The sequence below is a fragment of the Dermacentor andersoni genome, chromosome 10 (assembly GCF_023375885.2).
Source record: "Dermacentor andersoni chromosome 10, qqDerAnde1_hic_scaffold, whole genome shotgun sequence".
NCBI classification, from domain to species: domain Eukaryota; kingdom Metazoa; phylum Arthropoda; class Arachnida; order Ixodida; family Ixodidae; genus Dermacentor; species Dermacentor andersoni.
In genome coordinates this window covers 12,093,333-12,165,421 of record NC_092823.1, presented here as the reverse complement: position 1 = coordinate 12,165,421, position 72,089 = coordinate 12,093,333, and the positions used below count along the sequence as shown (strand labels likewise).

At 48.5% G+C, this 72,089-nt stretch overlaps 1 protein-coding gene across 1 annotated transcript; it reads right to left on the bottom strand.

Moving 5' to 3' along the window:
* Positions 1-29,155: 29,155 nt before the first annotated feature.
* On the bottom strand, positions 29,156-62,978 carry LOC126519690 (achaete-scute homolog 2-like). Its single transcript, XM_050169052.3, has 2 exons — positions 61,834-62,978; positions 29,156-33,847 (listed from the first exon to the last, which is right to left on the bottom strand). The coding sequence occupies exon 1, from the start codon at positions 62,582-62,584 to the stop codon at positions 62,003-62,005; it is 582 nt and encodes a 193-aa protein (XP_050025009.1). The 5' UTR covers positions 62,585-62,978; the 3' UTR covers positions 29,156-33,847; positions 61,834-62,002.
* Positions 62,979-72,089: the final 9,111 nt, after the last annotated feature.

Here is a 72,089-nt window from a genome sequence, read left to right as displayed (position 1 = left end):
GCTAACCGAGCTAGGTCGCAAGGGCGGTGTCAAAAGCATTGCCTCAGAAGGTGAAGGCAAAAGGCATGCGCCTAGGCCCGACCAAAAACGAGGCAAACCCGCAGTGGTCCACAAGCTTTCCCACAACTTGAAAAAAGTCGCTACTAGATTTGGTGTGCCAGTTGTTTTCTCGGCGCCATGCAATTTGGCTGCGCTGTGTCCGCGAATAAGCCACGTTGACAAAAGGTAAGCATGCCAGAAAAAGCACACAAGACAGTACGTGAAATGTGCGACGGGCGCTGTATACGAGATACCACTGAAATGTGGGAAGTCCGACGTTGGACAAGCGAGAAGATGTGCTAATGACCGGGTCCGGGAGCATGAATTGTCTGTAATCAACAAAGGTAATACGCATCTGCTTGCGCATTGGATGGTTTTCCTGGAAGGCAGATGCTAGCCACTATTGCGTGAGATAAAAGTTCTTGATATAAGTGATGATACGTTAGCAAGAGAACTTTTGGAGGCATATCAGATAAAAGAGAGAAGCACGAGTTGTATTAGTGATCCGTCTGTTTTTCTGTTTCAAAATGAGATGCACCTGTTAAAAACGTCACTGTAATCGCTCTAGGCAACATTGATGTACGCATGCGCATTTCATCATTCTCCCTGCCCAGCTATAAGAATAAAATCAGCTAAAGTTCAGCGCTCGATCTGTCGTTTCATACTCTCCCTCCCAAGTCTTTATTTTCCTTTTAGGCGAAACAATGTATTCATTTGAACCTAGCCAACTCGCCCAGCAACAAGTTCTACTCAACTTCTCCTTTCCGTAGTTCCCGGTGTTGGGGAACGGCAGATATTGGCGACCCAATCGGGTCCACCCACCCAATCGGGTCCCGCCTCCTCCCAAGGTCTTGGCTGCGCCCCTTTTATTTAGGGGGTAGGGAACGGGTGATTCTCCCCTGCATTTAGAGGTCGCGTACTCGTATTGCACCACACACGCTTACTCTTGGGTCCATGGCGGGCCTCTATTGTTCGTTCACAAACACAGGAGAAACGACGGCCGCCGCCATACGGTGCTGTCAGCACACATACACTGTCAGCAATTCCTGGACACGGGATTGCACAAAGGCACCACATACACTGCCAGCATTTCGTGGACACTGGATTGCACTGACACACCATATACTCCGGAGTATTCGCATCCCCAACTTTTTAGTAAGCGTCCCAATGCACGCGCGGGGCAGATAATACTGAGCGGTTTCTAAAAAAAGCTGTCGAGGCGTTACGGTCGCGCAGACGACAAAAAGACAATAATCCATAAGCGTTCCTTCGAATTCTTTCGGCCGCTTACCCGAGTGGCCAGCAATAACCGTTTTGCTCGCCGGTCACTATTTGACGACCTTTTGGCGCCCATTGATCGGTGCTTCGCCGAATTGAATAATGCCTCACCGTGACAACTGCCCCCAACTTTCAGAATATTATAAAATAATTTTCACTTTTACGAGTGACATTTTGGAAAAAGAATGAAGAAACACCGTTCCCTGTATACATAACCCTACCCTATACACTCAACATACAGTGTGTACTATACCAAAAAAGTTTATCGGACAGAAAACAGGACGCCTATGCATTTAACACGATGATCTGGCTCTTGAGTTGCCCAAACGCTTCTTCGCATGCCGGTGTCCATTTCACAAAGTCTCTCTCTCCCTTCCAGGTTAATTCCGTGAGGGGAACGTTGACTTTGGCGTAGTTCGAGATGAATTCCCGATAGTACCCAGTCAACCTGAGGAAGGAGCGTACTTGCCTCTCTGTTGATGGGCGTGGTGCAGCTTCAATCTTGCCCAGCGTCTTCCCCAATGGACCCACTATGTAGATAGCTAGCCGGTTTGAATGGGGTTTCAACTACGGGCATCCTTCTAATTGGAACGCGTGGCACTCTGCCCTTTGGAACCGTGCGCTGGCAAATATCGCAAGAAGAGACAAACCTTTTCACACCAGCCGTGATGCTCGCCCAATAGAATTCATCAGAAATCCAGTCCGCGGTCTTCTGAGCGCCTAAGTAACCAGCCAATATGCCGTCATGTGCTGTTCTTAACACAGCGCCTCGGTGGCACCTCGGCACGACGAGCTTTCGCACTGACGGTCCGTTCTTCTCTGTGTAGACCCAATATAGTAGCCCGTTTTCCTTTTCGAATTCGACACTTCCCTTCTCCTTTGACCATCATGTCTGCTTCAGTTTGATCCTAGCGAAACACTGCTTAAGCGTCTCATCACTTCTCTGCTCGCTCGCGTACCAGTACTCGCCTGGTAACTACCGCCCCCTCGGAAGCCTGGAGTTTCGGAAGCTTTTTCTGCTGCGCCTGCGCCTGGCCGCGGGAGGTAGCTGCCGCCACGGGTCCTTGTTTCGTGTCGCGCTTACCGCCGCATTGTTCGGTCTCGTGTTTCGGATCCTCCGGGGATCTTGCGCCTTCTGTATTTCCAACAGTTAGGTCATACAGCGGTCCTCGCATACATAGCGCTGTAAGGGGGCCGGTAAAGTACGGACTATCGACTTCAATCTGCGCCTGACACTTCCGCTGCTGTGTTTCAAAATCCTGCACTTCTATGAGCTCGCCGCTAGCCCTGATTCCGTTGCCACATTAATTAAGCTTGATCCTTAATTGTAACAACTGAGCTTCCAGCTCTGCGGCTTCCTTCGCCGCCACTCGCTCCCTCTCTTTTTCCTCTCGAGCCCACGCCCGTTCTTCTCGGGGCTGAACCTGCTGTTCCGCAACCCATGTCCTCAGCTAAGCGCCCTTTGGGCCTAACTGTTTGCCCCATTCTATCCACTTGTCGAGTTCCATTCCCTCCAAAATGCCACTACACCTCTAAAACCTGTGTGGTCATAATTTGCATGCATGGGCATTCGACGTTTAGCAATAATGTATCAGTATCACTAATCGATCAACCGCCACGATTGTTGTTCTTCGTTCACTGTGCCTTTCTTTCACATAACGTCCTGTCGCGGACGCCAGTTTAATGTCACAGCTTGTCACCCGTTCGCCGTCGGCGCGAAGTTGCCGAAGCGGTTTACAGGCCGTTTGGTCGTTCTGTACTAAAGCGACCACAGCGAAGTAGTCAGAGTCCGGAGAAAGACAGAAAAAATCATTTATCGAATGACACAAACATTAAGAAAGGCAAGAACACTAACACGCATGCCTTTAATCTAGATCAATGATGAATACAACAGAAATACAACGAACAGTTAACAGTAAATATAGAAATTAGCACTACACAAAACACACTTAGTGGTGGTCCACTAAATATAGGTAAAAAGAAAGCAAATGATGGCATATGCTTGGCCGGGCAGCTGCAGCAAGTCCATAAAGCGTGGAGTCGACGGCAGAGCTTTCGCGAAGAACGGTGGCAAGCCGATCTCGTCGTGGTGGATGCGATTGCTGGCTGGGTTTCCTAGGAGTCTGGGTCTGACGTCTTTCCTCGAGCAGGTTGAGCTAACTTGAGGGGAACTACCGTGAGCTTCGCTGCAGACGTTGGTTTGTCGTCTCACACGCCAACTAGTAACTCTTAGTTCAGGCGCCGCTAGGCGGCCCAGGCGATACTCGACGGCACTAGCTCGTTGACACTTTTCAGCAGATTGTAGGTTCAGTTTCTATACTGCTTAGGTCGGTCTAAAGCCTGCGTTTAAATAATTTCTCCTTTCCCTAGTTCCCTGTGTTGGGGAACGGCAGATATCGGTGACGATGCAAGCAAGTTCACCCAATTGGATCTGTTCTCCGCCGACCGTCTTGGCCGCGCCCCTTTTGATTAGGGGCGACGGAACGGGGGATTCCGCCCCTGCATTTAGACGTCGCACACTCGTATTGCACCACACACGCACAGACTTGAGTCGGTGGCGGGCCTCTATTGCCCATTCACAAACACAGGAGAAATGACGGTAACCGGCCATACGGCACAGATACACTGTCAGTCATTCGTGGATACATGATTGCGCAGAGGCACCTACATACACTGTCCGCACTTAGAGGACACAGGATTCCACAGACACACCTCATATTTCGGAGTATTCGCATCCCCACCTTCTTAGTAAGCTTCGCAATTCAGGCGCGGGGCAGAGAATACACAGGGGTTCCTACAAGAAGCTGTCGGGGCGTCACGGTCGCGCCGACGACAAAAAGACAATAATCTTTAAATCTGCCCTTCACTCCTTTCGGCCCTTTGCGTGAGTGCGCAGCATCAACCGTTTTGCTCGCCAGCCCCCATTTTCACGACCGTCTGGCGCCCGTTGATCACGGCTCCGCGAATCGCATAATGCCGCACCGTGGCACACGCACCAGAGCCGATAACCGAGATGTTCGCGAATCCGCCTCTAATGGATAGATGGATGAATGTTATGAGCGTCCCCTTTTGAACGGGGCAGTCGGTTGCGCCACCAAGCTCCTCTTTCATTTTCCTGTGCTGCCCTCTGGCGCACGCCACTGAAAACGTTTTGGAAGGGTCCCGGGGCTTTGACCGGTTGATTTGTGTACCTGCACCCACGTTCAGTGCGCGTCGGTTGTGCCTTTCGTGTATTGCGAATCCTTATTACTGGCTTCTTCGGGACACAATGTCGTTCCGGAAGCCATGTAGCACTCAATTACTACTGAATGCAGGCCTGAGTGAGCTGTTCTGCAGACAGTGCGGCCGATAAAGACACGCTGAGTTCCGTTTGGCGGCACGGCTGCCTTGAAATTTGTCACTGATTTCTGCACTTTGACATCACTCTTTGTATTCTTTTTACACGATATTTAGACGTCACGCATATTCAGAAAGTGTTTGAGCGCAGCCTTCTGCGTCGAATTTATTACAGCGGTGCAATTGTTTACATCGACATCTACAGCCGCAGGTCGTTGTTATCGTCTAATATTGTGGAAAAGATCCTTCGCTGATATGAAGTGGTGCCAAAATGTAGCACAAGATGCATATCTGCGCCTATGTGCCATGTTGTTACACCCCGAGACGAGTAAATATGAGCGGCTGAACCACTTAAACAACGGAAATTGTGATGCCGATACATATATTAGGGGCTGTTAATTAACTCATCCTCGCTTTTCTTTAACTCCATCATACTTACAGTTTTAGCGTGCCATAGCGCATTATTAGAGAAAACTGTGCTCGCATCAGTGCTCATTTGTAGGCCATGTTGTTCTCTCACGAAAACGCGCGGATGGCATCGCTCACACGGCGTGGGTATGATTGAGCGAGGCGGTTGTTTATGCTGCTGTATAACGAATACACCGTCAATTGTTTGCCGCTTGACGCAGAGGCAAACAGTCCATCTCTGAAATTGAGAAATGTGTCGGCGAAGCAATACTATTAGATTTGCCGGACGGTCCTACCGCTGTCGACCAGATGTAGGAGTCGTCGGACTATCTCGCCGCTGCCACCATTTGAAGGAGATGAAGGTCGTAGACAGGAACTCGGTGAACAGGATTTATTTACATATTAACAGTTTAAGCAGGATACATTGGCAGACTAGCGCGACTCCCATATGGAGCCCGCAAAACTAACATATGTAACGAGCGCGAGTAACGACACGCACACCAAGGCGAGTGCTGAACAAAGACTGACTTTATTGCAACGCACGCCGACGACTCGAGAGCGCGCAACAGCCTCTCGGGAGCTCAGGGTTGCCGGCTGGGCAATGCGCTCCCGCTAGGCTGGGCTACGTTACACCTCCCTCACTCCCACGTGAGGGTCCAGGTTCTTGCTCGAAGTTCTCATCGTAAGTTAGACGCACTCGCGGGTTCCTTGCCCGCACAGGGCGGCGCATGGGAGTTGCTGCGTCGTGCTGGCCAGAGGCTGGTGGACGTTCTGGGGTGCCTGCAGGGCTTGTTTCTTGGCCGCTGCCATTAGCTCTCTGAGGATGGTGGGGGCTGCCCGCTGTGTCACTAGGCGAGTGGAACGGCTCTGCCGTCCGCAGGATGTGCTGCCGATTTCGACGCAGTAGGCTCCCGTCTTCGGTTTCCATCAAATATGATCGTGGTGTGACCTGCCGCGTTACTCTGGCTCTGCTAGTCCAACCCTGATCTTCTAAAAGGCGGGCCGTGTCTCCTGTCCTGAGTGGCGGTAGTTCCGGCCTTGGCCGGTGCCTTTGTGTCTGCTTCTTCACCTCGGTTGCCTGAGGGGTGGAGAAGTCTGGAAGACGGCCTCGAAGTTGTCTTCCCATCAGCAGCTGCGCAGGGCTCCTTCCATCCTCTAGTGGCGATGACCTGTAGTTTAGAAGTCCAAGCCACAGAGGCTCATTAGCATGCTTTGTTTTCTTCAGGAGTCTTTTGAACACTTGTACTCCTTTCTCGGCTAGCCCATTTGCCCTTGGAAACCTCGGACTCGAAACCACGTGTCGAAAGTCGCATAGCTTGGCAAACTCTAGGAACTCCCTCGAGGAGAACTGCGGTCCCCCATCCGTGCACACTTCTAAAGGTATCCCATGCCTGGCAAACCACATTTCCAGTTTCTGGATGACTTGGTGGCTCGTTGTTTGAGTCAGCTGTTCTACTTCTGGGTAGTTTGAGTGAGCGTCATAGCCCACTAAGTAGTGCACTCCCACATGCTCACACAGGTCCAACCCTATTCTTGACCACGGCGACAAAGGGACAGGCTTCATTAGCACTGGCTCTGATGGCTGCCGATACGCATAGCGACAGCAAGTCTCACATTTTGACGTTTTTTCCTCAATGTCCTTTTGCATAGCCGGCCAATACATTAGGGCTCTAGCTCTCGCCTTTGCCTTGTTCACCCCGAGGTGCCCCTCGTGCACGCGGTCCAGCATTTCTTTCCGTAGCTTCTTAGGTATTATTACTTTAGCGCCTCTCATAAGGGTACCATTCACAACCGACAACTCTGCTGCCACCGGCGATAACTGCCCTTGAATGGCCTCACGATTCTCGAGAGCGGTCATCACTTGCCTGAGGTCTTCATCTTCAGCCGTCGCTGCCTGCAGCCTCTTTACCATGGCGTCACTGACGAGGGATGAAAGTACGTTCACAGCATGTATGGCTACATCTTCATATTCCTCTGCCCGAGTTGAGTCTGGTGGGATCCGCAGACGCGACAGCGCATCCGCCAGTAGGAGCTGCTTTCCAGGCACGAACTGCAGGGTGAAGTCGAACTGCATCAGACGCAAGAAAAAACGCTGAACACGAGGGGGCATTTCATTCAGTCCCATTTTTCGCAATAGCTAGAAGGGGCTGATGGTTTGTTTCTATGGTGACATGAGACCCCACGATGAATTCTCTGAAGCGTTCGCAGCCGAATGTTATTCCTAGTGCCTCCTTCTCAATTTGAGAATACCGGGTTTCCGCTTGCGTTAGAACACGCGAGGCATACGCCACCGGTCTCCAACCCCCCTCATGTAGCTGGAGGAGAGCAGCACCCAAGGCAAAGTTGGACGCATCGGTTGACACTTTAGTGGGCCTCTGAGTGTCAAAAATGGCCAACAAGGGGGCAGAGGATAGCATGCCGCACAAGTTTTTCCATTCCTTGTCATGCGCCTCTGTCCACTCGAATTCACTGTCCTTCCTCACGAGGGAGCGTAGCATGTGTGTTTTTTCAGACAGACAAGGCAAAAACTTTCCGAAATAGTTGACTGCGCCTAGGAGTCTTTGCACCTCCTGTTTGCACGTGGGTGAGGGCATGCTCGCTACGCATCGCACCAGATCCGGATCGGGCCGTATTCCTTCTTTAGAGAGGACATCCCCTAGGAACTTGATCTTGTCAGCGGCCACTACACACTTCTCCGGGTTAAGGGTAAAGCCTGCAGTCTCAATTGCTCTGAGAGCCGCCTTCAGTCGGGCGTCGTGCTCCTTCCTGGTTGCTCCCCATACTAAGATGTCATCTATGTAGACTCGCACCCCCGGGAGGTTGTCCAGGGCATCACTCATGGCTTTCTGAAAAACCTCCGGCGCTGAACTCAGCCCAAATGGAAGCCTCAGGAACCGGTACCTGCCAAACGGCGTGCTAAACGTGCAAATGCAGGACGTATAGTCATCTAGAGGTATCTGGTAGAAGCCTCTATTAGCGTCCAGTTTGCTAAAATACCTGGCTCCGGCCAGCTCTGCCTCAATATCCTCTCTTCGGGGCAGCTCGTAGTGCTCCCTTCGGATACCCTCATTCACACGCCGCGGGTCCATGCACACTCTTAATCTCCCATTTTTCTTAGTTACGATGAAAGCGGGCTTACCCAATCAGTTGGGTTCTGCATCCGAGTTATAATGCCCTCCGCCTCCATGCGGTCCAACTCCTGGCGCAGGGGCTCCTTCAGTGCGTGTGGCACCCTCCTCGATGGTAGCGCTATAGGTCGCGCATCGTCTTTCAGGCTGATCCGGTATTTCCGCCTCGTACATCCTAGGCCACGGAATAGAGCGGGAAACTCTTCAATAATCCGCTGCTTGTCCATTCCTTCCTCTTGTGACACTGACCGGACTCGTGCTATAAAGCCGAATTTCTCACATGCCTCAAGGCCGAGTAATGCCTGTTTGCCCTTCTTCACCACATAGAAAAGCAGCTGTTCGCATTTATCGCCCACTTGAAGAGGCAGCACCGTTGTACCAACATGCTGTATAGCATTGCCTCCATAGCCTGAAAGAACAGTCTGGCTGGGGCGCAACGGTGGCTTTCGCTTGAGTCTCCGGTATAAAGATAACGGCAACAAATTCGCCTGGGCTCCCGTGTCGACCTTCATGTGCACTGTATCTGTGTCAACTTTAACCGGGACGATCCAATCGTTCGAGCTGGCGACGCCGGCTATATGCACGTCTAATATTTCAAAATCATCTTCCGACTTTTCTTCAGGGCACTCAACTTCTTGAACGCTTCTCTTCGCTCTGCAGCACGCCGCGAAGTGGTTCAGTTTTCGGCACACCACGCACCTCTTTCCCCATGCCGGACATTTTCGCGGCGGGTGACAGCTGCCGCAGAAGTTGCACCGCCGTAAAGTCTTGCTCCGAGCCGGCCCGTCTAACTTTCCTTCCACTGCGCCGATCACCTGTGCCGTCTCTGCCTGCTCCCATACTCGCGCCTGGCTCGTGGCAGCCTCCGCCGCTTTGCAGAAATCAATGGCCTTCTCGAGTGTCAAGTCCTTCTCGCGCAGCAGCCTGTTGCGCAGCTTTTTGTCCCGAGTTCCACAGACTAACTGGTCACGCACCATGGAGTTTTTGAGATCGCCAAAGTTACACGACTGCGCCTTGAGCTGCACGTCCCGCAAGAACTGTTCAAATGGCTCACCTTCATTCTGGAGTCGCATGCGGAAGACGTATCGCTCAAATGTTTCATTCTGTTGTGGTGCACAGTACTCTTCGAACTTGCGCACCAGCACATCGTAGTCCTCCGCTTGGGCAGACGTAAGTCGAAAAGTGTTGAAGACATCAATGGCCTCCTGGCCGGCCACATGTAAAAAAATGGCAGCCTTCTCCGCGCTGGTACGTTCCTTTCCCGTGGCTACGAAATATAGCTCGATGCGTTGCCTGAACTTCTTCCAATTGGCTGCCGCGTTCTCAGCGAGCACCAGCGGAGCAGGAGGCGGTAGGGCTTCCATGCGCAGGCTTGAAATTCGAGCTCGCTATGCAACGGTCGCTTGCGCGGGAACGGCTATCCCACTTCTGACACCATGTAACGAGCGCGAGTAACGACACGCACACCAAGGCGAGTGCTGAACAAAGACTGACTTTATTGCAACGCACGCCGACGACTCGAGAGCGCGCAACAGCCTCTCGGGAGCTCAGGGTTGCCGGCTGGGCAATGCGCTCCCGCTAGGCTGGGCTACGTTACAACATACAGCAAACAGTTTACGAGCACACAGCTCACTCCTACATTTCGAGTATGACAGAGCACTCTGCTCCCGACAACGAGCACGACACGAGCACACCCTAGCAGCCAGCAAACGCTGCTTATAAGCTCTCCGCTTGACGTCATAGTTCGACGTCATCGTTCGGCGGGGACGGAGCAGGAATGGTCGGGAAGGTTCGTCCAAGCATTGTAAACTTGCCGCCGCCCCGCACTAAGGCTCCGGAGTCAACGACCGAGGGCTTCGTAGAACTGTGCTCCGTCTCGGGTGGCGCGGCGGAGTACCACATGCCTGAGCTGACCGCGCGCCACGTGGCTGCCGGTCATCCGCAGTTCTCGGTACCGCCCAGCTTTCAGTGCCGACGTCAGAGGGCTTCGTAGAACTGCTTTGTCCCGGATGGCTCCGCCAAGTACCAATTTCCTGAGCTGATCGCGCGCCACGTGGCCGCCGGCCGTCAGTAGTTCTCGGAAGGGCTCCCTGTCTGGTGGGCTTGGAACACGTGCAGCGGGCTGAAAGCTGGCCCGTACGGCCATTCTTAACAATACGTAGAGGCCCACTCATATACGTAGCGAATGCGGCCTACAGGCACGGTAACGTACAGATGTTGGCACTACGCTGTGTCACCGCTAACCGCTTATTGCGTACGCGCCATGCGAAGTGAAGTGCAGCTAATTTCAAATAAAACAGTTTTGTTAGACTTAACTGCGTACATTTCAGTTCAGGTCCGCCGGTAGCGAGTGCACGAACTCAACGGCGCCAGGTTAACCTTTGCTGAACAGGATCGACATTGGCTAAAACTTAATGGCCACGGCTTGACAGGGTTAAAGCTTGTGCATTTCAACTTGGTAGGCGTGCTTGACTCATTTTGAGTAAAATTCATTATATATACAAGTGAAGACGCTGTCACTAGTGTGCTGACAGTTCAACGGCGTATCGCGTGGGGTTCGGTCGAACGATGATCGGCACGCCGATTTTACCGGTGCCTTCGACAAGAAAGCCTGTCGCAGTCTAACTCGCGCTCGTCGGTTGCGTCGTTGTCGACCTGGTATGATAAAAAGGTTGCAGTGACGCATCATAGTCGGTCTGTCATTGGAGTGAGCGTCTTGTCGGTCTCGTATAGCCGTGTGTTCCACTGCCATACGAGTACGTGCAGTCAGGAACGCCCTGCCACCACCAGCAAGTGAGGACCGACGCTGAAAAAAGACTTCGTCAGCAATGTGATGTACTTAAGTGTTGCCCAAGTATACGCACGGGCTTTTTGTTAAATTAGCGAGCCATTCATGAAAGGTGCCAACAACCTGGCTCACGGTGCAGTCCGGACAACTCGGACGATACCCTGGCCGCCTTCTCTTTTAAAGTGGAGTTGCAGTCTTACACTACGCACGTTTTCGGCACCGCACCGATGTCGAGCTACCAGTAGAGTTTCAACGCGGTACACGCCGCGAGTGACTGAAGCAGCGCGCGTCCGAGCGCTTTTTCTTTTCGGGGGGCTTCCCGGTGCGCGATCACGATCGCAACCCTTCCAAAACGTTTCGCCACTAATCCACTAGGCCAGGGTGCATGCGCCGTCGCCCCATGACAGAGGCGGATTATGGTGCGAAATAGTACTAAGAAATCACTAGGTAATTTAGTTTCAGTTCAAAAGAATGCCTTACGTGCTATTTCCGACTTACCTTACAATGGACATACGCGTGACATATTCCGGAAGTTCAAGATTTGACGTGTAGACCGCCTTTATGAGTATCAACTTATGTGTTCTTTTAAACGTGACATGATTAAGCGTACTAATCATATCACAAACATCGCGAACTTGCAGCGGAATCCTTCTTTTCGCCTAAATCGATATACGGAACAGTGGGAAGTCCCGCGCCCTCGGACTAACTATGGCCTTCAAGCACTCTCCTACTGTCTTCCCTCTACACTTAACAAATATAGTCTAAATGATGCAAACATACGCCATATATCCAAGAGCACATTACTGCAAAAATTTCTGTGAATAATTAACTTTTTGGTTTGTCGGTTGAAAAGTATTACTTTGCTATTTCTAAGTTGTCATTTCTGCTTTTCATGCATACATGTATGCGTATATGCATGTGTGTATGTATATATATATATGTATAAATGTGTGTATATATATGCGTCTGTGAATATGTATATATTGACCTTGCCACAAGAATGTACTACGAATATCTTGCCATGTTGCTGCCTGTTCATGGGGAGGTGGGACTAGTCAAGCTGCCGTTATGCAGCTTTTATCCTGCCATCCCTACCACTTTGTATATATCAGTGTACTTATGTGGTAAATAAACTTCTTCTTCTTCTTCTTCTTCTTAAAAACCGAACCGTGGCTGATGTTCGCACGCTCTGCCAGCTCATCGATGCGTGTCTTCCGCTCTTGTTTGATCAGCTCATCAACCTTTGCAATTCTGTGGGGGTGATTGCACGCTGGCTTTGGTACGGGTCTTCGATCGTCTTTGCAACTTCCACGTCTTTCTTTGAAACGTTTGCTTCAACGCTTCACTCTGGCCAATGAAATGCAATGTTCAACGTATACGGCAGCCATATGGCGGCTAATTTCTTTTTGGGAAAGACTTTCAGCTGTTAAAAGCATCACGACACCACGCTGTTCAACTTTTGGAGCGTCCATTATGTTACGCAACCACGTTTAACCAATGCTGTGTATAAGAGCAATAAATAACATTTATCCTCACACCTGCGCGTTACTTTTGTAAACGAGAGATGCGTGTGTGCTACGCGCATGCCTCGCAGACAATGAGCCGAACCATTATTGCGAAGGGTGGGTTGGCTCACTTTCATTCGACTCGCCCTCGCACATTAGAAATGTGAAGATACAATGGAATATACCAATGCGAAGGTACAGCTTGGTGAAGAGCAAATAACTGCCACTGCAAACAAAGTTCGATGCAAATATACAGAAAACCTCGCAACAAGATACTTAAATATACGTCTAAATCTCCAATGAAGCTAAATATTTAAGAAAAATCACTGTATATAATGCGTCAAACAAGGCAAATAAACACGGTGGGCAATCACACATTCACAGATAAAAGAATCCTAAGGACCGCCCGCCCTCCCTCCATTCTCCCGATATATCACGCGCGACGAAAGGCAGCGGGCTTCTTCCCAGATTTTCTCCCTTGCTCACCCCAGACTGAGCCACCATTGTCGGCTCACCCATGCCACCCCCTAGCTTTCGTTCGCTCATGCAACATGCGGCGCGCGGTCACATTGTCCTTGGTGGTCCATGGACTCTATACGGAACATGAGGGTGACGGCGACGGCAGGAATGCGCCTGGAGTGTTCATATAATTCATCATCATCAGCCTGGTTATGCCCACTGCAGGGCAAAGGCCTCTCCCATACTTCTACAACTACCCCGGTCATGTACTAATTGTGGCCATGTTGTCCCTGCAAACTTCCTAATTTCATCTGCCCACCTAACTTTCTGTCGCCCCCTGCTACGCTTCCCTTCCCTTGGAATCCATTCCGTAACTCTTAATGACCATCGGTTATCTTCCCTCCTCATTACGTGTCCGGCCCATGCCCATTTCTTTTTCTTGATTTCAACTAAGATATCATTAACTCGCGTTTGTTCCCTCACCCAATCTGCTCTTTTCCTATCCCTTAACGTTACACCTATCATTCTTCCGTCCAAAGCTCGTTGCGTCGTCCTCAATTTAAGTAGAACCCTTTTCGTAAGCCTCCAGGTTTCTGCCCCGTACGTGATTACTGGCAAGATACAGCTGTTATAAACTTTTCTCTTGGGGGATAATGGCAAGCTGCTGTTCATGATCTGAGAATGCCTGCCGAACGCACCCCAGCCCATTCTTATTCTTCTGATTATTTCCGTCTCATGATCCGGATCCGCAGTCACTACCTGTCCTAAGTAGATGTATTCCCTTACCACTTCCAGTGCCTCACTACCTATTGTAAACTGCTCTTCCCTGCGCAGACTTGTAAACATTACTTTAGTTTTCTGCGGATTAATTTTTAGACCCACCCTTCGGCTTTGCCTCTCCAGGTCAGTGAGCATGCATTGCAGTTGGTCCCCTGAGTTTCTCAGCAAGGCAATATCATCAGCGCATCGCAAGTTACTAAGGTATTCTCCATTAACTCTTATCCCCAATTCTTCCCAATCCAGGTCTCTGAATACCTCCTGTAAGCACGCTGTGAATAGCATTGGAGAGATCGTATATCCCTGCCTGACGCCTTTCTTTATTCGGATTTTGTTGCTTTCTTTATGGAGGACTACGGTGGCTGTGGAGCCGCTATAGATATCTTTCAGTATTTTTACATACGGCTCGTCTACACCCTGATTCCGCAATGCCTCCATGACTGCTGAGGTTTCGACTGAATCAAACGCTTTCTCGTAATCAATTAAAGCTATATATAATGGTTGGTTATATTCCGCACATTTCTCTATCACCTGATTGATAGTGTGAATATGATCTATTGTTGAGTAGCCTTTACGGAATCCTTCCTGGTCCTTTGGTTGACGGAAGTCTAAGGTGTTCCTGATTCTATTTGCAATTACCTTAGTAAATACTTTGTAGGCAACGGACAGTAAACTGATCGGTCTATAATTTTTCAAGTCTTTGGCGTCCCCTTTCTTATGGATTAGGATTATGTTAGCGTTTTTCCAAGATTCCGGTACACTCGAAGTCCTGAGGCATTCCGTATACAGGGTGGCCAGTTTCTTTAGAACAATCTGCCCACCATGCTTCAACAAATGTGCTGTTACCTGATCCTCCCCAGCTGCCTTCCCCCTTTGCATAGCTCCCAAGGCTTTCTTTACTTCTTCCGGTGTTACCTGTGGGATTTCGAATTCCTCTAGACTATTCTCTCTTCCATTATCGTCGTGGGTGCCACTGGTACTGCATAAATCTCTATAGAACTCCTCTGCCACTTGAACTATCTCATGCATATTAGTAATGATATTGCCGGCTTTGTCTCTTAACGCATACATCTGATTCTTGCCAATTCCTAGTTTCTTCTTCACTGCTTTTAGGCTTCCTCCGTTCCTGAGAGCATGTTCAATTCTATTTATATTATACTTCCTTATGTCAGCTGTCTTACGCTTGTTGATTAACTTCGAAAGTTCTGCCAGTTCTATTCTAGCTGTAGGGTTAGAGGCTCTTGAAACTTAGTGCTCCGAAGGGGCTCCTTGCGTTATGTGACTCCGGGTGTATGGGCGTTGCCTCGAAATCCAGTCTGTGTTCGGAATGTTCGCGCTGAAATGTTTTTTCTAGTGCGAAAAAGCCATTCAAGGGAAAATCCAGAATGATTTCCGGCGCCGGAGGTTCTTTTGATACATGGTGCATGACAGCACGAAAAAATTTTGGGGCGCGGGGGGTGGGGAGCTGATGCCCCATAAACACCTCCCCCCGCCCCCCTGGTTTCGCTCCTGGTGGCAACTGCCCCGCGTTTCCAACTCCATGAACAATTGAACCCTTCTCTAAAAGGAGCGCGAACCAAAACTGAGGTCGAGGCAGCTACTATAGGCTACTATACGCTGTTCCTCGCAGGTAGGGAGGTGGGGGTTGGCTTCTATTGTTTAACAAAGAAAGTTCTCGTTCAGATGCAATTGTCACCAACGTTTCGCCCCTCGAGTTAAACTTGGAGCTAGCCAGGAGATATTGGTGCGCACTGACATCTGCAGTGATCACCCACAGCTGAGTCGTCAAAATTTCCCCTTAGTGCTCGCAGTTTAGTCGACTTAATGGTGATAAGTAGGGTCCTAGAATTGTGAAAGTGCGAAGGGCGCAAAATTTTAAACATGTCGGTGCTAAATAGAAAAACGAAGTTGATGCAAATCAGAGCGCTCACGCGACCCACCTGGAAGCTAAATAACGTTACTTCCAAACAGCACTTATCTTTGTAATAATAGCACAAGTTCTAGACAAGCAGGAACTGAAGAGGACCTTTATATGCAGTCACTATACGGGACCAAGATTTGCGAAACAAGTAGATTAGTCATGGAAATTCAGAGCCAGTGTCAAATCTTACATTGCTTATCGCTACCTGATTACTAGCCGCGTCACCACTGTCTGCATCGCTGTTGTGGTCAGCCTTCAGCTCGAAACCAGCCGTGTAGCTTCCATATCGACCCATGGCAGAACGACCGGAAGAAAAAAAAATGCCGATGTTAGCTAACCACGTGCAACTCGCAAACCTCCAAAATGGCGGAAACGTTGCCAGTTCTACTTTGGCTGCCGTGCGATGTCATTATCACCGAGTGGAGCAAGCAGACGACAGTCGCTGCAGCAATTTTTGACAGTGCGCTAATGGCTTTTCATGGCCAAATTGGGGGGGGGGGGGGGGGGGCGCTTTATGCGAGAAAATATTACTCCTCCGTGAATGCCTTCTGTCAGCACTCAGCTGCTACGCCTTTAGGGCTTGCCCAACAAACATGAAATACGTGCTGTCATGTCCCGAACATGAAAAGCCTCCGCCGGCAGATGAACACTTTGAAATAAGTATTCTTTCTTTCGAAAGATTGAACAGTTATATTTATGGTTGCAGCTCGTTTGACGCGGCAAAATTCCTTCTTTTTCATTTACACCTGACAATGTCAACTGAAAGCAAGCAGTGCGCCCTCGCTAACACTTGACAGACGCATCTACTGTACCATCAAGTCAAGTCTTTAAGCACTTTATGGCGCTCTTTTTACACTACATACATTTATGAACGGTTTTTACGAACGGCGCTAAATTGAGCCCGCTATTCTGGGAGAAGGGTATTGTCACCGAGAGAGAGAATGAACTTTATTGAAAACTGGTCCGGCAGTTTGCCTTCGCGGCGAGACGGGGGAAGAGGGGATTAACCCTTGTCAGTTTCCCCCTCCGTCGGGATGAAATGCATTGAAAATATGGGGAACATTATCGGCTATCTGCTTCCTATTTTTAATCCATGTAAATAAATCGCTGCCTCAGGAAAAACACATTATCAAACAATTGCTCGAAACTGTTATCCACAATGTTTCGTAGTGTCCTGAAAGTAATGTACGTGACACCGAGTTGAGATTTTGTAGAAATAGGAGCAATGTTAAACGTGTTGTCAGAAATTGTTGCACTTACAATTTAATGAATTATGATGGCTGCAAATAATTACTCAATCCTGAATTTTTCTCGATGTTCATGGCGTTAAGCGAGACGTGAACACTCAAATAAACGAGCCGCCTTCTTCCATTTCGTAGAAAGGGGGACCTAATTATGGGTCATGTGCAAGCAAAATTTCTAGTTTGTGTTTCAATTACTGCGCAAAGTTTAGCACACTCTCCTGGGGAGAGTACAGCCGTCACCGTTCCCTCCTTTGCTGAAAATGTGGGCAACGCCATCATTGATGTGCACGCGAAGGTAAAGATGCGGGATTCGTAAAGTATTTATCACAAATTCATTGTGCAAGTTCTCGCGAGTGCTGAACGCGGGCAACGTTGCAACCTGTTGCATCATATATAACGTTTCGAGGCGTGTGGCTTAATCCCCGGGCGGCAGCGAAAATTTTCAACGCATCTTCTCGTAGAAAACAGCTTCGGTGTAAGTTTGGCGCTGATTCTGAAAGATTGCACAATTTTATCGCCTTCCTAACTGATCACGGCGTGCGTTGCTCAGATCTCGAAGTTGCGGATTCAATTTTGGTTAGGGCGAAATGCAAGAATGCTGCTCGTGTGTGGTTTAGGTGCACGTCAAGAAACTCCAGATGGTCGAGCTGAGTACCCCACTCTGGCCTGTCTCTCCCATCCCGCCGTGTTTGTGGGCTGTAAAACTCCAGAATATCATAGAAAAATGTTTAAGCTTTTCGCCTCCATTCTTTTTTTTCTTTGCAGTTTGTTTTCTTTTGTGTAGAACGTCAACATTGCCGTTTCATGTTGCTCTATTTCATCTATTGTTTTCTGCCTGCTTATATTGAGCTAAGCCTCGTTGGGCGAACTCTCCCGGACTTTGCTGAGCTCGGCTGCTGCTGCCGCTGTTTCGCCGAACAGTTCACACACCGAGGAAACGAAATAATCAAACAGCCGCCCAAAAGTTGGATCGCCCATTACGCACGCACCGCCTGTGGTGCCGACTTTTCCGAATCGTTGTCACGGTTCCTCGAAGGGTACAGGGCGCATGCTTGCGCACAATACAATATACGTAAAGTGGGAATGCTATGCCGCATGCTAAATTTTAATTTGGCCTCGTCAGCCATATAGGTGGTTTTAGGATTGCACCTGATATAAGTATGCCTGTCAGGCGTGCGGATGCATTCCTATAGTAAGACCTGCGTGGCAAGCAAGAAAAAGAAATCCGAGGTCACCTAAGCACTTCTTAAGAGATGTGAATGCGAAAGCATTAATGTCCAATTCGAAGCCACTGAGCCATGCTTCGAGTTATGAACTCCTCGCGCGCGAGCGAGCGCGTTGAGACGCTTGGCCAATGCCCCTTAGATATCACAAGACCGCTGCACTTCGATCCGTGGCCTCAGGTTAAGCCGCAGTGATTTTGACGTCACCGCTTTTGTTACGCCGGGCTTCGCAATGGCAATTCAGGTCCAAGTAGCATGATGTCGTAAAGCACAGTGCACAGGACTGCTATCTAGGACATGCTGGTTCAGCCCCCTTAGTTAAGGCACTCAGATTCTGACCATGGGGTGGTAGAATGGAAACGCACTGCCACCAACCTTTTTCCTTTCGAATTTATTCAATAGAGATGCTGCTTGCTGGGCCAGTTGGTTCATGCGGACACTGGAGAAAAACAGCGATAAAATTGAGACGCCAACACGACAGAAAGAAGAGAAACCTCAACGCTGGACTAGCAGCTCACATATATTTGAAAACATGGATCAACCCTCGAACATCAAAACCACCCACGCATGCGCAATGCTCTTAGTAAGGTACAAGTTCTTTAAATTCATGAACGCACCATGCTACCCTAACAACCACATCTTTAAATTCAGCCTTTTAGAAAAGCTATCACTTTATCGCTCGAGAGATAGAAGCAACACTGATGCATTTTTCTTCCTCTTGTATACCGATATAAAATGACTCGAGTGCTTCTGTTTCAGTTTTTGTCCTGCCCTTGCCATTAACCGTCACTTTTTTAAAAAGTGGTGCACAGTCACGCTAACGACAATGAAATGTCAGGTGAGCAGATCCTTGAGAACTGGTCAACGCACTATGCTCCCGCATCCGGTCATAGACGCATGGGCCTGTTTGGCCAATATAGACCTTACCCATATAGACCTTGGGGAGCCTTGCTAAAGAAGCGAAGAAAAATGATGCAATAGGATTGAAATTGTTTTTCACTGCAAAGACACATAAAGTGAACTGCCCGCTCAGACCGATAGTAACCGAAGATAGATCATGGCAGAAGGTACTCGGGCAATACCTACAGAGTAAGCTAAACTTCCCGAACGCACATGACCCGTTTGAAACTCGCAGTTTGATGGACTTGGTTGCAGTTCTACAAGGACTGTCGGGCGCAACCAGTACTGTGTCAATTGACATTGAAGTCGTATACTGTCAGTGCTCCACGGCGAATTGTTCATTGCTATTCCAGAATTGATTGATGGAACCGGTGTGGTCAAATTTGATTGGATTGCATTGCAGCCAACTTTATTTGCGCCTGCAGTTGGGCGCTCGCGTGCCCCGACGAGCGCCTACAGATACGTCCACACTAGCGACAAAAACGCGCGCGACACGCCGCGCGCGGCAAGATTCACGAAAAGCGGCAGCAATGCGCGGCAAACGCGCGAATGGGTGTGACATGACATGACAAGAACTTTATTTGAGTCCTGAGGGACTGAGACCTCGGGGAGCCGAAACCGAAGGCTCCCGAAGATCAAGTCGGTGGCTCCGCCCACGATGGAACCGGGAGATCAAGTCCCGCCGCAATGTCGTGGGCCCTCTGGACAGCCTGGTGTTGAATGTGGAGATTGCTGCCCTTGAGAGATTCCTGCCATTGTTCTTTCGTGAGGGGTGGAGAGGCGTTAAGGGCTGGGCACAGCCAGAGCATGTGGTCAACGGAGCATGAGTCATGACCACAATTGGGGCAGGACTGTGAGTTTTCAGGATCTATCTTGTTAAGGGACCGAGGAGTGGGATACGAACGGGTTTGCAGGAGTCTTAGTGTGTTAGCCTGAGGTTTGTTCAATTTGGGGTGAGGGGGTGGAAATGTCCTCCTGCCTAGTCGATAATGGGAAACAATTTCGTGGAATGTACATAATGGGTCTTTGTGGATGTTGACCTCGTTCCAAGCCTGGCTATCCACGACAGCGCGGTGCGTGAAATCGCGCGCTCTCCGGTGGGCCTGCTCGTTAGGATTACATCCAAGCGGGTTAACTGATATCTAGGTGGGCTGGGAACCACGAGATTTGGTATCTTCCTTCAGTACTCTCCCTAGTCCTTTGAAGTGCTTTGATCACAATACTGTACGCCTGTTCAGATATGAGGGCGGACGAGAAGGATCTAACCGCTGTGCGCGAGTCCGAGAAGACGATAGCGGGAATTTTGAGCAGTGAAAAGCCAGAGCAATCGCCGCTTCTTCCGCCACATGGGCAAACTTCGTATAAACAGAGGCTGCATTGACCAGGTTGCCCCCCGCGTTTACCACCGAGACAGCGAACTTATCCCCACTGTCATATCTGGCAGCATCGACAAAGAGGGTATCTAGTTTCTGCTGATTGATCTTTTTAAGGATGGATTTGCCTCTCGCGAATCTTCTACCCTGGTTATGCAGTGGATCGATGTTTCGCGAGACGGGGTCAACCATGATGCGAGCTCTGGTTTCCCGAGTCAAGCTAACTTTGGTCGCCAGTTCATGTCTGGGTTGGATTCCTGCTTCTTCCAAAATCTTAATCCCTGGTTTAGTGGATGGAAGACTCATTATCTGAGCCGCTGTGTGAGCTTCTATTAGCTCATCGGTGGTGATATGGAGTCCTAGCTCCAGTAGCTTCTTAGTGCTTGTGGACTGCGGAAGGCCGAGCACGCGCTTGAGGCCGGTTCTGATTAGGGAGTCGAGCTTGGCCTTTCCCGCTTTACCCCAATTAAGGTACGGCGCGACGTAGATGACATGACTCAGGAAGAATGCCTGATAAGCTCTGAGCAAATTATCCTCTTTAAGACCGCCTCTTCGATTTGAGACGCGGGCTACAATTCTTAGGACATTACTAGCCTGTCCAGTGAGCCTGTTGAGGGCCGTCGAGTTACAGCCCTTGACATCAATGAGGAGACCTAGTATTTTGACCGAGTCCTTCCTCGGTATGGGATGCCCAGTTTTAGTTCGAATTTCTACCGGCAGAGTTTCCAGAGGCGCAAGATTTTTGACCCCCTGTCTGGACTGGCGGTATAACAGTAGCTCTGATTTAGCGGGGGAGAGTTCAAGGCCCGTGTTTGAAAGAATATCTTCGGTAACCTCCAACGCGCTTTGTAACGAGTGTTCGAGCATGGCTAGCGATCCGCCCGGCGCCCAGATCGTAATATCGTCCGCATAAATGGCTTGACCCACGTTCGGGATTGCAGCGAGGCGAGTGGAGAGTTTGTGCATGGCTATATTAAATAAGAGTGGGGAGAACTCTGAGCCCTGCGGGGTGCCGCAGGTGCCTAGTTCGTAGGGTCCTCCCGTGACCATGCCTAGCCGGATGTGTGCCTTGCGATCCGCGAGGAAAGATCTGGTGGAATTATGAAACCGCTGGCCCAGGTTGGGAGACGAAATCTCTGTCAGGATGTGCTTATGCGCGACCCTGTCGAAGTACCTGGAGAGGTCCAGTGCGAGGATCCCTCTCGCGTCGCGAGTAGGGTTATCAAAGATTGCTTTCTTGAGCAAAAGCATAGCGTCCTGTGTAGACAACGCCTGTCTAAAACCGATTAGGTTGTGTCTAAAGAGCTCCTTGTTTTCAATATGTTCAGTGATCCTGCTATGTATCGCGTGCTCCGCAACCTTGGCGATGCATGATGTAAGGGAAATAAGCCGCAGATTATTTATATGTGGAGATTTTCCTGGTGTGCGTATGAGTACCACTTCTGCGGTACGCCAGTCTATCGGGACCTGTCCACTTATCCATACCTTACTTATTTTGGCCGTGATTATCTCGATTGCCCTATCGTTTAGGTTCCTGAGGAGACTGTGCGGGATTCCATCAGGTCCCAGGGCTGATCTGCCATTTAGATTGAAGAGAACGTGTCTGATCTCTGACACGGTGAAAGGTTCGTCTAGATCAGGTGCCGAGAATCCCATGTAGTTCACACGCTCTACCCGGGTGATCCGCGTCTTTGACGAGGGGGAGATAAGTACGGGCTAAGTTGGTGGCTAATTCCCTGTCGGTGCGACCGATTGCGATTTGCTTCTTAATGAGCCTATCCGTTGCAAGGCTAAGGGTGTCCTTAGACTGTGTATCGTTGAGGAGATCTTTCAGTAAGCTCCATTCGCTACCTCTTCGCATACGCCCGTCCGTTTCGGTACACGTCTCATCCCATTGCTGCCGGGCGAGCTGGGCCGAATAGGTTTCAATCTCCTTGTTAAGAAGCGCGATTTTCGATCTGAGTCTACTATTAAGCTTTTGGGTCTTCCACCTGGCTGAGAGGGCGTGTTTGGCTTCCGGAAGGTGAGCAAGTCTCGAGTCTATTTGAGGAACTTCAACAACCGTAATGATTTCTTTGGTTGCTCCTTTAACCGCCATGTTCAGATTATCTAGCAGATCTGCATATGTTTCGTCTGGCGCGACTGTTTCATTTCTGATTTTTCGAAAAAGGTTCCAGTCCACATACTCATATCTCGCGGGTGGGCTGGGTTTGGCACGTAACAGAATTTCAAGTATGTAATGGTCACTGCCTAGCCCCTCCTGGAGGTTGTCCCACGTGCCCTCGATACCTCGGAGGAAGGTGAGATCGGGAGTAGTATCTTGACTGACCGAATTACCGGATCTGGTGGGGAGCCTTGGGTCTGTGACGAGTATTAAGCCGCGCTCTGCAGCGTTGAAGGCCAAGTTCATCCCTTTTGCACTTTTGTAACTGTACCCCCATTGCGCATTGGGTGCGTTAAAGTCACCCGCAACAACGAGAGGCCCGCTTCTCGCCGCCCTAGACGTGGTGCCTAGTAAAGTTTTGGAAGTCTCTTTTCCTGTCCAATGGTGCGCTGCACACGTTGAGAATGAAAATTTTAGAATTGATTGTTCTGTTGGGTACGATCTCTATTAACTGGGCCTCGAAGCCCACTTTGTACGCGCGGACCTCGTGCTCAACGAACGAGATGTTCTTTCTCATTAGGGTAGCGATACCTCTGCGCTTTTCTCTCCTGTATGCTACCGTGCGGTACCCCGAGAGGGAAATTTCAGCTGTACATAACGTTTCCTGTAACAATATAACATGCGGCTTGTCCGCAATAGACCTGATAAACTGTCCCAATAGGGCCTTGAGCCTCTGGAAACTACCGCAGTTCCACTGCCAGATTTTCAGATTGTTGCTGTTTGCGTTCGCCATTTTGCCTACTGAGTATGATGAATTAGCCCTTTAGCCCCACTTTCGCGATTCGGGTTTACCTGATTCTGCACTGTCGGCACCGTAAGCCTGCCTTTGGCTTAGACCTTGGGTCTCTCTAGTTGAGTTAATCTCGTCCCCATCCCGGAGAGCATTTCCATCATGCGTCCTAGGGTCTTTTTTATGGCAGCTAGCTTGCCTCTGCTGTTTATTTTGGCAGGAGGATCGGCGGCGGTAGCTATGGCTTCGCTCGGCTCAGCCATCTCATCCTCCTTTTCTGTCTCGCTCACCAGTTCTGAGTTGGAAGCTTTACGCTTGGATTTGCCAGCAAGTGGGCCTAGATCTTTATTTTATCCTCATCGCGGTTCGAGATTTGACCTACAATGCTATTTAAGGCGTCTTTAAGCTCTGCAAGTTCGCGCCTGAGCTGTTGATTTTCCGCCTCAAGTGATTGGATTCGGGGACCATTCACTTGCTCTTACTGTGCCTCACCACTTGCTCTTTTGGCCGTCGTAGTCTTCTTTCCCATCGACGGTGCTGTGCCGGAGCCCTTGACTTTGTCGCCCCACGTGGCCCGTTTCGCGGGCTGGGAGCGGGACCGGGATCTTGATCTGGATGCGCTGGATTTCCCGCCTTTCCCTGAGCCGGTTCGCCTCCTGGAACGAGAGCGCCCCCTCGATTGTGAGCGGGCTCTGCAGGGTGGAGCCACCATATGCTGCCGCAGGTGTCACCGAGCTTTGTGCGTAGGAGATACTGATGTCATCGCCGCTCGCCATCTGCGCTTTTCGCAACATTTGTCGTCGCCTTCGACGCCGACGCCTAACGATATATGGGATCTGGTAGCGTTGTTTGCATGTCCTATCCCCGGTGATATGGGGGCCGCCGCATGCCACACATGTGGGTGTGCATTGGTGTTCCTCCTCTTGTGACTCTGATGACTTCATTTTGCCACAGCCGTGGCACTTCTTTTCCTCTTTGCTACTGGGGCACACGTCGGCTCGGTGACCCACGTGGCCACACGCGTAGCATACATCCATCTGCCATTTGTACACAAAGCATAGAACGAGGTGGCTCCACACATGACCGTGTTGGGCACTCGCATGCCGTCGAACAGTATAACAAATACTTGTGTGTTCTTAATTCTTCTGACTTGCAATGCCGTAGGGTTTTTTTTTGGTTCAGAATCATCCTCCTAAGGGCTCCTACGTCAAATGAAGGGTCGATGTTTCTTATTACACCTTTGCACGTGTCATCAGGGGCAGAAATGTAGGCTGACACCTCAAAGGTGCCGAGCTTAGTATGTATCTTGCTGATTCTAGCATACGCCCTCGCGTTTTGATCGTGAGGGGTAGAGATAACCAAAATGTTCTGCATCTTGTTTGGGCACACGGTGTCCTCGGCAGTCTGCTGTTCCGTCAAGGCCGCCGCCATGGCCAGGGCTTGGGCGAGGAGTATGATATCCGTTTTGGAAACGTCGAGGCCTCCTTTGGGGCGCACGATGATCTTGATTCGGTCCTTCGGTAATTTCGGTAGGCTGCCGTTACCTGCTTCATGAACCTTTTGGCCGGCGAGTTGGCCGTGCGGCTGCCAGCCGGCATATTCTTTGTGACACGTTGCCCGCCATATGACGGCGTACTCGTTGGTTGTTTTCGTTTGCTGCCGAGGGCGGTCGTCCATCGAGCTCCTCCCGGGCGATTTCCATCCCCTCGACGACTATGGTGCCGGGCATGGTTTCTGTTGTTCAGTAGTTCGCTTGGAACGCCGGTCGTCCGCGCCGGTGGGGGGGGGGGAGGTTAGGCCTACGCGTTCTCGCGCTGCCGCGCCTAAGTAGGCGTAGCCCGTTAGGCTTGGCGCTCTCGCGGCGTGGTCGGAGATTCAAGGTGTCACAAAATGGTGAAAAGTCCACCCACCGATAAGAGTACACTATCTGCGCAATCCTCGGACCTTGCCGCCTCATAAAAGGTATAGTTTCCGTGGGTCGGCTTCGCAAAACAGCCGAAAACCTTGGAAAATGGTAGCCGATGAGTGCGAGACCCATTTTTTCGCGGCAGCCGCAAGACGACCACCAATAAGAAGCGAGCCGCTTTACGAGCTGCGCTGTTGTGGCGCCACTTGTCGCATAAGCAAAGAATCATAATCTACGGGCTCTGAGATTGAAGAGTGACACGCGCGCCGTAATATCTCAGAGGCCATTTCCAGTCAAGGGGGCTGTTTTTGTTAAGCTTTACCACACCGCCACCGAGACGTCGACGAAGAAGTCGCCTCGCAGTGGAGGCGTTTTTGGAAACCGTTCGCGGATATGCGTGCCTCTATGATAAGTCGAACGTCGGAGAAGGAGCTGCGCGCCAACCGCTAGCACATTATTGGACAGCAGTTTGGCATGACAGGAGAGTAATTGGTGAAGGCGGGGAAGCAGAGTGTGCGCCTGGCCCTCAGTGTCCCTGTACCGCACCCAAAACTTTCTCGTCCGCTTTCTGGCACGTCGGCGTCGTACAAATAAAGAACAAATAAGTGTTATAGTGTGCACAGTCACCAGTAGCTCCTCGTCCGTATCCGACATGTCTGAGCGTGGCCGGCAGTGGCCCAAAATAACACAGACACTTCCGATGGAACACGGAATGGGTAGAACGGAGAGCGCGTTGTCACGAGAAGTATCGAATGGAACGAGACAACGCGGGACTCCACGGGCCGTTGCCGCGTGCCGCAAAACGCGACTGTGGACTTGCCCCCACGCGTCTGCCGCGTGCGGCGTGTCGCGCGCGTTTTTGTTGCTTGTGCGGGCGTACCTTACGTTACTCGGCGCGGGTCTCTTTCGCGCCGAGTATGAGTGCGGTGTCAATGGCGGCGCATTTCTTCAGTTGCTATGTAGTTATCTTCGACTATAGTTCTATTTAGACATCGCCACTTTATCCAGAAATGAGACATCTAGGTTCCTCCGTGGCGCCTGTGTGCGCAATATTTTTCTTTCAAAGTTTGACAAAAGGCTAATGGAGGCACCAGCTGACAACGATAGAGTGCTTCACGCGTTCCGATACATAGACGCTTTTTTAAATATCTTTAAGGTTATACCCCCTCAATGTGTGAAAACTGTGGCAGAAGATATTTTAACGGACTCCAAAGGGCGTTCTGACACTTTGAGTTTTACCTTTGAACTTCCTAAGGAAAAACGCATTAGCTTTTTAGACGTAACAATAACTTTTTGCGATGACATCCACGTTTGCTGGATTTGCTTACCTAGAACTGAGAAGGCTTTGCTTCCGTTTGAGTAAAGCCATTCTATGTTGGTTAAAAGAAGTATAGCCACTTTGTATTTCCGGTGTGCGCTGCAGAAAAGCTGTTGTCACGCTTCCCAGTAAAGCTTTGAACGCCAAATTCAGAGGCTAGCTGCAGCGGGTTTAGGTTGGAAAGTTGGGCGAGTCGGTATACATTAATAATGGTAACACCACGATCAAAACAAGCAGCAGGAATTCTCAAGAATTTCTCACCAGGAATTAATTTACCTAGATAGCTCGACACGGTAACAGATGCCCTGGCGGTGCCTGGCGGTGCATTCATCGATTGACCATGTGATCGCCTGTGTCGCTAATATCCCTGATGTGTGTTTCAGTGAACTTAGTTGTGCGTCAGCGCTCGTCCTGTGTCTTTTCACTCCGTCGTCGTTTTGATTGCGCTGTTACTATTATGAATGCAGCTTGTTTTCCTGCACAATTGCTTAAGGCGGCAGCTGAAAGCTTACGTGTAAAGCTCAAAAGACAAAACAAAGTTGACCGAAAGTATGATATAAACAAGAAACAAAAAAAGTTCATGAGATGCCTTATATTCACAAAGTGTCGCACAATACCAAGAAAGTCGCTGGGTCGCATGGTGTACAATTAGTTTTCCGCTCCGTGTAAGCCGTCCGGACAGTGCACGCGCATTGAAAATGGTGGGAAGAAGAAGGAAGACTGCAAAACGAAGCATTTGAATGGATACTTTAGGTGCGCGACACGCGTTATCTACAAAATCCCGTTGAAGTGTGGTAATCTCTGTATTCGCCAAACAGGCCGATGCGTCAATGACCGGATGCACGGGCATTGTGCATTCTCAAAGAACTGGTCACCTGGTTTTCATTGTCGTCACTGTCTGCCTGACTGTACACCACTTTTTGAAAATGTGACAATTCATGGCAAGGGCAGGACAGAAACCGAAAGAGAAATACTGGAGGCATTTTATATCAGTGTACAAGACGAAGGTAAATTGCCTATCTCTCTGAGCGATAAAGAGATAGCTTTTCTAAAAGACTGAATTCAAATATGGGGTAGTTGGGGCAACATTCATCAACTTGAAGAATTTGTACTTTGCTAAGTGGAATGCTCATGTGTCGGTGGTTTTGATGTTCGAGGATTGATCGGCGTTTTTAAATATATGTCAGTTGCTAGTCCAGCGTTGAGGCGTTTTTTTTTTTCTGTCGTGTCTGCGTCTCAATTTTTTCGCTGGTTTCCTCAAGTGAATTCATTCTCTTTCTATACATTAATCTCTTCGTTGCAATTACAGAGGCGAAGTTAGAAAGCAGGCTAGAGTTTGCGTAGCCAGGGAACGCGCTGACAACACAGCCTTGCAAGAGCCGGGGTGACGCGGCAATACCCTGTCCCCTAATGCAACAGCTGTTGCGCCAGCGAACCAGGTAATGTCCTATTCGCCCGCTTTGCTCCGTCGAGGTGCGCACCTGACGTGGCGTCGCAGGCTAGTTCCGCTGCTACAGACGCCGGCTTTAATGCTCAAAGGACCGTTTGATGGCATCGCATCAAAAGTGGCCCACACCTGCAAGCATACTTATTTCGCGCCAACTCAAACGAGCTGTCCTATATGCGATTGCCACGTGCGCCATGTCCCACAGTGAGTGTGCGCGAGAGCACACTCCCGCAAAAGCCCATGCGTGCATGACAGGGTGTCCATTTTTGTCACAGCAGGTGACTCAGCCTGCTCATTGAAGCGCGGGTCACGTTCCTCCCCTGCAAAGTGGCAGTCGAGTATGCGAACCAAGTGACATGTACAATAATAAGTCAAGTCAATAATAAGTCAATGTAAATAAGTCAAGCAGACTGGCAGATGCTTTAATGACCGTCTGCTAGAGCAGCACAATAACGCTTATAATGCTGTGCAAGGTCATTTGGGCATTTATGTTACGAAGTATAGAACCCAATTTATTCGTCAAATTGTCGAGGCTGAAACAAAAAATAGGCTGGGTGTCATGGGTGTTAGTGCACCCTCCGTTGCAACGTCGAAAACAGGAGTTTCATTAGTTGCCGGCTTTCATGGCAATTAATAGGCACGTGTGTTTGAAACACGAGTGTTGGTGCTCAGTAGCTTTCCTTGCCTGGTATTCAATTTTAGATATTAAATTATTCCTGAATATAAAATTAGTTGCAAGTCACAGCTATTTCATTCTGCCTGCCCTTTTCTTCCCTGGTTATGTGCACTGTGAAGGCTATCGAAATACATCGTTAGCAACACTTGTTTATAACATTTATTTAACCTCTTGACATAGCTGCCAAATGTGCGTTGGATCTGCATAATTTAAAATGTGCGTTACATGCTACGAGATCTTTTTTTCTTGTTTCCTTAGCTGTAGATCACGTCTGCGCCCCAAATTTCACGTACGTATTTTTTATTCAGATTGAAGGCATGAGGCTTCCTCTATCCAACTTATTTGGTCCAGATAAAATGATGGTATGTACTTAAACCAACAATTAAATAGTTAAATAGCCGCCTTTGATGAAGGAAATAGTTTTTCGAATAGTTTATCTTAAATAGTACCAGGTATAGGAAACGCTAATTTTAGTCGCACAGCACTTTCTCATGCAAATATTTACATGCAAGGAACTGAGAATCAACACAGAACGTACAGTAAAAATACTTTTTTTATTATTTTGAGAACAAGATGATACTGGCCATTCATAATCTCTGGTGAGCAAGCATTTATCAAAACAAGTACGTGGCGACAACGCTTGGAACAAACATCCAGTTGAATGGAAACATGAAGTATTTACACAATGTGGAAAACCCAGTCGTTATAGTATAAAAATACGCCTTATTGCTTTTACTAATCGGACCGTCAAGAGTAACATCGTTTGCGAAAACAAATAATGTAGAATTTTCACAAAGCACGTGACGGTTTTTCTACAAAAATGAAATACGAAAGTACACTGATTACAATAAAAATATAAACTTTTGCTACCATGCAAATTAAACACGCGGAAGGTGATACTTGCTGCATTTGTCAAAGGGTTATAGGCTGCTAAAAACAGAACCTATAAACGAGGCTTAATTGAAAAGAAAATTTTGAATACAGATCTAAGTAAATTTCATTATACAACTTTAATAAAAAAAACATACTCCGAGGCTTCATCTAAGGAGCTTCAAAGTATATTGCTCAGGTTGCCAAAATTTTAATGTGGAAACAACGTAATGAAAGTTTTGAGCAATGCTGCGTAATTTCTCGCCCTATGTTTCCGGCATGCAAACTTGTATTTCTACACCGCGGTTACGTTGCTCTTCAAAGAATACCCAGCACCCGTTAAATGCAGGCATTTGCGAAGTGCAGCGTACTTTCGCGTTGTAGAACAGCGTACAAACACGAGAAACGTGAATGCAAAAGTATAGCAAGTTGGTTCGCATTTGATAGCACACTGTGACGGCAATTATTTCATTTCAGGTGCCCCTGTGTGAGTAGCTACAAATGTGCTTCGCTTCCAATTCTGTGCGGAAAACTTGACGTCCACGTGAAACTGGTTAGCATCCGTTATTTAAAGGGCATGAAATGCGTACAGAAAAAGAAATTGCTTTTGTTTTTTCTAGTAATTTGTGTTAGTGAATCCAATGAAAAAGAAATGCTCGGGTTTTTAGCCATACTGCTGACGCTGCTGGCAATATCGTATCGCAAGAACCAGTCCTAATATTGAGCCTGTGATTCTTTTTTAGATATGGGAGGAAAGGAGCAGCCAATGCGACCACACATTACTTGCAAAGAGGAGTCTGAAAACTACACCTGATTACTCAGTGGAACCACACAGGTGAATGACTGTTGAGCTCCTTTATTTGAGTATTTTATCAGATTCATTACATCTCGTACCTGTCCTTATCTCAGCACTACAGAGAAACCTGTCTACCACGCAAAGACATGTCGCTCAACACGGGAGTGACTCAACAACGTGCAGCAGACAGCTCAATATCTTAGCCATTTTGTACAGACGCTTTTTAGAAAACCAGGAAATTATGAGAATGTTCAGTGAAACTATCACGCTCTTTAAAGATAGCTTTGCTCGTTGTGAAACGAATTTTTAAATATGTATGACATGCAGGGTAAAACTAGCATATCTGGCATAGGTTCTTTTGTCTTATGAAAGTGGGCAAGTACGCCAGGTCTGCAAAAGATTCTTCTATTGTATACAAAACAATCATGCGTATGTTTAAGCAAGGAGTCGGAAACCGACACCTACCATGTACTTGCCATGGATACAATCAATATAATGGAAGATCATCGGTATTCTGGATCTATGCACTAAAATATACTTAAACTATCCAGCTTTGTAAGAATAACTGACGTAGCTAATCTGTTTAAACGGAAGTTGTCTGTGGCTTTTCTTCAGACACCTTTTATTGTTTCAACTCGCAAAGTCCTTCTCAAAAGGACACGTCTTTCGCCAATAATTCCTTAGCGGATAAAAACCGCTAGTCTAGGCAACCACCATTGTTCCTTAACGGACATAACTGCAAAGCATAAGGCACCTACCTGAACTCCTTAACGCGTCCGGCAAGATTTTATATGACAATTAATTGCAATGAACTTGCCCTCGTGGTTTTCCCACAGCATACCTCGACAGCATAATGAGCATGAAATAAAGTTTGGCCGAGGTAATTCAACGTAGTATGGTACTGACAATATATCATCATGCATTCTGATGTGTGGTGATATCACTGCTTATGTAACATGACAGCATATCATAACAATACCGGCTTGTGCTGGCAAGGCACTATTATCGAACTTGAACACGACAGCCGCGCAGAGCATACGAGGTCAATCGACCATGATTGGCATGAGAGAAGACCAAAAAAATTGCAATAAATGCACATTTTAGTGCATGCTCTTTGTTTCCTTTCTGCATTTTTTTAACTGTCCGTTTTTCAGATCCTATCCTCTCGGGCGCACAGTGCGACGGCGCTCAAGCGCACAACCATCCGCCCATGAGTGCGCTAACGTGTCCGCTTCGCTGATGCTTGAACTGGCTGCATAAAGATGGACTGCCTTCCACGGACAAGGCGCGAAGGGCCCCGCAGGCTTGGCACGCGCAGCGCAGGCCCCTGTAGCGCGGTCACGTCAGGTCATTCAGCTTACGTTATGTTACGCACTCCGCAGACCACGCCGAACGCAAGCTGCATTTTTTTAGTAACCGTGACTTTAAATAAGACGTCACAGTTTGACAAAATGCGCGAAACAAATTCCTGAGTGGTATATTTCATATCGAAGTTACTTACGGACACAAATTGAATAATAAAGTTTTTGTTTGTCGCACTAGTTTTATTTCGCGCAGCTACACAGTGTCGTAACCGAAGGACTTCCTTCCTGGCAGCTCAACAGTGAGATTATATAAAACACGATCGGCGCATTCTTCCTCCGGTGAGGCTGAGCGGGTACACCTAAACACAGTGAGCCTGAAAGATGGTCTGAGAAAACGGTCGAAAATCAACAACCATAGAACGTAGATTTGCGGCGCCCATGTAGAGAGAAAGAGACGAAAGAGATAAGAAAAGCAGGCAGATTAACAAGAACAGAAAATGTGGCTAGCTACCGTTCACCAGGGGCCGGCGAAGAGAACGGTCAAAAGATAAAAAAAAAATAGAGAGAGAGAGAGAGAGAGAGAGCGATTACAGTAACACGATCACACCAGGCGATCACGTGCAGCAAATGAAGACCAAGTAAGGCTAAAGCAGCTTGTGGAGGCTTGTAGTCGTTACTAACTGCAGCAGTGCTTTCAGAAATGCATTAATTGCAACCTTGTCTTGATAATGCTACGCTTAGCTACTTTTTTCATTGTACATTTGCACGACTTCCACAGAACTAAGTTGCCACATTCATGACTATGGCGCAACAAAGAGCTGCGTAAAATAATGCCCTTAGAATGACTAACTATACATGGTTGATAAGACACGAAACGCTGACCAAAGTTTAGGGCCACACTGCCTGCCCAACCGCAGAATTCGATCCCAAGGTTTGAATTGAAGTACACACAATTACTTCATGGAAATGGAAAATGTTCATCCGTTAAGAAACCGGCAGCTTACACAAAACTACAGAGGTATTATGAAGACTTCCAGAACATTGACTAACGATAAGTGCCTGCTTTTGCACAGTAGAAGCAATAACAAATAATATTCTCCTAAGCACTGCACTACAACGCACCAAATGCGAATTATAACTATCAGAACACAATTTTCACGCAATGCAGAAAAAATACTCATCTGCTGTCATGTTAGATGAACCAACCTGCCTTATAGGCCCATTGGTTCGCGAAATTTTTTCTAAATCACATTGCCTTTTAATACGCCGTATTCTACGTCAACTGTGCATTAATTCTTCACAACATAAATAGTAAACACACTAACCACATACATTCTGTCTCGAAGTTAGGTGTCGGCGTTCCTTTTCAAGAGATGATTCAGACCAACATATAAGTCCTATGGCTCACAGCATTGCTTGACCATAAATCGATTGGTTTTGCCGGTCGCCTGAAGCTAAACATATGCAAAATATAAAATAATAACTGCGGACTGTATTCAGAATAAGTTAACCCTCATTTTCAGCACCTAAAATGCAGAAAAATGTCATCACATCTAGTAAGAAACCACTGTGTTTCACTTCCTAACACATCAGAAGTCCATTGTGGGAGAGAAACCGCACATAACACTGGTATACGTTGGCAAAATTGTAGAGAATTCGAAGCAATAAAAGAGGCGTTGGACCCTTCTCATTTCTAAAAAATATAGTCTGTTGAATGTCAAGCTTTCACCGCAGGCACATAACGTGAAGGAGGTCTCATCACTACGGAGAAAAGTCCTACTATCAGTTACCTAAATAGTTACGCGAATTTAAATGCACGGTAACCGGAGACACGCACGGCTTTCTGAAAGCCTCTGGATACAGTCTCGATAAACACAAACAGACAAAGTGTGTTTCACCGTGAGAGCATCACCGTAAAATGGTTAATTGTGAAAGAGTGTATAACACATTCCATTTTGCTTTCACAAAACAACGGCACAACGATGCTCTGGGTACACGCAGATTGGCGTAATGTATAATTTAAGGGACACGTACAATATCGCCTTGTTCGGGGCATCATGAACACAGTTTTCGATGGAGGAGGGTGCGATGTATCGACAGACAGCGCACGGAGCCTCCTTGTAGTGGCATCTGATGTTCGAAAGGAAGATGGAGCCGGTGAGCACCCACGTCTTTTCCGGTAACAGGGTTGGGTCCGACCAGTGCTGTGGCGCGGTAACCAGGGCTCGGAGTCTTCTGCAACGATAGAGATCGATTCCTGCACAGAACACAGAAAAATATTCATTAAAGGGCGTCCATAAGACACTGGAAGGATTGCAATCTTTTATCATGCTATTAAACTACCGCAGTGTTCTCATGCACTGCCCTTATGCTATGCAAGATTTTCTCGCAGTAAAGAAAGAAAGAAGCCGTACAGGAGTGACCGTATTGCACGGAGCGCAGTAAGGTGTGTGCTCAGTGGGCATGTGTCCAGAATACCTACAGGGATGCCTACAGCAGTAATACGAAGCAGTTCCCCATACAACGGCACAGATCTTGTTCGCCCTATACTGGTATGATTCATGTCTATACTACAGCTGCTTCCCTAGCCTCTGGTCGTCTTTCGTGTATACAGTTACATGACTACATCATGTGCCTGCTTTCCATAGTATCCATGACTGGTTGTACGCTCACAGCTAAGCTTGAGTATAGTTAGGCTGCTGTCTACGCAAGAGCAAATAATGCCAAACCAGAACACCTGAGAGCATAAGCGCGGTACACAACATTACAACGGTATGCCGCATTTTCAGGTGCTGGCACTGTCTACACTGATCATTCTTTAAACGAACGATTGTCACTTTTTTGTGCGCTGGCAAAGGATACTGTTCCCGCGATGCCCACCATTCTATGCTTCGCCGGAGACGGTAATGTGGAAATGGCCTCCCTTTTCTCTTGCACCCGCCGTGGTTGTTTTGTGGTTATGGTGTTGGGCTGCTAAGCACGAAGTCGCGGGACCGAATCCCGGCCACGGCGGCCGCATTTCGATGGGGGAGAAATGCGAAAACACCCCTGTACTTTGATTTAGGTGCACGTTAAAGAACCCCTGTCGGTCTAAATATCCGGAGTCCCTCACAACGGCGTGCCTCATAATCAGAAAGTTGTTTTGGCTCGTAAAATTCATTATTTAATTTAATTTTAAATTTTCTCTTGCAGTAGCACACCTCGCGATCGTGCCCTATAAGCACGTAGCTTGGTTATAGGAATCGCTGTCTTCAGTGCTGCAATGGTCAGCACTTCTGCCTTCCTGTAGAAGTTAACCTGCGCTGATTACCAGTCAAAGTAGGGCCACAAGTGATGGCCGGGAATGTATTAACGAGCAGAACGAGCAGGCAGCATTCGGCAACTCCGTAGACAAAAATAAGTGCGTGCTGCGTGTGTCTTCTGAATAATTCGAAGTTGCACGCTTGAAGTAATTGCTAAGAGTCGTCCTCCTATTGTGCATCGAACAAGCTCCGCTGAATCCAGGGCTACAAAACAATGTATTTAAATGCTATGTGCTATGAAATATAGCCCTTATGCCTCTACTGTTGTGAGCGCAGTAGCCGCCCGAAATGGAACTAAGATATATATAGCGTCCCAGCCAACGTAAGCTAAGCTGTAAAAATGAAATTTACCGAAGTGCAAGATAAAAATTTAAGTCCTACCATGTTGCTCCGTGAGACCTCTTACAACCAAACGCTGTAGGGTCTTAAAATCGTGTCTATCCCCGTGATTTTATTGCGAATATCATTCTCTGCCTACTTAAGCCATCTTGACTCCGTCCGTCCGTCCGTCCGTCCGTCCGTCTGTCTGTCTGTCTTCTTACATCGACCCAGCGGCCAAGTTGTCCACCTGCTTGGGTCACTAGTCATGGGCTCCTGGTCGCGATGCCGTCGTGGTCGTTGCATCGCCGTCATTCCAGGTTTGGCATACGACACTCGTTATCCCTTCGTCGTAACACCATCGTCGTCATACAGTCATCCACATTGGTTGTCACGCTGGCATAGTGATGCCCTCGCGGTCGCTGAATCTTCCTCATTCCAGCTTCGTGATCTGACTCTCGTCATGGTGCCATCATCACGTCTTTTACTCCGACTCCGTGGTCCACGTTTCCTAATCACTTGGACCCCTCGTTATGTGCTCGGGGTCGAGATGGCATCGTGGTCGTTGTATCGTCATCATTGCCGCTTCGTCGTCTAACTCTGGTCATGCTATCGTCGTCACATAGCTGTCATGAAGTCATCGTTACGGTGTCGCTTTGTCATTGTCATCACTTCAAGTAACATCATCCCATTGTCATCATGCCGTCCTTTTTATAACGTCTTCGTCGTACCATTGACGTCAATCTTTCTTCGTCACTGTATTATCAACCTAATACCGTCATTCAATCGTGAGTATGCCTCCCGTGTCATGCCATCATCGTCAGAGTGCTACCATGCATTGTCCGACCGCCATCGTAATGTAGTCGTGGCCGTACCATCATCACTCCAGCTTCGTTATCCGACTCTCATCATGCCGTCGTCCCCAAGGCATCGTCGCCATAGACGTTTCATGATGCAGTAATCGTCATGCCATTGTAATCATACTCGTGGTCATACCATTGTCTTCACGCTGTTGTCATGTCATCGCCGTCACTGCATCGTCGTCATACAGCCGTCGTGCATTCTTTGTCATACGTTCGTCACAATGTCAATGCGGTCATTTTCATCATTGTAACTGCGACATTCGACTCTGGTCATGCCAACGTCGTCATACCGTTGTCATCATGTTATCGTCGTCCCACATTGTTTCACCATACCATTATTTCAGTACCGCCATCCCGTTGTCTCCATGCTGTAGACGTCATATCACCTTCGTCGATCCATCATCATTCCTTGTTCGTCATTCTATCGTAAGCATGCTGTCATTGTTCAATCGTGATTATGCCGCCGTTGTCATTCCATCGTCGTCATTGCATCATGGTCACACGGACGCTATATGCACCCGTTGTCACACCGTCGCCGTCTTGCTCGTGCCAGCATCATCATTCCCGCTTCTTCCGGTTGTCGCCGTACCGTAGCATATCATCGTCATCCCATTGTCTTCATGTTGTCGTCACATTTTTGTCATTACACCATCCTGATTATTTAACAATCGACATCTCATTCTCGTCATGTCATCATCGTTATACGCCTTTATCGTTCGATCACTTTCATTTGTTCTACATCATTCCACCATCAGTGCGTCCACGTTATAAAGTTGTGATCATGCCTCGATACCTATTTGCGACTTAGGTAAGCGAGCACCATAACAAAGTGGGAAGATATCGGAGAATTTTGCCTGTGGCCGAGCAACGAAAATCTAAGAACTGCTAAACATGTGTTGAATATACCTGACTCCAGGGATATGGTCTGGTGCTACGTGTCTCAATTGATATTCGCATTACCGGTAAGAGTAATCGCTAGATGAGTTCTGCCGTTATTTCTCGTGGTTGGGATTTTGCCGATCAGTGTATATCATAGCGATCCCGAAGCCATTGCGATTGCCGTTGTTATGTGGCAATGAGGGATGCAATAACGTCTTCACCACAAGTTGTCTTATCCACAAGTTTTCTTTACCCCGACTTTTACAACTACGCTGAATCCAGCTTCGCAAGGTGGAATAGACTTGCTTTTTTTATTTGCTCAGCTTGTCTAACGTTAACTCGGACACAAGGGCTTGACAGTGACAGGTTTCATACAGCTGACTGCTTTATTTGTTCTGGGTATGTCGGTGAGACTACCTGTGTGGTCTTTAGTATCACTGTCGTGGAAGCATAGGGAAATACGCAAAACAAAATTGACAGACAACTGTAGTTGACCATACACATGATGCGAAACATTCATGCTTCGTAGAGAATGATTGTATGAATACTGTAGTTGTTGGGTAGCGAATGGTTATGTAGAGATTAGAGCAGTTGTGTTTATATTTATACGACAGAATGTTTGTAATGGCCAGGCCACTGAAAGGAAACTAAAATCCAGTGACACATACACAGCCGCATGTGGCAAATAATTTTAGACTGCACTATCACCAGAATCGCTCCACGAAAACGACGATAAACCCGAGACGCCTACTCGTAAGAACTGGCTGGAGTCGAAGGAGGATGCTTCGCATTAAATTGAGTCGATGCTTAAAATACTCTCCTTCATTACTTCCTGCGAACTTTCAACATCAGAACGCAGCAACAAAGCACTTCGAAAGGTATGCTGGACTTGGTTCGTACACCTTTTTATCACTAAGCAAAGGCTTATAGCTTCAAGCTATTCAGTGACCAGACATAATTATTTGTTTTGCAAGCTGCAAATATGTGTGCCTATTTCGACTGCATACAAACCAGTACAACTTTGCGGCAACGCTGCGTAGAACACTTTTCCGAGCATTTCAATCACCCTTTAGTAAACAAACTGAGCCTACAAGTTCACTTTTATTTTCTAGGTGCACTAGGTAGCCAGTTATCGCAGAGTAATGAAGACCTACTCAAAAGTACGCCGAATTTGGCGTATCTGAAAGCGTCGTGTCGGTTATACCTACGCCATGGACGTTTCGTAATCACTGATTGTAGCAAGAATACCTCTAGCCTCAAATCTGTCAAGGATACCTAATATTGCGTCTTTTGTATGATCATAACTGTTTCCGAGACACTGCACAAGTTGCGATCATGTTTAGGCCTTGCGCAGATGTGAAAGGACTTACTTCAGTTATATTGAAATAAAATGTCATGTTACCGTCGTAATAAAGTGTCATAAAATGTCACAGTACCAGTGTTATGCGACCGGCAATGCTCCTATCACAAACACCACATCAGTTAACAAAGTAACATGATGCACAAATTCTAGCGTTACTCAGGTAAGGAAAACAAAATCAGGGTCTCTTCCAACGACTTTTGCGAGGCATCTACACCCACAATTACAGTTCACACATCTAACTAACAGCCGAAACTCATAGTCGAATGTCTTAAACTGAGCCTGCGGATACGGGAATAAAACACTGATTCACGGAAAGCAAACTTGTCGTTTAGTAAAGCAATGAACGGGCTAGTTGGTTGACGTTCATGATTGTATTACGCTTAGTGCTGCACTGACGAACATAAGGAACAAGACGCTGGCGCACGCTGCGCAAACTACCAACTTTTTTTTATACTGTTAAAGAACACGTCTATATAGACAGCCCAACGCTACGATGTTCAAATAGTGTTCACCGCTTCGCAAAAACTAAAAGGTATGTGCAAGAGGGTGAACGCAGGATCCAAAGAAATAAAACGAAGTGCTATATTCTGTCATACTAAGCACGTGAAAAAGTACGTGAAATGCGCTAGTTGAGTGGTTTACTAAATCCCACTACATTATGGGAAAGTGTACATTGGGCAAACCGGACGGTGTCTAAAAGACAGGATAATGGGGCACAAGTACGCGCGAACTTCTGACAGCACCTCTTGGCTGCGCAATGCAAACAGCGCAAATGCTCTCCACCACTACAAAGAACCACAGTCACTGGCGCATCAAAAACAAAAACTGTGCGAGAAATATGAAAGGCACTTCCGACAGCAAAAGAAAAAGAGTAGTGCGTAAGAACTCCGTCCTTCATGCTTATTGAAGCCGAGTTTGCAAGAGCGAACGGGTGCAAGTGAACGATGTTTTCCTGGCGAAACGCATCATCACCAGGGGCTTATAAGGCTTCAGCCCCATATCCCACTCCCGAAATTTTTTCGTGCTATCATGCACCGCCGACCAAAATGACCCCCGCCGCTCGAAATCATCCTGGATTTCCTCTAGAATGCCTTTTTCACGCTCGGAAAGACATTCCAGCGCGAACATTGCAAACTCGGGGTGAATTTCGCGGCAACGCCCACGCACCGGGAGTCACATAACGCCAAGGAGCACAACATTTCAAGGGCATTTTGATGGCAAGTGGCCATTGGGAATTTTGGACGCTTTCTGTATAGCAGACTAGTAAAAGAAACAATGGTCGCTCGCCTCCATAGCTGTGGGGACTCGACGGATGGCAACGCGTTCGCTTAAGCGCAACTTCTCCGGAAAGTCTTGTCTCGCCGTTGTAGGATACCTAGCAGTATGCGTATGGTTCTGTGTGGACCAAGCGTCTCGGTACAAAGTTTTCTCCGATATCCTTTCGGTAGCCACATTGGGTGCCCAGTGTAGGCATTTGTTTGCGGCCAACGTGCTTTCCATTGCATTTTTTTTTTATGTCATTGCTCCGGCTCCACAAAAAAAAAAAAAAAGATTGTTGAGGCGCAGTGAATTGACGCATGGTGAAAGTTTGATTTCGTCCCTTCGTCTTCTTTAGCGGAAAGTTAAAGGCCACGGGACGCTTCAGCTGCCGGACACTCGTAATATATTATTGCGATAGCAATTATATGAACACTCCAGGCGCATTCCTGCCGTCGCCGTCACCCTCATGTTCCGTATCGAGTCTAAGGACCACCAAGGACAATGTGACCGCGCGCCGCATGTTGCATGGGCGAATGAAAGCTAGGAGGTTGGTGTGGGTGAGCCGACGATGGTGGCTCAGCCTTGGGTGAGCAAGGGTAAAAATCTGGTAGGAAGCGCGCCGCCTTTCGTCGCGCGCGATACATTGGGGGTAGTGGAGGGAGGGCGGGCGGTCCTTTGGATTCTGTTATCTGTGAATGTGTGATTGCCCACCGTGTTTATTTTCCTTGTTTGACACATTATATACAGTGACTTTTCTTAAATATTTAGGCTTATTGGAGATTTAGACGTATAGTCAAATATCTTTTTGCAAGATTTTCTGTATACTTGCATAGAACTTTGCTTCCAGTGGCAGTTATTTGCCCTTTACCAAGCTGTATGTTCCCATTTGTATATTCCATTGTATCTTCACATTTCTAATCTACGAGGGCGAGTCAAGTGAAAGTGAGCCAACCCACCCTTCGCAATAATGGTTCGGTTCATTATCGGCGAGGCATGCGCGTAGCACACACAAATCTCTGATTCACAAAAGTGGCATGCAGGTGTGAGGATAAATTGCTCTTATGCACTGCATGCGTTGAACATGGTTGCGTGACATAACGGACGCTGCAAAAGTTGAACAGCGTGGTGTCGTTATGTTTTTAACAGCTGAAGGTCTTTCCCAAAAAGAAATTAGGCGCCGTATTCTTTGATCATTGCATTTCATTGGCCATTGTGAAGCGTTGGAGCAAACGGTTCACAGAAAGACCTGAAAGTTGCAAAGACGATCCAAGACCGGGCCGAAGCCACCGTGCAATCGCCCCCACACATCTGCAAAGGTTGGTGAGGTGATGAGACAAGGACGGAGGATACGCATCGATCAACTGGCACAGCGTGTGAGCCACGGTTCGGTTCACACCATAATTCATCAACATCTCGGTTATCGGCTCCTGTGTGCGCAATGGATGCCCAAAATTTTGAACCACCGCCAGAAGGCGGACAGGCTCAGCGCTGCCTTGACTCATCTGATCCGGTATCACAATGGGGGTGACGACTTCTTGTCTGCAGTTGTTACCGTGGAGCAATCAAGGTGTCCCTATTACGAGCATGAAACACGACGACAATGCTTACAACGGAAACATTCGAATTCACCACCCCTAAAGAAAGCAGAAGCCCTCATTTCCACCAGGAAGGCATTGACTTTTTTTTTTCGATCGTCAGTCATTACTGATGGAATTTGCTAAACATGGGGAGACTGGAGACTTGGAGAGAAACCTGGAGAGGTGTGAGACACACTGTACTGTTGGTGGTAAATAGAACCTTCAGCATTCAACTATCAATCCTTTCCGGTATTGTGAAACGCCAGATCGGCTGCGTGTCGCAATCAAGAAAAACGATGTGGAAAATTGACGAATGGAGTCATCATTCTCAACGACAAATCCGCCATACAGCCCAGACTTGTCGCCTTCCGACTGCCACATTTTAAGGCAATTAAAAAAAAAAAAGACAGATCAAGAGAACCAAATTCGTGTCAGACGATGACGTTAAGGAGCCAGTTACAGACTTTTTGAAGCAGCAAACCAAGGATCTTCATGAGACGGGAATTACGCGACTCGTTAGCCAGCGGACAAATGTCTAAATGCTCATGGAGAATACTTATAAAAAAGTACCCCGTTTGTCGTATATTCGCGTCGGGTGACTCTCAAACAAGGTTCTTGAATGACGAATTAAAATATTTGTCCTCAGCTTGTTCATTTCACGGCTTTTCCATTTTGCATATCAGCGGCATGCACTTGTTTGCTGGTTTCGAACTTTTATGGTCTAAAGTTCGTGTGATATTTTCTTTACTTATCGACTGGACAAGAACATGGAAGCATTGATATCGGTTTTTTCGGGCACAATTTTTGGGACGTACGAGTGTATTCTTTTATGAAAAGATACATATTTTGCTTGTCTTGAGAGTGCGTAGCATTCAAAAATTTGTTTGCAGCTTCTTTGCCAATGGCAGAGCAGTTATTATTCATGTATTTGATCCCTCTACAAATTTCATGGCTGAGCTACAATGTGAGCCCCCGAACGATACTTGTGCCTCTCCCACGTTCGCGTCTTCTTCCTTGTGTTCGTCAGTGCCACGCTAAGCGCAATGCAATCATAAATCGTCTGATCATTTTGCATGTAGACGCACGTGGCACCTTCATTTTCTTCTATGCAGCCCGTAATCGGAGAAGTGACAGGAAATTCACAAGTAAACGCCACAACGACGGGTTGAATTATTTCTCTTCGCTGATGACGAGGAAGGCAGCAGTAATTTTAAGCGAAAAAAGGTTATATCACAAAAAAAATTAATTACTATGATATGTTGGAAGCAGTCACAGCCGTACGAACATCAGACAAATTACTTTCGCATCAGCGAGCTCCCACAATCGCACCGTAGCGCTTGAGGGTGCCCGCGCTTAATTCAGCTTTTTCATCCGTCTACCATCCAAACTCAATGGATAATTTTTTTTTCTTGCGAACACCCTTCAGAGCTGGTGCTAATAATACATACAGCCCCTTCCTTCGAATGTCAGGCCCCATTGTTCACTGGGTAATTAGGCTGGTGGGCACAGGCCGTTCAAGCGTAAGGGGGATCTCACAGCATGTTCAGTATTTGACGATACAGGCAACGGAGCGGAAGGCGCTCCATCTCCACAAATATGGTGATCACGTGCAAGATATTTGTTTCTGTTTATAGATATTGACTTAGGCAACGCATTTCTGCATTGCGTACCATGGCTCTTAAGAATAACACCCCCGGCAGTCAGGAGCAAAACCGCGATAATTCGACCAACTACACGGCGACTAATCCGCTGTACAAACCGGTCGCGCTAAGCAGAAGCGAACTTTTAGGCACCTAAGATTAATTCTTTCGTTCAGAAAACAAGACATGTCTCACTAGTAAAGGCACACTGGTTAAGTCAGTATCGTAATGAAAAATGACGAAGGGATGGCAGACGTCGAGGTAGACGCGACACATTGCGCATGCAGCGCACATGAAGAAACGCACGGGGAAATAGAGGCATATCTTTACGTTGATGCATGATCATCACAGCATGCTGCCTAGCACAATAATTAAATTTCTAGCGCTGAGAGTCAGCTAAGGATTTCGGCTACGAGTATGAAGGCATTTGTAATCTGCAACTCCAACGCCCGCGACATGACACGGAAACACACCATTTGCAAGGAAGTCAAATGAGAATAGTCCGCAGCCCTTTGAGCTTTAAGAAGATCCTGGGCCCATGGCAAACAGATATATTACAAAGGCAAGCGCTGGTGGCCTTCCAGGTATTCCGGGAAGGAAGTAATATTATTTGAAATTGTTGATTACAGTTTGTATTCCTTTCTAGTTTGTATGCTCTTTGTGTGCCCGAGCTTATTTGAATTTCTGTAAGTTGAGTTTACGCTTCGATGCGTCTTATGGGACATCTGCTGTGATTTCTCGTTTTACATTGATGCGAGACAACATTATGCTCCAGTGTACTTTATTTATTTTATCGAGTTCTTTAAATCAACTTACGTCACCTGACTGTCTGACCTTTTTCATTCTTGTTGCCTTGCTGGTACTGAGTGTCAGCCTGTTAGATAATTTTAGTGCAGATTTGTTTAATGCGGAAAGCAGCAGCCAGCACTACCCAAGGGCTCCAGCATCTCCTCAATATTGCTACGGGGATGTTGGGGAGTATAGAAGATTGTAGTTAGAATATATATACAAAATTAGTCGGAGTAGTTAATATGGCTGACGACCAACAACATGCAGCAGCCAGCGTCCCGCGATATTCTTTTTCCTCTCTTCCTTCATCCTTCCGTAACACGTGAGGCGAGCACAGATGCGCCGGGGCGGTGCTCGGTGCATCGGCAAGTTAAGGCAGTTCTAACTGAAGAACGCCGGTCGCGCAGTCGATGAAAGCAGAATGAGTGGATAAAAAGTCCAAGCCAAGGAAAACGTCGTCAGGGCAGTTGTAGATCTCAGCAAGGAGAACAGAAGTAGGGCAGCCGGCTATACTTAAACGCGCAGTACACATTCCATAAACAACCTGCATGCCGCCATCGGCCATACGAAGCATTCGGGCAGCTGCTCGGATGAGGACCTTCTTTAAACGTCTACGTAAGCTAGAACTCATCACAGATACGTGGGCTGCAGTGTCGACGAGTGCTTGGAGAGGTACGCCGTCCATTTTAACGTCAATTACAGTTCTACATGTGGGCACAGACATAGGATTTGCTGCAGCAGTCGGCAATGCAGCACCACCTCCGAGGGCTGCATTTCCTAGTTTTCCGAAAGGGTGCGGCCAAAATCCACAGGGGACGAAAAACGACGTGGCTGCGGCGAACGGGAAGATGGGCGATGCGTTTGCGGTGAACGAGACTGGTGTCCGCACGGCGATGGTGAGCCGCTGTACCACGTGTTCCTAGCAGAGTTGTCGGCGCTGTTAGACTCGGCGGTGGGCTAAACATTGCGGACATTTCCACCAAAACGGCTCAGGTTGGTCGGCGTGCGAGGTGTTGAGGGCCATGAATTGCGACAGTATCGGGCGACGTGACCAATGCGGCGACAGGCGAAACACATCGGCTGGTCGTCCGCGGTTCTCCACTCAGTCAGGTTGCGATACCGCGGAGAGAAGTGGAGCGAAAATAGTAGAAGGGCGTTCGTTAGCTCTGGGTATGCCGACAGCACACACAGAATGTAAACCAATGTTTTCAAGTTCCTGGCGAACGATGGCTTGTACGAGGGGAACTGAAAATGTGGTAGCATTAGGGCTACGCGAACAGGAAGCTAAGGGCGCCATGGCATCCAGTTCATGTCGAACGATTCGCACCACGTCCTCTGATGGCGACGCATGCTGCTGTGCGGGTTGATCTTCACACGCAGACGTTGCGGCAGGATTGAAGTCTGGCCAATGGTTGGAAGATGCATCGGCTTTTGGCCTGCTCGAATTGTCGGCACTCTTTAATGATTGCATCAACTGTAGAGCAGCTTTTGCACATGAGCAGATTCAACGCGTCGTCAGCAATGCCCTTAATTACATGCCCGACCTTCTCAGCTTCTGTCACGTCGTGATCGGCTTTACGACAAAGTTCCAGCTCGTCCTAGATGTACGAGACATAGGAATCCGTGGGGAATTGGGCACGCGAGGCCAGTTTCTGCTTTGCGGCAATCTTACGGCTGGCTGGTTTGCCAAAGAAGTCTGTCAATTTCTCTGTGCATTGGTGACAGCTGCTTAGCTCCTCTTCGTGGATTTCGTACCACGCCTTTGCCGTGCCTCTTAGGTAGAACAACAGGTTAGCTAGTATAGCCGTAAGGTCCCATCTGTTGATTCCACTCACGCGTTTGTACATAGCCACGCACTCTTCAACGTCGGCGCCATCGGTCGCGCAGAAAGTGCCAGAATCCTTGAGTTGCACAACGACAACCGAAGGTGACAGCGACGTAGCGGGTGATGGTGGAGGCAGCAACGACGTTGATCCCGAGTGCTCACCGTCATTCATGGTGAGGACGGTGATGCGACGTCCATTGCGGAGCTCCGTTTCCAACCGTGGTACCCCACAACTCTTACCAATATATTACGGGATGTTGGGAGCATAGAAGATTGTATTTGCAATATGTATACAAAATGAGTCAGAGTAGTTAAGATGGCTCAGCAACAACACGCAGCAGCCAGCGTCCCACGATCTTCTTCTTCCTTTCTTCCTTCATCCTTCCGTAAAAATAGAATATTTTTTACAAAATACTGAGGTACAACGCAGAAGCAAGAAAGCGCACAGCTGACCATCACTTCCATGCGCTGCAACAGTCGCGCCAAACGTGAGACACTGCAATGCGTATTGGCCGGGGCCGGAAAAAAACAGCGCTTGAAATAAACACTCAGAGTGTCTTGCTTACTTCGAGGTCGCGCATTAGAAGCAAAAATCCATCGTCTATGCAACGAGACCCTAAGAAACATTGCATATTCGAGGAGTCAGCTATGGCTCAAGGGAAGATAAATATTGTCGCCATTACCTACATCCAGATTCCCTTTTCCCAGCTACATTCACAAAAAACGAACAATTGTAAATCTTAGAGTAAAATGAAAAGAAGCGCTTACTACTGCCTCCGGAATATCCACAGTACCTATCTGTTATCTTGGTTAATGTACAAGAAAAAATGCAGGAGTTAAGAAAAGAAAGCTCAAAAAAGTAAAAAAAGTATCGAAGCCAGAAAGAAAGGGAGGGGGAGCACGACAAATATCAAGGCGCGCATTGCATATCCACGTTCTTTTCAGTTATGAAGGAGCTACTTGATGTCGTACTCATTTCACATCATTCTCACTCTTTTTATTTCACTCGGTCAGAGACATCGCGTGCACTATTTCAAAGCGAAGCTTTATATGACTAGGCAAAACGAAAATCCTCCTGCCCGCGCCTGTGTACAGAAAACTACAATCACCAGCAATGGCTTGAGCGTCGTCGTCTTCTTCTACAGCTGGCTCCGTTGCCGCTCGTCATTCGAGCGCAGAATTTCATTTCTCTGCTGTCGTCGTAATTGGGAGACCGCAGTTAGGGCGGTATGAGCCATTCCTGAAGTGGGTATGAGCCATTCATTGTCTTACGTGACGGACAGATATAATTTTGAAGCAATTTAATTTTGAAGAATCGCAAGCATTAATGGCGGGCGGATGCTGCTAACCCCGCCGCCGAGCAAACTGGGTACATCGAATGCAAGCGACAACGGCGGGCATACCATCACTGACGTCGTTCGCTCCTCCATCGCAGCCGACCGTGCCCTCAGTAAGAAACACAAAGACGTAGCCAATAATTGAGAAAGACGTTAATGAACCATCCAGATTAACCCAGTGATAAACACCGGGACCGCCAGTCACAGCTTCGCTGGTTAACCATCTCTTCGGAGTGCTTGGGCGGTAATGAAATAAAAAACGCTGCAAAAGGCGCCGAAACATGCGTGACTGCGGCCAGCCATGCGACTCCTCGAAGAGGGTGCACAGAGCTGTGTGCGTAGTGGCGATGCAAAGCTATCCACAGTGTTGTCGACAGTAAAGTTTTAACAAACTATCGGAAGTACAAAAACTATTGAGAGCATCATCGCTAGCGCACAGTCGATATGTAAAAACAGCAACGTATATTTTCCGACGTATCCGTATTCCCAGTCACATCAAGTGTGCGTTAGCGGTTCTCATTTAGTCTAGAATTCGGTGTAATTTACTAATCAAGCAACGCCAAACTATCGGCCGCACTCTGAGCAGCGAGTTATTGCAATACTGTAATTAATTTCATAGGCAAGTATCGTAATAATATCGGTAGTGCGATCTATATTATTATCGTAAATAGTAATTTCTTAAAATTATGGGTGGTATCACAAACAATGGATACATTTCGTAGCAATGACAGCTTTGCAGTGCTAGTGCGCCCGGGAGCACGGCCGCTCCGCTCTGAGGCGTCTGGCCCCTCCAGCGGGTTCCCCCGACACGACCCCTCACTTAATGCGGTGGGGGAGAGGGATAAAGTGGCCGCTAATCGCTGGTCCAGCAGAGACAACGGCGGTCGCCCTCATCTTCGCTGCCGGAAGACAGCACCGGAAACGAGGAGGAGTGGGATGGACGGACTCGAGCTGTTTTCTTATTTCACTAAATGCATGCATCGCTGTATACGCTGAAACTGGCTCTCGGATTCTCAGCGTTAAAGCGCGTTAAGGGCGAAAATTAGTAGCTTGAACTCTTTCCGTTCATAGTTTTCTGGGCCTTTGTAGGCTCTCCTATTTCTTTTCTTGTTAATTTATTGAGCGCGTGGTCTCGCCTGCTTGCTACTTTCACTTCGTCTGGTGCAAGTCGATCAACTAAATCATGGGGCTTTTTGATCCAAACTACGTTTTGTTTTTGTGCTTGGGAGCACCGTGCTATTCTAGTAGGCAGGCAAAAAATGACCAGTAAAAGAACATATCTGCTGTTGTGTCGTGTTTCCTTCTTCTTTCTCCACTTGAAGGGGTGTAGAGACAAATGGAAATAATTTGTTTGTTGATAATGTCAAATCATATCAGAATGAAAATTGGTTTTATTACGATGATTAGAAACACTAAATAAATAAATAAATAAATAAATAAATAAATAAACTGAGCCCTGGCCATTGTACTACAGTATCGGCTCCGGCAAGTGATCGAACACGCGCAGGATTACATATGTCAGAACAGCCACCTGTCAGTAGTAGCACTGCTAGCCCTCGAAAACAAACAGCGATGACAAATGGGGCATGAGCCACACGCGCATCGTTTTTTACGCGTCAAGTCTTCAGTTACCCACTGCTTTCTGAAAGGGTGTTGTTCTACAGCGAGTTCTCCATCAAACGAAGACTGCGCACCGCGTGGCACGCCCGCACGCACCGGGTTGGTCCAGGGAGCGTGGGAACCGAGGGACGCCGGCGCCCGCGTGTCGCGCGCTCGGTGGGCCGTGACGTCGCCGCGCCCGCGTAATCACGCCGCACTCCGCTGCTCGGTTCGTACGCGCGTAACATGGCGCGCGGAAACGTGTGCCGCGCCACCAGTGGCCCGGTCGCGCTTTTAGAATTGCGAGTAGGTACAGCGGGGCGTGCCACTTTTGACGGAGCTCGGCGTTTCTGCGCAGGTGCAAGTGAGAGCGGGCGCGAGAGAAAAAATCTGGGGCTTTTGCTCCTTGAATATATGACTCAGCCTAGGCATTGCGGAGGAGGTTTCTTAGAGCGCGTTGTATTAACGCGACAGCGTTAAGGAGCTCGTGTCGCAGAAAAGCCGGTGTCGTCGGCGTTGGCCGTCAGCGAGAAATCCCAGAAGGCACTTCATCAATAAAAAACATCTTGCAAGATCGGCTGGTGGAAACCGAACCAGGGTTTCCGGAGGGTGAGACGGAGACCCTGCCACTCAGCCTCGAGTTCGATCGTTCATAACTGCACAAAATCGCCTTTAGTGAATGCGGTGTTGCCTTACAAACGTGCCGTAGAAAGTTATACTGCGGTGTATATCGGTAATTATTACCATGTAAATTACAGAAGTCGCAGTTTCACGAGTAGCGAAGTACGTTTCCACTACATTTCTTCTGCACTTTGCGCACACGCAGAGCCATCTGGCCGCAAACACAGAAGACCCCCTCCTCGCAATGTACGGCGCTGCCCCGACACGTGGCGCGTCACTCGCCCCATGATCGCGTCCGCCTTCATGGCACGTCGCGGCCCGGCCGTGCCGATCGCGACGTTTCGCACGCGTAGATCGTTTGAGTAGGCGGTGCGAACGGGGTGCGATAACGCTATCGCGTTCCAATATTGAAGGGGAAGCTTAAGCGTCCTCCAATTTTTCGTTTGTCCCCTAGACATGCCGGCATTGCGGAGTGAGGTCGCTTTGGTTTATACACTCCGCCGCTGGCTGCCCGCGCGGTGAGGCAGCGGGCGCGGACGCCGCTTGGTGATCGCTGTCTTAAGGGACAATGTTCTGACTGGTGTTGTGTAAGTGGCGGGTCGCCTTTTTCGTCGCGACGATAGAGCGGATTTTTTACAAGCACTGCTCCAGGAGGGGACATGTAACCAGGAAACGGAGGCCTCAGGAGAGCACCTGAGGTTATATTAAAGCAGGCGGCGCAGGATCTCCAGGGCACCCAAACGGTAGCGGGGGGATCAAAGCTGGAAGTAGGGTGGCCCGTGGGTTGGGGCCGCAGAGGCCGAAGCGTGCCAGGGGGTGTTCGCATAAAAATTGGCTGTCCGCCATAGCGCACAGCTGATCTTATACTCCCATGGCACGCGCAGGCCTCTGCGAGCCCCAACCCACGTGACCAATCCGGCTTCTAGCTTTGAAGTCCCCGTTGCCGCTTTGGTGTCCTGGAGGCGCCGCCAATAATGCGAAATTGGCGTATTTAGCACACGTATTTAGCATCTACTATTAACTTCCTTGACGTCAGGGTTTCAATGCTAAATGATAAACTATCTACTGCCCCGTACAAAAAACCAATAGACTGAAATCAATATTTCCACTTCGATAGTAACCACGTTAACCATTGCAAAACTAGCATTCCTTATAGGAAGGCCTTGCGTCTGAAAAAAATCTGCCCTGAAGAATCTGGGTTTCAAAAAAATTGCGGAACCCTAAAGAACGCTTTAGTCAAAATTGTATACCACAACTAATCGATGACACAATAAAACGCTCACCCCTTTATCCCAGGAAAATCTTTTCCTAACCCATACTGCGTCAGTCCCGCGTGTTTCAGATGTTCTAAAGAAGCACCAAAATATCCGAATCCAAAGTCAACGCCTCAAAGACATCTTCGCTGAACCGCCTAAAGTAGTATACCGTAGAGCTACAAATATTCAAGATACACTATCATCATCATCTAAGAATGACTGCCCTGAAGCCATCGGAAGCCATCCTTGCCGAAAATCGCGATGTAAAGTATGCCCCTACATGTGTACATCGCAGCAGCTAACTAGTACGGCTTCAAACTTTCATTTAAAATCAAAGGAAATTTCAACTGCGATACTAAAAACGTAATATATATGCTAAAACGTACACTTCGCAAGAAACGGTACATTGGACACACAGAAGGGCCTTTTAGATTGCGCTTTAACAATCACAAATCCCACGCTAATACTTTGCCCAACCTGCCCATTTCAAAACACGTATACATCTCCCTGAGCACTCATTTAATAAGATGAAAGTCACGTTGCTTGAATCGGTATTTCGGTCAAGTTATGCTACAGAAGTCCGTGAATCCTTTCTTATGAATACGTTTGATAGCGTCCCGTCTGGTTTGAATGAAAGCAACGGAAAATTAAGTTGCCTGTCCAGATAGCCCGTCACATCTTCTATCGTTTCCCTTCTTTTTTACCACTATCTTTCCTTTTTACTAGCACGTGAATATTTCTCGGTTTTGTTTTTATTTCTTCATTTGGTATTCGTGATTGGTGACATAGCACCTATTCTGTAAAGTTTTTGCTGTCACCTGACAATTCTTTTGAATTTCATGTTTCGTGCGTATCTTCAAATGATGTGTTCGCAAATGCCATCTGTTTAGACATATATCAGCTGTTCTTTAGAACTACTGACAGACAACCTGTTCGCGCATTTTCTGTTGCTTCTGTACACATATCTTCATCTGGTTGATATGCACATGTAGATAAACCGTACTTACGCCATACATTGTATTCTGATGAAGGCCGGACCTCGGCCGAAACGTCAATAAATCGCTTCATACGCGCATCTACTTCTTTGCGTATATTTGCCCGGATCCAGACACGCTTTTTTCTTATATATATATATACACACACACATATATATATATATATATGAGCTACCTTTAGATGATACTGTTCAAACGGTGTGCCCCAATAAAATATTTCTTCCCAGTGGTGCTTCAGTGATATCCTATGTACATCCACAATACGTTATTTGGTAGCCTAGCCATCATGTAGATAGCGCCTCCAATAAACAGCCACGCTTTTTATTATAAAAACCGCACCTACGCGATACGTAACATGCACGTGAGTTCAAGACGTTGACGCTTGGATCAGTTTTCGACGTTGAATACACATTCGTGGTTCACAGGGTAGGTAACAATGTTAACCTTATAAAATTTTTACTTTACACTCTCGAGCGCTCCAAATCTATGACGAGATGCAAACACTAAATCAGTTAGACGCACAGTGCGAAACATCTACCGAACGACGTCCCGAGCTCTCTAGCGAATAACGGGGACGACCTTTGCTAAGGATTCCCTACCCAGGTGTCACAGTGGCAACAGGAACATTCTGAAGGATTGGACAAGAAATAGGCACAATAGAGCTGCGCCCTATTCTAGGGCGCAGCTCTAGGCGTCCGTTTCTCCCGCGAGCGTCGGCGTCATACCTCCTAAGCGAGGGAACGAGCACAGCGATAGACGAGAGCGAATGGTGTTGAGAGTGAGCGGGCGATGAAAGATAGTGAGAGCGAAGATACCGCGAGGAGGGCTTTAAAGCGGAGCGTGATAAAGCGTGATAAAGCGTGGCGAAAGCGTGATAAAAAAAAAAGCGTAATGCCGCACGAGACGCACTATGGCGACGATGGCTACGAGGTGGCATCAGCGTAGCGCCCATCGTTAGGGTGCCTCGATGCGCTCGGTCGCCTCGGCCCCGCACGCGAGGGCGCGCGCATCGAGGCAATCTACGCGTCGTCAGTTCACGAAAGCGCTGGATGAACGGAGGTCTGACCGCGGCGGCTCCTGTGCTTCGTGCCACGTGGCATTCACGTGTTGTCTCTCGCGTCACGTGTTGTCTCTCGCGATCTCTGTATTAGCGAGGCAGTCGCGCCACACTTCCCTCCGTTTCGAACGTCCCGCACGATGACAGATTGTCTGCGAGCGCCTATATATCGCGGAATGAAAGCGTGCACGTATACAGCTGCGTTCAAATTTCGCCTTAGGGAGCATCGTAATCGTCGGTGAATTTTATGCGTTGCATATTGCAATCACTCAGTTCAGCCCTTGGGCGCGGCCGGGCAGCCACCATTGGGGGTATGAGCCACCATAGTGGCTCATACCCCTACACTAGAGTTTTATGCGTTGCATATTGCAATCACTCAGTTCGGCCCTCGGGCGCGGCCGGGCAGCCACCATTGACCTTTAGCGCAACCACGTGACGTGACGTCACGACAGCCGGAGGAAAAGCTGGGCCCCAACACAATATGCAACGCATTCTTGGCTTAACCAAGCTAAGTCTGGCCATTTTTTTTCCCAACAGCTTGGCGAACGTGAGCTGGGACACCATATAAAAGCCCGTTTGCGACTGCTCGCAATATATATATATATATATATCTATACATTCGGACGCCACGGCCGAAACGTTACAACATTAAAATATGCAATTTTCATAAGTGTGCTGCTCCTTCGTTTCTTCAACTGCCTATGCACCGGACCTACAGAACGTTTCCATGAACCATATATATATATATATATATATATATATATATATATATATATATATATATATACCCACAGAAACGTCTGTGCAGAGATGCCAACTGACCACGCCCAACCAGCGATTGATGTAAAAGACTACTTTGCTTTAAAGTTCACATGCACATCACTCAAGCGCACCAACGATGAGCTCTACTAGGATTGACTATATATCAAATATACACGCATAGTAACGGCATCTCTGCGTACAACGGATGAAATAGTGCACGGGCAACCCAAAGGATCTGCAATATAGACACGATCCGTTTCTCTAACTACATCCATGGCAGAAGGGAACAGTGAATGACAACTATTTTGTTGCTTTCCTCAACACGCGGCTGGAAGGATAGGTCGCGAGTAGAATCGCAGAAGCATTAATGCTATTTCTGATGCCGCAATGCGATGTACGTCGACAGACCGTTGCTTATCATTCACGAAAGCTCAATGCCGCACATATGGCGCTTTGACCCACTTTTACATTTAGAAGACTGACTCACATTCGGGGCATTTTATTAAACTTCCACGAATCAACAACAAGGAATTAAAGAAAAGAACGAGCAGAAAACCAACGTTTCCTGTATGCACCACGAGGTAACAGAATATAACGAAATGGAGCTCTACAAAACTAAACAAAGAAAGGGTGCAAGCAGACTACGACCCGTGTCCCTCCGTCTTTCTAGCTGTGACTGCTTTCAATTGTGGACTAGACGCACCTTAAACGCGTCGACCGCAGCGCGAGCGCATTTTCTATTGTGCCGGTTGCTGCGAAATACGCACGTGCTGTTTCTTCTCCGGATCGACTGCTCAGAAACGTTTCGCTGTGAAGCGAGGGTGACCTAACACAGGGTAGCAAAGAGCACATAAGGAAACACGAGAAGATGATAATATCGCGCCCAGGCTGAAGAAAAAAAGAGAAACCTCCCCAAAATGTAAGAGAAAACAACAAGAACATAATGGTGGTCTTCGAAGCCGCCAAGTGAGCTACGCCACAACCGTTCGCAAAAGGGATCGAAACCCCGTCATCGTAAGGTGGGAGAGGGGAACAAAATGAAATAAAATAGCATAAAATGAAGCATAAAGAGTAGTGAAATTCAAAATTAACTGTAAGTGCGCCACAATGCCAGCCGCAAGGCCACCGAATAAAGAGACCCGAAGGATCATCCCTGCCATCCGATCCCGTTCCCAACAGGGATAGGCGCAGTCATCTTCTTGGCCTGGAGTTAGAGCGCACAAAACGAATCTGAATTCGCGGTGCGGCCAGACTGGCTCCGAAGGGCCCACCGTGGCGGGACCTCGATTCCGAGCCCTCCTGTTCTTCCTCTGCTCCGCGAACCCGCGCACGCACGCAGCGCCCTCTCGACGGCAGCTTTGGTCGAGTCTCCTCTGAAAGCGCCCGCTTCGCAGAGCCCGGCGCAACCAAAATCGAAACTGCGACAACAGACAGAAAATCGCCTGCCGCACCAGTCTTACCAGTCTCTCCCCTCAGAGCCTTTCTCTGCGCTCGCACGAACCTCAACACCCTGCCTTGCACTGAGCAGTGTGCTTCTACTTTACTCGGTATTTATTTTTTGTGCCTACCGCCACAACAGCCACAATAGGAGCCACACCAACTCCTTGAATGGTAACGAATGCGAAACCGAACTCAACCATCACGAAGAGAGAATCCGCGCACACTCGTACACACATTGATACCTGGCTGCTCTGCTTCTCTGTGTTTCGTATCTTTTTCTTTTTCTCCCCCGAGGGTTGCACAGGCGGGCGTTGCGCGTGCAGTTTCTTCGTGACTGTGCAAGCGAAATCCATGAATACGGGGGCGATTCCGAAGGAGGGCTAGCAGAGCCGAGAAGGATTGTACGGGGGGCTTTCTTTCTGAATGAATGAACGTTCCCGGCCGAGTGGAAATACACACTGCTGAAAGAAATGTACACGGGTTCGCTTGAGGTTATGTGCAAACGAATTCAGCGACCAGGAGACGAGGCTGCGTTGTTCTCGGTGCTTCCACGAGGATGCGTGGTTGGGACCGAACAGAAAGCGGGGTGGCGTCACGTTCTGTTCCTTCCTGGGTGGAGGCAAATGAGCAACGCCGCACATGTGGGGTGGACCCGAATTGAAGAAGCGAAACGGATAGAAGAGCCTTCGATCTCGAGATCCTGATTAAGAATGCCCGTAGAGAGAATCCCTAAAAAAAAAAAAAAAAACTTTCAGGGACGGAGCAAGGTGAACAAAACCGCTGTTGCAAAAATAAAAACGTTCGCAACAGACCAGAATGGTATTGAGAAGACCCCTAGGTGTTAAACTGATTGGAAACAAAGCGGTGCGATACGTTGCCGCAAATGCACTCGAGAGCGCGGGTTCTACTCGGAGTGACAATGCAACGGCTCCGACAAGAAAACGTTAAATTCGGTGGTGGAGTGGCTTGCGTAGCAAAGGGAGAAAAAAAAAGAACAACGCTGCATCGACACGCAGTAGGGCTGCATGAACGGGAAAGAAGGGAGGGCTCGCGATACCATCGAGAGGAAACAAGGCCCCTGATTTACGCTGAATGGAGTGCTGTTGGTCAGCAGAACCGCGAATGGGAAGGGACGAATTGTCGCTGTCTCATTTGTCTCTCTATCTGTTTATCATTATTCTCGCAGAATATCGAACAAAGCACAATGCTGCCAAATTTCAGCAGGCAAGTGCAAGAATGCTTTGAATTCTAAAGGCCCCCACCTGGAACATGCATACTATGAGGCCGTTTCAAAGCCGAGACAAAAGCCTTGGGAAGCGCCATACCGAGTTGCTCGCCATCACAGCGAAGCCTAAATAACGAGTTTCGAAGCAGTTCCTCCTCTCAACGAGGAAACTATTTTCCATGGATAAAACTGATCTCGAATGTCTTTATCCCAGTTGCGTTTACCAGCGCATGTGCGAAGGGTGTCCGAGCAAAGTGTGGATTTTGGAACTTTGCACGGGCGGCACAGATGTGTATTTTAGATTATTGAAGCGAGTTACACTGGCAATAGCAGTTAAAGTGATAACATAATTTAAAAGCTGCTCTAATATTTACGCCGCTGCATTGCAAAGCTTAGCCTTCAACCATCCCATTATCCTTCATTCTAGAGACTAATGAGCAAAAGCAAAAAAGATTTTGGCACCATCTCCTACTTGATGATGGCGCTTGCGTATTGACTTCAGTGCGTTTGTACATTCTGAAGCGCGATGAAACGCAAGAATGGGACCACCTCGATAATAGTCCATTACTTTCGACGATTCCCTGCTTGGTCCTTCTTTTGCGATATTTTGTGCATTAAAACTTCTTTCTGGGCGAGTTGGTGCATACTTGACATAAAAAAATTTTACAGCGCAATCACATGCAACCACGAGTAAGAAGGACGGGACACAAGCGCTGTCCTGACGCGACAATGAAACTTGTCGCGTCAGGATGTCGGTAATACTTTCTTGTTGCGTATTTGTAGCAAGAGCTATGTTCTTGGATCATAGAAAATATTTGTAGATCGTACACATACGCATTTCGCATACATACATACGCATACATACGCATTTCGCATAATGAAAGTATCACTCACATAGTTGATAAACTTCGCGTCACAGATGATACATCCTGTGGTGTCAACTTCCGAAACGAGCTTTCCCTGAATCGGAACTCTTGTTTACTGAGCGACATGCGTTCGCTGTAGTGCTGCACAATCAAGTCACACTTTCCGTGCTAATGCGAAGACATGTGACGCCAGCATTTTGGTAAGCGATAATCGGCTCAACAAAAAAGACAGGTGACTATAAGCGTTGGTGCGTGACTTATACAACACGGGGGCCGGAGCAAAAAAAAAAAAAGGAATTACCTCCTTCGAGTTCGCTTGCGGTGTTGGAGCAAACGCGTCTCGATTTTCCCACGTCACCAACCAGGACGCGAACCGAGACGACGCCAAGTACCTTCTCCACGCCGGAAAATCTTTAGCGCTGCCCCGGTTTCACCTTGACAGCCGAAAAAATGGCGATGCTAGATGCTAAAACCAGCAACGCCGTGCGAGGCCACAGCTAGTGCACTACGCACCCGCTGAGCATGTGTGCGTTTGGACTCCACTTTGAGGTCACGCAATGAATGAGGACCAGTGCTGTCTGTGCAAGAATTTGCGACGACCGAAGAGACAAACAGCGGTGCATTGGCCTGAATGCTGTTATTACGCTTGCAGTACCTGAAACTTTTGTAACTGAAAACGGTCCCATTTTACGATATTCCTTTACATCACCGAACTATGCTGGACGAGAGAAAGCTAGTTCAGGTCGGCTACTCCTTTTTCTTCATAAGGAAGTAAAATGACGAAGCAAACTTAGAATGGTACAGTAAAGTCTACCTATGGTATAGCGCGTTATGCGTTGTTACAAAAGTGATGCCATTTTCATGCGGAAAACCACTCAAGGCGTGCCTGAAACTCTTAAAAAAAAGGAACGTTAGGACAACAAAAGCCCACGGCAATAACAAATTCATCGGGCCGGCAGCCACGAACAAATTTCTTTCCCTCACGTTTTTGCACAAAGCTTCAAACAAAGGCATCGAATTGTTGGCGAGTAAGTGAGAAGGAATTACTCGGTGCTTCTTTCGCGCACACCCACCGTCATTACCCAGCTGTGCTCTCTCCTCGAGAGCGCCCCTTCCTCAAGCCTCACACTTGCAGTGGGAAACGTTCCACCTCATGATGCCTTCCTGCCGTAAATAGCTTTCGGCTGCACGTGTACACAAGCTGCACGCGCTTGACGGCACCGAACCCAGTTAATAAGGCAAGGTTAGCCTGTTCAAGGCTGCGTGGACGTCGCTTGGCCATCGTGTGTTGCCGCCCACGTGTGTCGAGGTCCACCGCTCGCGGGACCACGAGACCATCGGCGCGCCTCGTCCCCACGAGGGTCGCAAGTTATCGCGCACATAATGGCACCAGCTTGCGAGAAGATCGTCAATTGCCTTGCCGGAGAATATTGATGCGACCTTCCTATGATCACTTCAGAAGTCGAGCTCGTTTCCCGATTGCAAGCTGCTGCTGTTCTTATGGAGCACTCTTTCTTAATTGTACGGCACTGCAGACAAGTATGCCTAGGTGTTCTGTACTACCTATCGATGGTGTACGGTATATTACTTGCTTTAATAGCAGAAAAGTGAATGGTTACACCGCCCCTTTCATTAGACCTTATTATTTGCTTCGCCCATTTCCCTTCATGTACCTTTATTCTCCCCCATCTACTGCCTTCGTCCAAGATGCCGCAAAGTAGTGTTTACCGAAATGTGCGCAGCCTCAATGCAACGCTTTTCAATAAGTACCCCTTTTTCGTTCAGTATCCCGTCTCCACCAGTTTTCCACCGTGAACATAGCTGGCGCAGTTGAATAGACCAACATTATAGAACACACGACTGTTGCTAATGCAGCAAGCTTACTTACTCGCCTTATGTAGTTGTTTGGCCCACCAGACGAGTGGTGACCCATGACTCCTTACAAATTGTTGTCCTGTTTTGGACGATGCCCATTCAGATACGCGTTGGCCGTATCAGAACTGCCGCTATCTAGGGATTGCTAACCGTCGAGGGTATTTATTAAAATGTACTTGATAACTTCTTTGCCCTAAAATTATTACATTTAAAATTCTGCATTCTTACATTTAAAAGCCGACGATAATGGTTGACATTGTGTTTATTTATACGCATTTTAATCGCTCTGGAGTACGAAGGAACGGACAAAGTATTACGTGTTACGAGGCAGAAAGAAGTTCTGTGTATAACAAGACATAAAAATGCAACACCTTCTCTCGGTTTCCATGGAGGCCAATACCAGACTAGCTCCTGGAAGGAGGCTGTAATAAATATGTCTCTTTCGCATCTACGTAATGTTCACTACACGATAGAATTGACGGCTTCGTAAGTCTTCCTCCAAACCATAAGATCATCGCACAAACGTCACACCGACATATCAAGCGACGGTTCTCCGTACATTGAACGTCATTTTATTTATGCTCTAAAAGAATTCACTGACAGCCCAAATGGAGCTGCGCAGGCAGTGATCATCGTGTCATTTGTCCACGAAAGCACAGGGCCCCAAACAGCTCCTCGAGAACACACACAAAAAGAACAAAAAAAAAAACACGGCAATAAACGCGCATTTATTGCACGTGCGTAAGCCGGTCTCCTCGCCGACCCCTTTCATTACCGGGCGGCTCCGAAAGCAGCCGCTGTCGTTCACGCCTCGCTGAAAGGCTTAATCGGTGCATCCGGCGCATACCGGCCCCATAAATGTCCAGCGCACTTTACCGCTGCAGTATTCTGCGTCGTCGCCGCCTGCGCCACATAGCTTATGCGGTTCCACGTAATGGATAACACGAAACTATGTCACCTATACTGCTCACATGAGAGCGCACATGCACATACGCCATCCTCGAAAATAATATAGTAGCTGCGAGTTGTGCTTCCAAGTGATGCGCCAAATTTGCGATTATAGCGAGTTGCACCGGTTGCGACGAAGAAAGCTGTTATACAAACTCCACGCATGAATGTTCGGATCAACTCCGTTGCCACATTTTTCTCGTCGCATGCAGCAAATCCTTAAGCAGACTGTGTTCACCGGCGGTGCCAGAGTTTGTCCTATGCGCCGAGAAATTATGACATTGGCTGACAGGACCAGCTAGCATAAAGTGCCGCCAATGTCACATTCCCAGAAGAGGTAAACGACAATTTAATGGAGCCCAATTTTAGCGCTTGCAATGGAAGAAAACTAGAAAGAAATAGCGATAAGGTGTCGCATCAAAGAAAACATTAATATCGAACAATCCAAGCACCCATTTCATTGCCTGGAAAAATGCGTGTGCTGTAACACTTGCGTCGCTTGCGAAGAAATCAACTGCTGGAAATTTCAGAGGACACCCTTCTTCACGTGACGACTGCCTGAAGAGTACTGCCGCGAGAAGGATGAGAAGCATCTGCCGGCTTGAGCGATTCCTCTGGCTCTGAAGTAATTTTTTGCAACACGAGCACAATGTAACCGCAAACACCGTCATCTTCACAATAACTTCTTATTTTCGATACTCGCAACGTCAAACCCATCATTCACTGCAACACTGTCCGACTTCGTGTCTTAAAATAAAAGCGCACACGCCACCACTCTATGATCTGTTTCGCACATATGACACTGCACGAAAAAGTGGCGTCCGAAACAGGGCTTCCGCGATGTGATGCCAGCTCCCAAATTAGTTCTGGTCTACGTAGTAAGTGAAGATATAGCATTTGGCGTCTGGTTCTGTTACTAATGCAGATCCATTGCTGGTGGCCGCATTTTAAGACCGCATTTTTAGGACGAATGTTGCGCGCTAGCTCAGTGTTTAGCAAGTTCTACTCCCAGGTGTACAGCACAAGGTCATCCGGCGCGCTCATGACATGCCTCGACTAACAGGAGCCCCCGACTTAGGAGAGCTTGTTTTAATGAAAGCTTTCTTTCTTTCTGTGAACACTGCCACTAAGGGCGGCATCGCTGGTCGCTACCCTGCGTTAGCGGTGGCGGGCACCATTTCGTTTCTCTTCGCATTGTGGTGAAGCTCACAATAAAGCATTGCCTCGACGACGACGCCATGAAAGCGTATCCGAAGAACCAACAAACGCAGCCTCCAGATTTCGACTACTATCACAGTAAAAGTGGGGCGCTGTCAAGCCTGAACAGAAAATAAAGTCGGTATCAGCAGCTTCACGTGACAGCGAGTCTTGACATTGTAAACGCACTCGTAAGGGTAACATATCAGGATTTTCTTTTCTTCATTGCACGAGTATATGCTACAGATGAACTCGGCGATTGCAACAAGAATTGTTTCATGTTCACGCCTTTTCTGTAAAGCCAGAACCCAATGTGTGGGTGTAAATAGGTTGCATGTTCTTCAACTGCGACGACATCAGAATCATCGCACCGCCGTCTCGCCGAAGCACGTTATTTTACTCAAACTATTCATAATTTTCTGCGCGCCGGTCACCACCAATTTTTGTAAACGCAGAGCCTTTTCTTTCTTCTCTACTGCAGCTCGACGGTGGCATATAAGACGAAAATCAGTATGCTTATGTGGATTGTTTTTCTCAGTTCTGCCACGCAAAGTTCACAACAATGAGACTGTCCCGCTATTAATGAATGCCCATTTATTTTATCGCTATATGGGAGCTAAGGACGGCAAATGCATTCGAAAGCGCAAAAACATGCGCAAGCACAACGACGGCCAGCGATCCGGCGCGACCAGCTCACTTGCGAACGCCCTCTGAATTTTTCCTGGCTGATAACGATGGCCACCCTAAATTAATTTTTGATGCATGGGCGCACATTTCGTAATGTGATTCCGAGTCATTTTACACATACCACATAGCGTACACAACCACTGGCCCGTTAGTGTAATTTTATCTAACGTGCTTGTACCTCTCTTATTTTATTTAGAGAATATGCTCTGCGTTTACAACAACGCAACATAGCCATGCCCTTGCCGCACCGCTAGGGAGCTAACGCGGCTTATATGCGTGCAAAGCCTCCCGTGCCGTCTGCCCGCGTTACATTAGCGCTGCGCCAGAAACCTCTGAGCGGGTAAGCCTTGCCCTTGGCTGAGCTGCACTCGCAAGGGTAATGTCTTCGACAGCCCTGCTAGAGCTCCGCGTTGAGACACACTTTATACGCGAGTATTTTGAAGCTCTGGAAACGCACTGGAAAGACGTAAATTTGTGACTCCCCTGTTTTGAAGCGCTATCTGTGCTCGTATATCGAGCGTGCCATGCGAGTAGTCAAAAGAAAGCAGCAGGCTGAGCTCACCTTTGACGGTAGCCTCCTCCGGTGGCACCTTCACACTTTTGTCAGTCTTTTGGAACAATGTTAATACTGTTGCTGAATGAACGCAGAACACAACCGATCAAGACAATTAACATTCAACGAGTGTCTATGGCACCCAAACAATCGAACGGTGGGTTCCCCGGCAGTCCCACTAAGAGGTGTAGCCGAACCAGTGCGCCAGTTCCAGAAAGTGATGATTGGTCTCGTCTCCACCGGCGTCGTTCGAAGCTTCCAATTCATCCACTAGGCTCATCGGCGTCACCGACCTCGCCGCACAGCTAAGTGCATCGCTGGAGCCCGCTCCGCAGTGCCCAGTGACGCTCGTGTCTGGGCTAGGACTAGGGCCGGGGTCCGAGGGCATCGGGGACGCCAGGGACGACGGTGGTCTGAGGTTCTCCCGGGCGGCTTCTCCAAGCAACTCCTTGAGCCTCGTGATGTAGTCGACGGCTGAGCGCAGCGTCTCTACTTTGCTCAGCTTCTTGGACGCCACGGGCCAGTCGGGCAGGTGGGATCGCAGAGACGCGAATCCCATGTTGACCAGATGGACGCGCTTGCGCTCGCGCTCGTTGCGACGCGCCACGGCCGCCGAGTAGGGACTGGCGTGCAGCGGCGGCAGCCTGCGCGCGGCGGCAGCCTTGCACCGCTGGTGCGAGCCGAAAGCGCCAGCGGGAGGAGGCGACGTCGCCACAGCGGGGTCCCTCACGAGCCCGCTGTCGGGACCCAGGGGACCCATGTCCCGCTTCCTGTGCAGATCACGTCACTTGTCTTTGCCTGATGGTCTGCTGGACGTGCTGACCTCCACCGTCTGTCCCAGCATCGACCACTTGTGGTGATAACACGGGACCACTGTTTGACCTTGTGGTTCCCAACTTTTGGAATGCCTTCACTTCCCTCTGCGGCAGTGATCCACACTGGAGAATCTTCTATACCGTAACGATACTAGTCGTCTCCGGAAAGCCCCGACACACAAGTCTTTCGCACTTAGCTTCGGCCGACCCAGTCTCTGTTGCCGTCTGACGCCTCCCGCTGCCCCGGGGGAGTAGGGACCCGTCGTCGTTTCGTTGCACCAACGGTTGCCTGCCCGATCCCGCGATCGTGCGGAGCAACCAACCGCTCTCGTTCGGCGACGATACGCGAATGCCCCCGCTGTGTGCCCGGTGTTCACGTAAAAGACCAGGTGAGGGTAGCGTGGAAAGGAGGCTTTTCTAAGGGGTGGGAGGGAATCCCCCTTTCTCCCTCTTAGCCGCTCTTCTGTCCCACTGGGTCTCCGCCCTTGTGGAGAACGTGCACTCGCGCGCGCAACTTCTGTACCCCTCGCCCCGGGCTGTCGCTTCCGTTCGGCACCGCTTGTTTCTTTTTTTGGACGCGTTCACTACGGGCTCGTGAATGGAACGGCGCTGCCGTCGGACTCCCATCGGGTGTGCGTGTTCGGATAGGGCGGAGCCAGGGCGGCGCTCACGCCAGTGTGCGACCGGGGGCCGAGTGGCACGGTTCGGCTGGAGCGTCGCGTGGCTGGCGTCGAGGACTCCGCGTAGTTGCTTGCTTGAAGACTCGTTTGCATTAGTCGGCGGCTCAGGCGTTTTTATGTTGGGCAGGTCAGCTCCCTGGTTCGATTCGCCACTGCAGCGTACGCATTCCGACGGAGACAGCAGGATTACGTCTACCATGATTACGGTGCAATTTGCAAAATCCCACGTCATCGAAATTACATCGAAGAATTTACTACGACGTCTCTCTTGGCTAGGGAACTTCGCTAGTTAAACCACGTATCTGTATCTATCTATCTATCTATATATATACTTCTCGTTTGTTTCTCGCGGCGTCTTCTAAGGCACAGTATGTAACGCGCGGCAACGTAGTTCAGGTTTCCTCTGCATGAAACACGCAGCTAGTTTGCCTCTCTATGTGAATCAGCTTTTTTTTTATAGCTGCTGACATGCTGCGCGTGTAGCAATAACTTTCGTCGTTGGCACTCAGGTAACACAAAAATCTGCGTCTCATCAACTTGCATACCTCTTCAAGAAGCTGTTGTTGCTATTAATGGAGCCAGAATTACGGGAACGTAACCAACTTCGGTACTCAACGTAATGCGTTAAACAGATTGTCTGCTATAAGACCGATGGCCCAGCGCATAGGCAAGTGCAGGAGACACTCGATTGGTGAAGACGTTGGCCTCCGCACGTGAACCTGGATCCTGGATACCGACACCTTCAAAACCACCATTCATGAAACGCCACGTTGAATATCTCTTGCTATCTTGTATCTAGTATCTATCTAGTATCTTGGTATCTTGGTAACTGTTGGAGAAGTATGGGAGAGGCCTTTGCCCTGCAGTGCGCGTAACCAGGCTGATGATGATGATGATGATCGTGCACAATTTGTGTATTGTATTGTAACGAACAATTAAGGGAGTCCAGACACAACTATTTATTGTGGGCTAACTTGTGCCATGGGGGTAAATAAAAAGGACTGCCGCGTTCTGAAGAGGAGATCAAGAATGCCTTCTTCTCTCTCGAGCGTCGCTTCACCTCTTCTTCTTCTTGTAGACGCTGACAACGGCCATCTACGATGCAAGTGCGTGCGTCTCCAATACGCCGTTGTCCTCTTGAGGGGGGTGCTTGAACCTGCGCGCGTTGTTTAAATATGTTTCTGCCTTGTGTCATTATCCCCCTTCCAAAACGCATCGTCCCGATGCGTACAGCGACTAAATTGTTCACAAGCTGTTGTTCATATTAAAGTGGTATAGGGCACAGAATAGATGTTTGGTCGAACATTCACTGCCTGTCATAATATGGCTTCAGTCTGATCACATGTACAGTTTCCGTGCGGCGCCGGCATCGTGATGAGCTCACTTGTCCTTCTGGCGTAACTTCCTAGTTCAGGGGACTGATGCGGCGAAGTACTCGGTAAGGGCCGAAATAACGGCGCAAAAGCTTTTCGGACAGGCCGCGCGTCCGCACGGGAGTCCACACCCATACTCTGTCGCCTGGGGCATACTCGACTTCCCTTCGCCGCAGATTGTAAGGTCCGCGTCGATGCGCTGCCTTTGTTGAATGCGATGTCGCGCCAGCTGACGTGCTTCTTCGACCCTCTCTGTAAAGTCGCTGGTGTCAGGGTTCTGTTCTGTACTGTCGCTGACAGGCAGCATTGCATCCAAGGGTGTAGTAACCGTTCGACCAAAAACAAGCTGGAATGGCGTTACCTGAGTGGTCTCTTGCAAAGCGGTATTGTAGGCGAATGTTGCATAGGGTAGTATCTTGTCCCATGTACGGTGCTCTAAGTCTACGTAAATTGACAACATATCCGTCAGCGTCCTGTTCAATCGCTCGGTTAGCCTATTTGTTTGAGGGTGATAGGCAGTTGTTTTCCTGCGGCTGGTATGAGTCAGTTTCATAATGGATTGCGTCAAATCGGCTGTGAACGAAGTTCCTCGGTCCGTGATAATAATTGCAGGGGCACCGTGTCGTAATACTATCTTGGTGACAAAGATTTCAGCCACTTCGACAGCCGTTGCACTGATGAGAGAGGATGTCTCGGCATATCGGGTTAGGTAATCCGTGGCTACTACAATCCATCGTTTCCCTGATGACGATGTCGGAAAGGGACCGAGCAAGTTCATTCCTACTTGTTCAAACGGCGCTCCTGGGCGTTCTATTGGTTGAAGGAGGCCTGCGGGTTTTAATGGAGGCGTTTTGCGTCTTCGGCAATCCCGACATGTTCGTACATAATGCTGTACTGAAGTCAATAGCTTTGGCCAGTAGTACTTAGCATGGATTCGGGCGAACGTTCTGCTCACTCCGAGGTGTCCTGCTGATGGGTCATCGTGACAGGCTTCCAAGATTTCGGATCGCAAAGCTGAAGGAACGACGAGTAGAAATGTCTCTGTGCTGTGCTCAAAATTTCTTTTGTACAGGACACCATTTCTCATCACATGCGATGACAATCCCCGGCAGAAAACTTGCGGAACATGGACGGAGTGTCCCTCGAGGTGCCTGATGAGTAGGAGCAACTCAGCGTCAGACTGTTGGTGTTCGGCCATCTCACATGTGGTCACGGCTCCAGGAAACGGGAAGTCGTGTCCATCTTTCACAGGAGCAGATTCGACCGGCGCACGTGATAAACAATCAGCGTCACTGTGCTTGCGACACGACCGTTATGTCGTATTCTTGCAGCCTCAGACTCCATCGAGCAAGTCGTCCAGAAGGATCTTTCAGGTTTGTAAGCCAGCACAATGAGTGATGGTCGCTGAATGCTCGGAACGGTCTACCGTATAACTATGGTCGGAATTTTCCGATGGCTCATAATACTGCGAGGCATTCATTTTCGGTGGCTGAATAGTTGGTTTCAGCCCTCGAAAGAGTACGGCTGGCGTATGCAATCACTCTTTCCCCTCCGTTTTGCCATTGAACGAGGACGGCACCGAGTCCTAAATTGCTGGCGTCTGTGTGGATGTCTGTTTCCGCTTCCTCATCAAAGTGCGCAAGGACCGGGTGGTTTTGAAGTCGCCGTCGTAGCTCATTGAATGCATCTTCTTGTTCACTTTGCCAGACGAAAGGCATATCTTCTTTCTTTAATCGCGTTAATGGCTCGGCAATCTTTGAAAAATGTTTCACGAAACGTCTGCAGTAGGCACAAAGTCCTAGGAATCGCCTAACGGCCTTTTTATCAGTTGGTCTAGGAAACTTTTGTACTGCTGCGGTTTTCTCAGGGTCAGGACGGATGCCTTCGGAGCTAATCACATGGCCGAGGAAAAGGAGCTCACGGAAGCCGAAGTGACATTTTTGTGGCTTTATCGTCAGCCCTGCTGAACTAATAGTTTTGAGCACAGTCCTTAGTCGTTCCACATGCTGAGCAAAGGTGGTAGAAAAAATCACGACGTCGTCAAGATAAACCAGACAGGACGGCCACTTTAACCCGGAGAGCACAGTGTCCATCATCCGCTGAAAGGTGGCAGGTGCGGAACAGAGGCCGAACGGAAGTACCTTGAATTCGTATAGTCCGTCAGGTGTGACGAATGCTGTCTTCTCACGGTCTCGTTCGTCCACTTCTATTTGCCAGTATCCGCTTTTGAGGTCTAGAGAGGAAAAGAATTTCGCATCCCGTAGTCTATCGAGGGTGTCATCGATCCTCGGAAGGGGATAGACATCCCGCTTTGTGACGACGTTTAGCTTCCGATAATCAACGCAGAAGCGCAAGGTACCAACACCACAGGCGGAGCCCACGGGCTGGTCGATGGTTGAATTACGTCGTCTCTAAGCATTTCTTCGACTTGTTTGCTGATGATCTCTCTCCTTCGGTGACACTCGGTAGGGATGCTGGCAAATAGGCCTCACAGCTTCGTCGACAATGATACGGTGTTTGGCGATGGATGTTCTCTGGACTTTCGATGTCGTTGAGAAACACGAGGCGAATTCTCGTACAAGGTTCTCTCTTTGCTGCTTCTGGCTCGGTGATAGTGCTGCTTCGATGTTGACAGATGCGAGTATGGAGTCTAAGTTGTCAGAATCCAGTAGTGCAGCATCGGAAGGGCTCAAATCCGTAATCTGTTCATAAGCATTAAGGCGGGCAATGACAGTTCCCTTCGCAACATGCTGGACTTCATTTCCAAAATTAGTCAGGAAGACATTCAAACACCCGTCACGCAGCTGAACCAGACCCCTTGCCATAAAGATTCCTTTTTCGTGTAAGAGCCCAGTGTTACTGTCTGCTATTCCTTCATAGTCGCTGAATGCGGTGCTTCTTACGGCGACAGCTATGCTGGATCTTGGGGGTATCGTGACGTCGTCGTCTATAATCTGAAGAGCGTCAAATCGTACTTCACACTCGAATGTCGCGATGGCGTGCTTCGTTGAGAACGACACACAGGATTCCTGCAAGTTGATAATTGCACCGTTCGCCTGCAAAAAGTCCATTCCAATAATTAAATCCTTTGAACATACTGACAGGACAATGAAACTGGCGACGTATGTAAAGCCGCGTATTGCGATTCTAGAAGTCCACCGGCCCACCGGGTTGATAAAGTGTCCTCCGGCGGTTCGAATTTGCGGTCGTCTCCAAGGAGTCAGCACTTTTTTCAGTCTTCTGGCAAGCACTTTACTCATAACGGAATGGTCTGCGCCTGTGTCTACTAAAGCAGTAATTTCGCAGCCGTCTATAAACACACATAAATCTGAAGCAACGTCACTTTTTCCGCAACTGCTCTCGTGTCCGTCGTTCAGCGCTGGAGGCTCTGTTCTTGCGTCGACAGCGGCCTCACCTTCACAGGTCGCCGGTATTAGTTTTCCCGACGTGGGCTTTGGGGGCGTCGCCTTGGGGAGCTTGAGGATGGACGCGGGCTCAGTGATCGATACCTCAGCGGCACTGTTGACCGAGGTTGATGTTGCTGTGAAGTCTGCGGGCTTTGGCGCGTTGACAAATACTCCTGGATCTCGAAAGGGCGTTCACCGTTTCTTGGGCAAGGAGCATTTACGGAAAACCCCCGAAGTCCCGCTCTGCGGTATTCGCACATCCTGTAGAGATGACCAGCTTCGCCGCAGTGGTAGCACAGTGGGATTCTATCAGGAGTGCGCCATATGTCAGCCTTCCGGAATCTCGTCTCCGGCGGAGACGGCAAGAACCGAGGTTCGGGTACATGCGCAGTTGCCGCGATGAAAGTACGCCCTGGAGATCCTCTGAGTACCTCGGCGTACGATACCGTCGGCCGTACCGGTGACGACGCTTGCGGCTGTGCTGGCGGGTGCTGTTCGCACACTGCTTGTCTCACTTGTTCGCGAACCACTTCTGCTAACGAAGAGACCGCTGTGGGGCCGTTGTTCAGCTGTTGCCTCTGGAGCTCTTCTCGAACCACAGATCTTATGAGTTCTCGTAAGACCTCGACGCTGTTCCCGAACATTGCCGACATCATATCCATGGAGGCGACGTTCATATCGCGGTTGTAGAGTCTCGCACGCTGTTGAAGAGTCCTTTCCATAGTTGTCGCCTCGGAGCGGAATTCGGCGACGGTGCGTGGAGGGCTCCGAGCCAAACCGGCAAAAAGCTCCTGCTTCACACCGCGCATCAGGGGCCGAAGCTTGTTGTCCTCGCTCATGCTCGGCCCGGCGGAATATGCGGGACATATCTTCGACATACATTGCCACGCTTTCGTCGTTTCGTTGGCTTCTTGCTTGCAAAGCGGCTTCAGCTTTTTCCAGGCGGTCTGTGCTCGGATACGTGGCCAACAGCTCCCGTCGGAAGTCATCCCACGACCGGGGGCAAGCTTCATGGTTTTCAAACCACGTTCGCGCACAGTCTTGCAACGCGAAGTAAACGTTGCGGAGCTTCCGTTTTTCGTCCCATCCATTGTAGTCAGCGACGCGCTCAAAGCCTTCCAACCAGTCCTCGGCGTCTTCGAAGGTATCGCCGTGAAAAGGCTCCGGCGTCCGCGGCTGATCGACGACGATGCGGGTTGAGGCTGTCTGAGATGTCATTTCAGGATTGTCTGCTGCTGCTATTATAGTTTGCTCCGGCAAAAGAGGAAACTCAGGCGGCTCACCACGTAGGCGACGGCTCGTGCGCTGGTGGACAGGCGTGAACTCGTTGGGTCTGAGATGGCGTGGTTCCGGGCTGCTTTCTCCAACTCGAATTGGGCTGGAAATCATTACCCAGCGTCTCCACCAGAATTGTAACGAACAATTAAGGGAGTCCAGACACAGCAATTTATTGTGGGCTAACTTGTGCCCTGGGGGTAAACAAAAAGGACTGCCGCGTTCTGAAGAGGAGATCAAGAATGCCTTCTTATTCTCTCTCGAGCGTCGCTTCACCTCTTCTTCTTCTTGTAGACCCTGACAACGGCCATCTACGATGCAAGTGCGTGCGGCGAAAACACGTACCATCATTTCGTCGTCTTTTTCTCCAATACGCCGTTGTCCTCTTGAGGGGGGCGCATGAACCTGCGCGCGTGGTTTAAATATGTTTCTGCCTTGCGTCAATATTGATCCGCTCCTTTCTGTAATGCCTTCGGGTCGTGAAAGTATTTTAAGCAAATAAATAAATAAATAAATAAATAAATAAATAAATAAATAAATAAAACAGTTTTAAGACCGTCTTTCCTGCTAACGCAAGTGATGACGTTTTGAAATGCAGGGCTCCTTTAAATACGGTTTTATGAACATCCTATGTTTATCATGTTCTTTGAAACAACCTTGTTGGCACTTTTGAGCGTTTTAGTCTTTCGTGACCTTTTACATTGTTTTGTGCGCAAGAATGCGCGCACGGGAATATTTCATTATGAAAGTAGTCATATACAAATAAAGAAAAGCTTGGAGGATGCTCAAAGGGACATTAAAGGTTACTATGTAGTCAAGTTAAAGTGATAAAGGAATGCTCTAGAAGGTATAAAGTGTCAACATAATCGCGAACAGAGCTTTAGTAACCGAGAAATTGAAGTAAATGCATGGTACCATTTGAGACCCCCCCCCCCCCCCCCCCCCAGCGACATACCGGTACTAGCCCAATGACGAAGGTACTCCTCATCATAGTTTATGTCAATAGTACTCAACTACTCGTATTAAAAAGATCAAATGCTACCAAGTTTTCTGATTTCATCAGAAAACTTGGTAGTATTTGCCTTACTGCCCCCTCTATCGCGCTGACCCCTGGTAAAGTCACGTATCTAAACAGATAGAAAACGTAATGCTTAATATTTTTATTTTTTTCAGGTGACCATGCTCTTAGTTCAGTGCCTTGCTGTTAGAACACCCCATGTGACTGTCTTGCATTTTCTGCGCATGCGCTTTCTCATGCACACGATGTGGCAACGCAATAAAATATTGTTGGAAGTCAGCGCTGTGTACGTCGTCGATCGCTGTCCTTGTCCTTCGCGCGGTACGTTATTTTTGATCATGAATTACCATCTAGCCCAAGTAACCACCCTAGTACCCTAAATCATTTCATTAGGTTATAAGGCGGAAGAAAATGCTACTGATCTACTTCTATTCGATAATAATATTTTGACATTACCCTTGAGTAGTACTGGTGGTCGAAAGGTTTCGTTTTCGCTCGACTCTGCGCAGCGCGCGCTTTGGAGTTTCACTTGCTTCGTCATCGCGTCGTGCTGCGGTGGTTCTGCTGGCTCTTCAAACTCGCATCTGGAACAAGCAGCGAGAATGGCACGTCCATGTGATATCGTGGGATGCGCGAACGGTCCGCGGAACTTGGCCAAGGGCAGTTGCAGCGACAAATCCAACGTTACTTATCACTGTGTGCCAACGAGTGAACCTTTCCGTTCGAAGAGGTTAAGTGCCGTACCTCTGCCACAGCCACAAAAAGCCGTAAAATTGCATAGTGTGCTCGCTGCACTTTGGTCCGGAGGATTACGAGCTCAACGCCGATTTACTGAAGTCATGTGGAGTGCCTTTCAAAGCAATGCTTTCCCGTAGCGCTGTTCCGTCGGTCTTGCCTGCATTGTCCGAAGGCCAAGAACGACTGCAGGTCGAAGACGGGGCGGTGAGTGCGGCATTTGGTTTTCACGAAGGAAAGGCTACAAATGTGCGAATATGTACAGCCATGACATACAGTTGCCGTCGCAACGACGCCGGCAGCGAGAGTGTACTCAGAAGCAGGTCACGTTCATCAGTGCTTAAATCGCTGAAGTCGAGCCCAGCATCACGAGTCAGTGTGTCGTTGTCAGGGTCGTCCATTGCAACGAGTGTCAAAGCCGGCGTCATAAAATAAAGAACCAGCTTATCGTCGCGCGCTTTCACTTCCGCTAGCCACCACAGTTGCGCTTTCGCGCTGCTGTCGGCTCTGTCTTGGCCGCCCGTTTGCATTTTGCGCAGAAAAACCATAGCGCCGACTGTGGGTGCCGTTTTACTCACCGACGGCAGAACGTCACTATGAGACCATGACGTCGCCACTCCTCGATCGGAGGGCGGGCGATTTGAACTGCGCTAGAGCTACGCGGACGCTTCAGAACGCATTTTCTTTTAAAATGATTCTTCTTCGCATGAAACAAGCGTTTCGAGGTTTCTGGGCTCGTATTTGAACAGTCCACGTTGACTTAATATTAACCTTTAGTTTCCCTTTAAGATTCTCCTTTAAGAGTGAAACGCGGTAGCATTCAAAAGTTCCTGACCGCTTCTCACGCTTCCCGGCAACTGCAGCTTATGTAACCGCAATGTTTACCGGGAAGCGCTGGCAGCGAACCCTGTGGCTGAAGGCGAGTTCTCTGCTAGACGCCACCTCTTGCTTAGGTCGATCGC

Bases quoted from the DNA above. Each gene is read 5' to 3' on its own strand.
- LOC126519690 (XM_050169052.3), bottom strand. From the start codon at position 62,584: ATGGGTCCCCTGGGTCCCGACAGCGGGCTCGTGAGGGACCCCGCTGTG.